The 72,089-nt window shown below is 34.6% G+C and overlaps 3 protein-coding genes and 1 long non-coding RNA gene across 5 annotated transcripts; 1 reads left to right on the plus strand and 3 right to left on the minus strand.

Annotated features, from left to right (window-relative positions):
• Nucleotides 1–257: 257 nt before the first annotated feature.
• On the minus strand, nucleotides 258–19,219 carry HCF106 (Bacterial sec-independent translocation protein mttA/Hcf106). 2 transcript variants are annotated; one of them, XM_088871713.1, is made up of 6 exons: nucleotides 18,855–19,219; nucleotides 18,325–18,446; nucleotides 17,754–17,813; nucleotides 17,422–17,551; nucleotides 1,918–2,043; nucleotides 258–666 (listed from the first exon to the last, which is right to left on the minus strand). In XM_088871713.1, exons 1-6 carry the CDS (start codon nucleotides 19,069–19,071, stop codon nucleotides 599–601), a joined length of 723 nt encoding a protein of 240 aa, XP_088727839.1. In that variant the 5' UTR covers nucleotides 19,072–19,219; the 3' UTR covers nucleotides 258–598. The 2 variants fall into 2 exon arrangements, with proteins under 2 accessions (XP_088727839.1, XP_088727838.1); XM_088871712.1 differs by having other exon boundaries at nucleotides 258–681.
• On the minus strand, nucleotides 8,184–16,625 carry LOC148781416 (uncharacterized). Its single transcript, XR_016059115.1, has 2 exons — nucleotides 9,271–16,625; nucleotides 8,184–9,125 (listed from the first exon to the last, which is right to left on the minus strand). It is a non-coding gene; the product is annotated as an uncharacterized LOC148781416 (long non-coding RNA).
• A 5,184-nt stretch (nucleotides 19,220–24,403) lies between the features above and the next one.
• On the minus strand, nucleotides 24,404–29,627 carry LOC18422849 (hydroxyproline-rich glycoprotein family protein). Its single transcript, XM_006827507.4, has 2 exons — nucleotides 29,134–29,627; nucleotides 24,404–26,639 (listed from the first exon to the last, which is right to left on the minus strand). Exons 1-2 carry the CDS (start codon nucleotides 29,227–29,229, stop codon nucleotides 25,230–25,232), a joined length of 1,506 nt encoding a protein of 501 aa, XP_006827570.1. The 5' UTR covers nucleotides 29,230–29,627; the 3' UTR covers nucleotides 24,404–25,229.
• Nucleotides 29,628–49,382: 19,755 nt separating this feature from the next.
• On the plus strand, nucleotides 49,383–51,192 carry LOC18422983 (BTB/POZ domain with WD40/YVTN repeat-like protein). Its single transcript, XM_006827508.4, has one exon. The coding sequence runs from the start codon at nucleotides 49,669–49,671 to the stop codon at nucleotides 51,073–51,075; it is 1,407 nt and encodes a 468-aa protein (XP_006827571.2). The 5' UTR covers nucleotides 49,383–49,668; the 3' UTR covers nucleotides 51,076–51,192.
• Nucleotides 51,193–72,089: the final 20,897 nt, after the last annotated feature.

A 72,089-nucleotide genomic window follows, 5' to 3' on the forward strand; every position in this document is an offset into this window, starting at 1 on the left:
CATAGCAAAAATACTTTCCAATCTTTGTCAAAATCATAGAAAACATAAACATGTTACAAATATATTTCTTATTTTTTTGAGAATTTATAATTTTTTTTTAAGATCCTTGAATTAGACATCCAACTGGGGGATAACTCGGGATCGACAAAGGCCCAAGCCCAAGTAACTTCGCCGAGTCGAAACGACTCAGCTGACTTTTCAATCAGTTGTTCAGGAAAACGGATATGCAATGCGTTTATCTAGAGTAAGGCTGTCGATTTCCTGGTAATATGTCTGTATTTTGGGTCAGTTTTACTAAATTTCATAAACCTTACATGTTACAAATCCTCCTTGGAAATTTCACAAACCTTACAAGTTACAATACCTCCTTGGAGCAAAAAGAAATAATAGCAAAAAGATTTACAACGCTCAAGAGAGACACCTTGGAAAAAAGAAACAAAAAGGACATGAAAATTGCTACTGTGTGCATATATATATATATATATATATATATATATATATATATATATATATATAGAGAGAGAGAGAGAGAGAGAGAGAGAGAGTGAGAGTGCGGGGCATGATTCAAATTTCCAGGGCATGCCAAGTATTTGCTTCATCAGTCTTCAGCAAAGTTGTTGCTTTCCACCTTCTTAGATTGAGGGATGTCATATCCAGTCGGTGCTCCTGATGATAAAAAATCTAATTAAAAAATGAATTGTTAAGAATGAGGAAAGGTATATATATATATATATATATATATATAAAAGCCACTATGCAATTCCTGTAGGCGAAAATGAACAGTATTTTCACCCATAGGCTCAGCGCCATTAGATTTTTTCAGATAGCGTGGACTCAAAGACCACACTGGCTCTACTATGTCCATTGTGTCCGCAACGGACATAGTAGAGTTGGTGTGGTCATTTCGTTTATCCACACCAAATTCACGGGATGCCGCCACGGCTCTCGTAGAGCCGTTGCGGTTTATACTGAAAAACCGCAATGGCGCTACGAGCGTCTTGGGAAAAAACACTATTCAAATTCCCCATAGGTGTGTGTGGAGGTGGGGTAGGGGAGTAAGTGATTTCATGCAACAGTTATGTTAATGAAATAATCTTAAAAAACCATCATCATCATCATCCAAGCCTTATCCGATTAATTAGGGTTGGTTATGATAAGATGTGGCAAAGTTTTACGCTGGCTGCCTATCTAACGCAACCTACTTCTTTTACCCGAGCTTGGGATGGGTTGAGGAAAAGTTTAATAACCTCACACTTCTTAGACTAGGAAAGGAAAAGAGAATGAAAGTACGAAATGCCAATTTCCAAAAGATATTTGAAGAAAACCCATGATCACAATTCTCACAAGAGAAATCTTCAAAAACCATGTTAATGCCATTTGTTTGAACCTAATTTTTAAATACACACTCTTTTCATTAAAACAATTTAAAAAAAATAAAATTGAAAACACAATTTAAAAAGTATTTTTTTAGCTCAATTAAGACAGGCCATCAAGCCTTAGAAGGAATTTTTTTCTATTTCCCAAATTCTTAGATGGCTTTACTATCATTTGATGAACAATGTTAAAAAGGAAAAAAATGATTTCTCAGTTCGTAAATGCCTAGATATTGAAATTCACCAAATGGATGGTCTAGATTCATTGTTGGAGGGCGCTCATTTTGACCATAGGGTTATTAGGATAAAGAGATGGTGTGTGCAATTTTTTGGGTCATACAAATACTACAAACATAGTTTCCTAGAAGTGTGGTTTCATTATATTATAATGACATGTGATATGAAATCCCTCCCCCCCGCCAACACAGACACACACATATAGAGAGAGAGAGAGAGAGAGAGAGAGAGAGAGAGAAAGAGAGAGAGAGAGAGTGAGTGAGTGAATGAGTGTGTGTTTTTTATAAACCAAAGGTAAGTTTCAAACCTTCGGTGCGTCCTTGGGATCTGGATGTTTGCTCTTGTTGTTTGGCAACAGATGCTATTATCTGTTCTTCAGTAACCTTCAAATATTCTTCGCTTGAATACGGTCTCTGGGCAGTAGGAGAGACACCTGCATGAAGATAAACCCTCTCAGAGAAGTAAGAGAAACTTCAGAATAGATTTGAAGTTTTGAACGAAAGGAACTATGCATGGAAAAAGCAATCTTTGCAGAAAGGGAATCACACATAATGCAATCACATGATCTTGACAAACACGTTCTCCAAGGGAACAACTCTAATATTTGGGCATCCATATCCCCTAAGAAAAGATCTACAATAAATACATCATACTGCTATCATGTCAAAGAAGTTTTTCGTCATGGTTTCCAATGTCCTTTTCCTTTCTCTCATGATTTTGAATTAAATAAGGTAATGATGAGCCCATCTCTCCAACGTCAACCATTGGTGCTTGAAAGAATACTAAAATGTTCATCTAATATCGCAATAATTGTACGGGAGTCATCCTCGGAGGGACTTCCCGAACGACCGTACTGGGGAATTCTACCGTACTCCATGCAGCTATGGTTGTTGATCATGCAGAGCCTACCCCAAGGTTCAGGCCGGAGTGTAGGAAGTGGGTGATACATATTTGTATTTCTATGAGAAGCTCTATGGCACCCACGATTCCCAGTAGTGAGTCGTCGGCATATCGTGCGTAACAAATCCTAAGTTAAGTATGGATAAACCTTTTCCTGAACTGTCTCTTTCTTTATATTCCCTGAGCATATATACATGCTCAATGTGAGTTCCAAAGTTGTTGCTCTGCCAAGTGCTGTAGGAATGAAGGGGCCTAGCTCCAAAGGAGAGTGACATGAGATGGGCATAAAAAATATGGGGCACACAGGTTTTCAAGGGAACTGAGGTCTCCTAGTTCAAAATGTATAAGGTAGAATTCAATGTTAAGTAATAGGAATCGGCTAGATATGATAAGGGCAGAAATCGGGGTTATGCTTAGAGGTATCAAGGGCGTTAAAAATGCATGAAAGTTGCAGATCCAGTGAGGATAATTGATGTATAAGGAATGCGACAAGATTAGGGCTTATTTAGGATTGATGGGATTTGGGGTATGTGTGATGAGTTTTGGAAGGAGGTGGCTATGTTATTAGGTTTAGCAATGGTTGATTTGATGTGGTAGAAATAGGGTGATTTAGCAATAGATGAGAAAGCCATGAAGGAGAGAAGATGAGCCTACTTGGTTTGGGACAATTTTAAAGTAGGTGGATAAAGAGGAGGGACATGCAACACCAAAAAAGGATGAAGAATGCCCAAGCTTCGTGGGAGGCTCTCCAAACAAAAGTCTAGGGTTTTGGGTTAATAACTCCTCTAGAAGAAAGATGAGAATTCCCCTCCAAAAGTGGTCTCTCACCATGATAGACTGCATACTCAAATTTTCTCTCTCCATTTCAACTGATGCTTCCAGTAGACATTTACAATGAAGCCTGACCCATCCAAATTAGGAAAATCATCGAAACAGAAGTTGAAGATCTGGGAGAGATCTTTGATTTCAGCTTCAGACCACCCCAAACAAACACCTAGGTGAAAGTTTATGCCTTCGCAAAAGTCATCTGTATCATTTTCCCCTAGTTGGAGAAAACTTGTCATCTAGTTTTGAAGTGAGCATTCATGAGTCCCAGCTTGAATCCTTTGTTTTCTTCAATCTTATCCAGAGTTGTGCTCCAAATTTAGATGATACACACATTGATTTGAAAAGTACAATGATTCTATTGTTAACAGCTCAAGAAAAGGATCAGTTTATATTGATGGAGGACCAATGGGGTTTGTCTTCTACATGAGTGAGAGTGACACAAGGTGGTCTTAGAAAACAATTGGACAGAAGGGTTTCAGGTGTACCAAGAGGTCTCCTAGTTTGAATAGGATTGGGTAATTTAAGGTCTAAACAGGGTATTATCGAAGGTAAGGTGATAGTGAATGGTTATATATGATTAGGGCAACAATTACAAATAGGTTTTGAGGGTGATAAGACAGTTGGGGTTGAAGTTGCAGGAAAATTGCAGGTCCAGCACGGACAATTGATGCATTTGAAGGAAATGAGGTAAGATCAGGGCTAATTTAGGGTTGGTCGGCTGAGGGGTTTGGAAAGGAGGTTTCCCATGTTGTTAGGGCTGATAGGGTAGAAATAGGATATCGAATTTCGTAATAGATGCATAGATGGAAAAAGATGAAAGTAAGAAGAGGGGCTATATATTTGGAGCGATTAGCAGGAAGAAGATAAATGAAGAGAAGGGGTGTCCCACAACACAGAGGGATCACAAATGCCCAACCTTCTATAGAGATAGAAGTTGAAGATCTTGGAGAGATTCGATATAAGCTATGGACCACCTCAAATGGACATCTAGGTGAAACCTTATGCCCCTTCAAAGTGGTCTGCGTCATTTTCCCCTGGTTTGAGAGAACACGTCGTTATGTTTTGAAGTGAGCATTACTGGGTCCCAGCCTGAATCCTTTATTTTTTTTCAGTTCTTTTGAGAGTTATGCTCAATATCTAGATGTACCTCAGTTAATAAACATATTGATTCTCTTGTTATCACCTCAAGAAAATGAATAATGCACATTGATGGAAGACAAAGAAGGCTTAACTCCTACAAAAGTGTGACATGTCAGGTAGTCTTAAAATAATATGTTTGGGCGTACCCATTTTTCTTCTCCTACACAAGTGTGACATGCCAGGTAGTCTTAAAACTCCTAATTAAAATAATTTTTTAATATTTAAAAGATTCCACTAAAATAAATTTTAACAAAAAAAAAATGTCATATAAATAAAAGAAAGAGGTTATGCCACCCAAGAGAGATTAAGTGGTCCCCACAATGGCCCACATCCCACCCATGGGTGGCACACATGTGGGGTTGCATCCTAGGCCCCACATGTGCCCTTCCAAATTTCAAAAATTACAAGAAAGCCAATTTGAAGGATTTTACAGCATAGATAAATTTTTAAAATTTGGAAAAAAATGTTAAAAAATCATAAAAATATTTCTAATATATAAATAAAATATTTTAAAAGTGGACTGGTTCCAATGGGTCAAAATTAGCGACAATAAGGGCATTCCACTTGACTCAAAAACCATGATCCACTATTGTTTTCTTATCCAACCCAACAAAAGACCCATGACCCACAGTCTCAATGCAGGAGCTCATGATGGCTTGTCAAAATTGGACAATAAATAATGAGACCATGATCCTAGAATATGGATTCAGTTCCCCCCTTTAAGAGCAAGTCTAGGGCTTGTCACCATAATGCAAAGCGGGATCTCTCTATTCACATGTACATGTGTCCTTCTATAGGGCTACTTCCTAATAATGCGGTTGTCATGCCTACATGTCATGCAAAAGGTTGTAGAGGCTTTGGTCCTTGCTCTCACAAGCTTATAACCACACACAGGAAACTACACAGTTCTTCTGAACTACATACATCATCTCTAGGCATCTCTTTGACCTCAACAAGGGATAACCCACTGTAAACCCTTCTCGATAGTGCCACATGCCCATGACAATTAAGAGGAAGAAGATAGATGGGAAGGGGCATGCCACAATAAAGAGGGATGAAGAATGCCCAAGGCTCATGGTAGGCTCTCCAAACAAGATGCTAGGTTTTTGGTGGAATAACTCCTTCAAAAGAATGATGAGGAATATCTCCTCTAAGAGTGGTATCTCACCACAATTGAATGATTCATTCAGATTTTATTACTCAATTTCAACTGATTTTTCCAGCTCTAGCCATGATTTGAAGCCTGAAAAATCCACAAAATGGAAATCATAGAAATAGAAATTGTAGGGGAGAGAGATTCAATTTGAGCTTTGCACCACCCCAAACGGACATTCAAGGGAAACGTTATGCATCCAGAAAGTGGTCATCATCACCTAGCATGCCATAGCCTGATGCGTGTACCACACACAACAGACCCCTACACAAACAGCTGTGCGCGGGCACACACATGCATGCATGCATATTTAAATAAAAACATGAATATATAAATACATATAGTTAGAGACAGTTGATGAGCATATCCATATGAATGATTAAATTCCTCTATCCAAGTGAGGGTGGTACCCCAAAAAGGACTTTCATAGCTTGGGAGGTTGGAGACAGTTGAATTGTTTGGTGTTGTCCCATCACAAGTCTGCAGCTGGAGTTTATCTTAAGATGTTAAAAGATGGTATTGAGGTAAATAAGCCCAAAAAAGAGCTTGGTGTTGTTAGGTGGCATTGAAGCAAGTAATCGACTCAAGAAGAGCTAGGTGATAAGTCTGCAACTAGGTATATTGTAAATCATTGTACTTTGATGGGGATTAAATATTGACCACTGTCAAATACTTAGGAATGCTACTTTGGGTAGGTAAATGAGGAAATTGCTGCAAGGGTCCATGGTGCAGCAGGTTTATTAAAACTTGCCAGGTGGAAGTGGTGACATCTTTCTAATTTGAGTGTGGGCTAATATGCAGACTTAATGTATTTCATGTCAACGTTTCAAAATAATTGCAATAATAGATAAGTTGGAGAGGCCTCAGTGGTACTCCCTCTTGGGGTTAGAGGGGAGGGCTCATAGTTTCATTTGGTTAGATGGGAGGTCTGGTGCAAAAAAAAGCAGTTCAAAGCTTGAAAGAGGTTTTGTGTTGCGGAATGTTTTGAGAGTAGGAGCTGGTGGTATGCTGTCCAGGATTGAGGAACTTGAGGGCTGATTGTTGAGTAGACCAGCCTTCTTGTGGATTCACTAAAGCACTCTATTCCAGTACAACATTAGTTAGTTTTGAATCAAAATCAGAGCAAAGAAACAGAAAACCAGTTCTTTATTCCAAGATAATAACATACTTACAAAAAGTAATACCAAAAAAAAAAGTGCGTATACATAACAAACAGCAAATATAATTCACAACGGAAAACTCAAAACCAAAAGCAAACAGGTGGATTCACATACGGGCATAGGTAAAACCATAAATTAAAGAGAAGAACAAATCCTAGGTCAGGGATTCGATAGACATCGCAGAAAAGAAGTACCGTTAACGAAGAGGTTGGTTGTGGAAAGCAGGAGTTTGCCCTAGCTTCAGTAAACCGCGATGATGATTCGATCTGATTTTTGTTAAACCCAATTCAAAAAATTAAAGAGAAGAACAAATTCTAGGTCATGGATTCGATAGACATTACAGAAGAAGTACCGTTAACAAAGAGCTTGGTGGGAGAGAGCTGGAGTTTGCCGTAATTTGAGTAAAGAGAGATGATAATTGGAGACTAAGACAAAGCCCAGAGGAAAACAACATTTAAGTGAAAAACTCAGAGATAGAGATAGAAAAAGCTTATTGGGGAGGGGAGGGGAGGGAGGGAAAGAGGGAGGAGGGAGGGAAGAGAGAGGGAGGGTGGGTGGGTGGGTGGGGGAGGGGGAGGGGGAGGGGGGATTGGGGGAAGAGAGAGAGAGAGAGAGAGAGAGCAAAAGAAGAAGTTTTGAGTAAGCAAACAGAGAAGAGATGAGGATGTTTGGGGGGGCGTGGGATAACCCCCTCACCCGACCCCAGTTTTCGACACTCGTGGAACATTCTCACCCCATGCGTGCAAAGCTGGGGTGAAGAATTGGCACTCCACCACTTAGGGGTAGCATGGACACGGACCCGAACCGAGACCCCACAGGTATACCCAAATGGGTCTGGGTATGGGTCCAAGTTTTGGACCCGCGGATAGGGTCCGGGTCCAATAAGTGATACCTGAACAATCCCAGATCGGGGTACGGGTATTGCTATACCCGACCCAACGGGTACCCAAACCCGTATTTATTATATATGTTAGAAGACCCGGTAACTCTATACAATTCTTGGAAGTGGGATTAATCCCATGGTAACCCTACAAGAGAGAGAGATTACAGCCACTTATGGGCATTGCAAAGCTTTGCAAAGCTGTCCCTTTAACTCTTGGAAATGATAGTTCTTTTCTTGGAAATGATACTTTTTCAGCCAACGTGGGTGGGATGGTTCCCACTTTTAAAACATATTAATGCACCCAAAAAAATTCTAGAGAGAGAGAGAGAGAATGCGTGGGTGGTTTTTTTCTTGGAAATGACACTTTGTCAGTCAGCCAGCGTGGGTGGGATGCTTCCCTCTTTTAAAAAATGTTATTGCACCCAAAGAAATTCTAGAGAGAGAGAATGCGTGGGTGGTTTTTTTCTTGGAAATGACACTTTGTTAGTCAGCCAGAGCGGTTGGGATGGTTCCCTCTTCTAAAAAATTTTATTGCACCCAAAGAAAATGTAGAGAGAGATAATGCTTGGGTGGGATTTATCCACACATCAAAGAAGTGAATAAATTGAAGGGGGTTTAAGCATTATAAAAATGGTGCGCGGGGGAGCTTAAAATCAAAAACCTAAGAACAACCTGTCAGGTATGGGTACGAGTCTGGGTCCGGGTCCGGGTCCAGGTCCTGGGTCCTTAGTTACCCTCTTGGGTACGGGTCCGGGTACTGTATTTTTGGACCCATCGGGTACGGTTCTACAAGTGATATATCGGTTACAAGTCCGGGTTCAGCTGGACCCGACCCATACCTGACTCGTTGCCACCTGTACCACCACTTGAGGTGTAGTTCTGATACCTGAGGGAAAATGGGAAATGGAATTTCCATTTTCCCATTTATCAGCCCTCTTCCCAAATCCCAAGCATGGGGAAAAGGCCTACGCTGAGAAAATGCCTAGAACACAAACCCAATCTTAATATTTTCCAAAAAGAAAAAGAGAAAAAAAACACAAACCCATCCTTGGTCTGTTTAGAGAAATTGGCCAAGCCTTACCAATTCAACTCGACCTGGGACCAAGTCAGGTCCTGAGCGGAGTACAGGTTGTAAAACTTCGTTCATTGCCTCACATTCAACAATGACAAATCTCAAAAATCAAAGCATTGGTGGATATGCCACGAAGAATTTCAAGCTCACACACCTCTTTTCAAGCATGGTAGCCACAGCTGAGTGAAGCAATAGTGATAGTAACTACCTCCTCTTCTCCATGCCAATGCCACTCAAAAACTGACATCTAACCTGACATTATCACCAAAAACAACCAAATCCTAGAGAACCATTATTTTCATCATCAAGTGCAAACTTGTTTAGAGCCTTTGAATCCCACAATTGCATCAACGAGACCTACATCTTAAAACTTCAAACCCTGAAACCATAGAATTAATAACCTCGAACAATTCAAATTTGACATGCAATTTCCTCCTGTAAGTTCCTACCATGCTATCAAAAGAAATTTAGAATAAGTTAAAGATCCAATCCTTGTAGAAAAATGATGTGTTTGATTTTTTTACCCGAAGCAGCCATTCTATAACAAGATTACCATCTTCTCCTTTCAATTTTTCTTTTGCTGCCAGGAATCTAGTTTTGAATGTCCTTTTGCATGCATGGAAGATTATTGATCCCTCCAGCTTGGTGTATAAATATATCATGAATATGCTGGGATTTAACCATTGCAGAGCTCATTGAATTGATCATTATATTTGTGGCAACAGACATTCTTCGGTGCAAATGAATGAACCTTTCCTTGGAGTAGTAGCTTGTGATCATGATCCTTTACAAACCAAGTCATAGCCCATCTATTGTCGGGATCTTTGCTAATGCCCAACTTGGACCTACATCCACACCATATTTGAGGGTGCGGATTTCCAAAGGCCACATCCTTCGAATTGTGAAACCCTTAGAACAAATATACTCTCTATAATCCTTTAACCTTCCTTATTACGGGTACTTCCCTTTTTTAAACCTAATCTATAACCAACAAATAACCATTATAATAGACATAGGCATCATCCTCTGTATCGAACATCATGCTTACATGGTGTTCTTCGACCTCTAGCTCTTTGAATGATGAGTCATGTTCTTTGAAGCCTTCGTTTGGGAGGGGGGAGGGATTGTGAGTAGGGCTGGGCCAGGCAGCCCAACCGGCCCAACCGGCTTGGTCTGAAAAACAAGGGCCTGGGCCATAAAATGTGGGCCAAGGGCCAAGCCTAGAATAAGCCTGTAATACGGTCGGCCTGCCCTTCCCTTTATTTTTAGTCTTTTTTCTCTTCAGATCTATTAGCACTGGCCCAGCCCAAACAAGACTAGGGCCAGGTCTGGCCCAGCACAGGCCCAGGCTTGGTTGGCCCTAGTTGAGAGAAGGGGAGCATGCTTCAAGGGCTATAGTGTCACCTATGTTGTTATGGCCCGATGAAGTGGGAGATGACGCATCAATTGAAGTGGTAGGATCGACAGAATTACCTACTTTCCCATGGCCTGATAACATGAGAGACAACATATCAATCGAAATGGTCGGGTCCATCTCAGATTTAAGACTCAACCTACCAAAAATGGCATCTAAATATCAATTCATGCCATCAAAGTTTTAGGTCATTAATAATATATACAGACAAATATATTACATAATGGCAGCCTTCTAAGTAGAATGATTTTTAGTAACCTCAACACATTAATGCCTCAAAAGCATATTTTCAACTTGAACATATACATCTCAACCTACTTATGTCAAAATATATCCATAAAATAGGAAATAGGGCCACAAAATACATATTTAGAAAGCCGCTAGAAATCTACCCTATCTCATTGGGAGAGGCTTCAAGATTTATCAAATAATCCACAATATTGCGGCAACAAAGTGAAACAATAGTCACAGTTCAAGCATTGATATACTACAATATCTCAATTGAAAGCCCAATTGAAAAATGCATCTTACTGCTATAACATCTCAATGTAATACACGTCAGAAAACAACGCACCATTATCATTCAAGCATTAATATAAAATAACAATCAAATTTGCATTAGTATATCCATTCAAGCAACTATTTTTTTTTATGAAGTAACAACAATCAAATTTATAGCTTAACAAACTCTAAGGATCTAGTCCAAGTCTTCTAGAAATAGTTACAAAGAAAGATGACGTTAGAAGTGGGATTTCCACGGTGATATGTTTACCATGTTCAAAGCCCATTTTGTTATAATCAATTTCAATGATTAATTAGACCATATAAAAAGCATAACGACTTGCCAAAATATGCTTGTAGCAACAATACTATAGAACACAAACAAAAAGAGAAAAGGAGAAACATAGATAGAAGGATCCTTTGTGCATGCTTTGTGGGAGAAAAATCTTTGAAAGATCGAAAGAGTTTTTTCTAAACTTTGTGGGAAAATTTATCAAAGATTTTTGGGCAAATTGAACATCTTGCCACCATTCCGAGTAAGGGCATGACAAAAAACAAAAGATGAAATTAAAAAAGTGAGATTAGAGTAATATTGGTAGACAAAAACAAACAAAAGAAAAAAGAGCATTGAAGCATCAAGAATTGTTGGATGATGTTTGAATATTTCATGATGAAGAAGATAAAGATGATGATGTTGGAAGTGGTCATAGGATTATGAGGGAGAGAGAGGGTGATAGATATCAGTGGTATGAGGCCAAAAAAGACCTTGCCGATGGATTCATTTTACACCCCAAACCCCAAGGTTGTGGTGGAGGATAGAAGGACGAAAACAAAATAAAGTAAAATGAAATTGATACAAAAAGGAAGAAAGAAGAAACAACGTTTGCAAGTAATCAAGTAGTTCTACCCATCCGGCATTCCATTCAATATCATTCACCTTGATAGTTGCATTGGGAGCCCCTATTGAGAGATGCAATGAAACATGTTAAGAAGATTTTGAATCCCAAAAGAGATGGCTGAGAGAAGCATGAGTTCACAAATCATGTATGACAAATAGTGTCATGGAAAGTTTCGTTCAATTATTATTATTTGGTCAATCATCCTTTAGGGATATGTTGATACATCGAACCATGCACATGATGCAAATTACTTGAATGAGTTAGCAAACCAGATTGTCAATGAGGTTGGAAGAGCATGTAGGACAAGTTATCACAGGCAATGTTCTCAATTAATTTGTAGTTGGGTATTTGTCGACAATGAAGAAAAGGCAAAAGTTATGGACCTCCTTACGCAGCACTTTGTCTAGACCTATGCTTGAGGATATAGAGAAGTTGGCCAGGCATAAAGGGGCAATTAACAAAGGTAAGGGGCAACCATTGGTTTCATCTATAACCATATATTAATCCTAGGATAACGAGGGAATTCATGAAGAAGAGAGATACACTTAGACCAGTAATTACAAGATTTCCACAGCATATCTCACTCTCCCAAGCATATGCAAGCTAAAAGATGCTTTAAGGAGCATTTTCACTTCTAAAAAGTACACTAAAAGTAAGTGTTCAAGCATCCACATGTTAGAAAATTGAGCAAACAGTGTTAATACATCTTTTTGGGGTGGAGCCCACTTTACACTGGTCATTTCAAATCCTTCAGTAAAAGTTCTATGGTAAGTTGTTGGTGATGTAAAGCCCTCCGTGAGCTACATACATGAGGCAAGGTTTTGAGTTAAACATGAGATCAAGTGGGCTCTTAAGGATGAGAACATAGATACCAGCCTATAATTGAGATTGTAGATGGGAAGATGGGACACACAGCTTCATTGCCCCCCCAGTCCCCCACATACAACCCCCCACCCCCCACACACACACCCCCTTCCCCCCACCTTCAAAAAAAAAAAAAAAAAACAAAACGAGCAGCTGATACTCCATGACAAACATCCGGCAATTTACTATATAAGATGAAATCCAAAGTAATGAGTTGATAAAATTTAGGCGTGCACTGGGAAATTTGGACAGGATATCACCATCAGGAATACGAATACCACGCAACCAGAAAACTAAATTTGTATGAATTTTTAATATGTAATCTTTGAATTACAAAATTACAAGGAATAAAACACGATATTTTTTTGTTTCTTCCATTATTGTACATGTATTAAATAATTTATAGGGAGTTGTGTAGTGGGCAACTTATGGAAGCTAGACACCAAATCTACAACGTCTAATGATACGAGTATTAAGCCTCACCCACAGTTCATCCGGTTGCAAGTACAACTGTAGCACATTGGAGCATGCAAAACTTATTTTTGCTATGTTTACTAGAATTTAAATTGTAGATATCTACCAAGCATAGGTTAAGTAACCTTTTTTTTAATTGCTTGGGTGAATCTCAAGTAACAAAGTTTTTCAGTTAATTGTAGCAAACAGTCGCTGATCCCTCAGTTAAACGAAGTTTAAGTAAGAGTACCCGTGGGATATGAGGATAAGTAACCTTTTCTTCCTTTGCTTGTTCCCTTTCTTTCCACCACAACTTCGTAGTTAAAGGAGTAACAAGCTTGAGCAGAAAAAGCTAAATAATCTAGTATCTGTCCGATACATTGAACATCTTAGGAGAGGTGCTAGAAGTACATGGATGTTGCAAATATTGTGTTGGAAGAACCTGATAGCACAAGCAAATGGACCATAATCAACTATCACAAGGTGCTCGAGGGTGAGAACTTGACCTGGCTGGATGTCAAATGTGCTTCAGGGGCGATGAAGACCTTAGGCCTAACACTAGATTCCAAAATGAAGAGAATGGAATCCGAATTGGTTCAGAAGAGGATGACTCAAAGGAGACAATAGAGGAAGTATATGTGCATGAGTGGGCGGATGACACAGATGATGATGGCTCAGCAGCCTCGGCTTCAGCTGTGAGAGACATAAGAGGAGATGCACATGGATTTGAGAAATGTTACTTCGAGTCCAATTGATGGGTAGTTATCATTTTAATGTCATAACTTTTGATCCTTAGATGTTCATCATCATCATCCAAGCCTTATCCCAATTATTTGGGGTTAGGGATATGAATCTTGTTCCTCCATTCAAGGTTCAGGATTCATGATAAGATGAGACAAAGTTTTACGCATGCTGCCTACCTAACGCAACTCTAAACAATCTAGTGAGACCTGACACTTCCTAAATGGTATTGCAGTACTCTTAATGTCTAAAAAGTCTACCCAGTGAAACCTGACCAACTCGCCCCTTCAATATTTCAAAAACTTGATTCCAAATATGTAAAAATCACGATTCTACACAACAACATATCTATGTACCACATATGTCAGAAACTCGAATCAAGTGATGTCGGAAACTTGATTTCACTAGTGTAATTCTCGATCTCAAACCAGCACGGATCTCTAATCCCTATAGTTCAGAAACTTGATTCCAAATATGTTAGAAACACGATTCCATAGATGATGGAAACTCGATTCCAAAAATGTTAAAATCACGATTCCATAAATGATGGAAACTCGAATCTGCATATGTCGAAAACTGGATTCCATAGATGACGAAAACTCGATTCATTAATAAAACTTAACACTTGGAGTGTTGAACCTAGGGGGAATGGAATCTTGATTCCAAGGAGGCCGGAATCTCGATTCCATATGTGAATGAAACTTGAACCTATTACGATCGGTACTCGATTCCTGAAAATTAGGAACCTCGTTCCCAGCGATTCCTATTGTATGGACAACGATTCCCAGAATGAGAAACTTCTGGCTAGGCGCGATTCTTGTTCTTGAAACGATTCGGGTTCCTAGGTATTTCCAACAACTATGACACAACCCACCTCCTTTACCCATGCTTGGGATGGGTTAAGGGAAAGTTTAAGTTCCTCAGATGATATGTACTTGCAAAGTACTTTAGCCTTTGGTATTTTGGCAATAGACTACACTCACTTAGTTACTAAATGCCGATTAACTTTTCAAGTACCTAGTTGGTATAAAATACATATTCTTTTGTGTTTTATTTAATTTAATGAATGGGTTAGATCTATTCATTTTAAATGTTAATTGTGTGAGAGAACTGAGACAAAAAATGTCTTTGTTACTCTTAATGAGGCTATTGAAGAATCAGACAACAAATATATTAGAGACAAATACTAAATTAAAATGCCTACTATTGCATAAATCACATACCCATGCTATTCTTGGTATTCCTAATTTTTTTGTAATTTCTTAAAATTCATTTAAATTTATTGACTCATCAGAAATGATGTGCCCGCAGCACAGAAGCATTGAGGCACTTAGAGCATTGGACATCGATCATATGGAGCCCGCATCTCGGAATTGATAGCCTTGGGTGAAACTAGAAGGTGCCTCCATTACGAGTAGAGGCCTTCGTAGAGCCTAGTTTCTAAGGATAAAATCATGATACGGGACCATATCCATGTGATGTGTGAGAAGATAGTATACCCAAATGCAAAAGTATGCCTAACGTACCAATGTCACACAATATGACATACTTCTAGTTACTTGTAAAGCCAATATACTATCATCATCATCATCATAATCAGAGCCTTTTCTCAACTAATTAGGGTCAGCTATATGAATTCTGATCCGTCATTCTAAACATCCTCATCTCAGCTACACTCATTCTATGGGTATACCGTTTCTTGACTGCCCAACATTCTACCTTAAAGCAAAGCTGGTCTCACAACTGTCCTATAGAACTTGTTGTTCAGCTTTAAGGGTCGCAATGGACCCGAACCCAATCCGGGACCCAGCGGGTATACCCGACATGGGTCCAAGTTTTGTACCCGCAAGTAGGATCCAGATCCAATAAGTGATACCCGAACAATCCCGGGTATGGCTATACCCGATCCGATGAATACTCGGACCCATAGTTATTATATATAATTTAACCTTAATTTATTGCTTTGTATATGATTTAATTTTTAAACCAACTTTAAGTCCCCCTGCCCTTTTTATAGAGCTTACACCCCAAAGATTCTATACACCCCTTGGATGTGGGATTAATCCCACACCCTATTACTAATTATTGGGAAGTATAATGATCCATTAATAACAAATTTCTCTCTCCTTCATTTCATTGCATTGGATAATTAAATGCATGGCTTTGATGCTTAGGTTTTCACGGAAATAGATAAAGAATAATGACAAAGGTATAGGTGGGGCCCACACGTAATGAGTCATTGAGTTGGTGCGTGGGGCAATTAAATGGTATGGCATGGCAGTGCTTTCAACAAGTTTTATGCGCCTGAAAGAAAATGTAGAGAGAGACAGTGGGATTAATACCACATCAAAGAGGGGAACAAATTTATAGGAGTGTAAGCACTATAAAAGGGGTGGGGGAGATTAACTACACAAGAGAAGCATATCGGGCCCCGGTCTGGGTCACGGGTCCTTAGTACCCTCTCGAGTATGGGTCTAGGTCCCATATTTTTGGACCCGTCGGGTACGGGTCCGGTACAGGTCCACATGTAATGTTTCGGGTATGGGTACGGTCTAGCAGAATCCGATCTGTTGCCACCCCTATTCAACTTCATTGTTATGAAGTGATCACATAAAAGTTCGATTGCACATCTCCACTTCGCCCATGCAGCTTTAATTCTATGTGCGCCATCTTCCTCAATCTCTCCATTTTCTTGGATTATCAACCCAAGATATCAAAAGTGCATTCTTTTTTATATTTCTTGACTGTAAATATTAATTAATTCCTTGTCTCTACTCCTATTATTACTAAACTTACACATTCCACAATATAAAATATAAAAATATGATATGAGAATAATATAAATTACGCATTATAATATGATCTCTCTCTCTCTCTCTCTCTCTCTCTCTCTCTACATGCACGCACGCTCAAATACATACATATATATAACGATACTACATGTTAACTATGTACATGTTATGTAATATATAACATACAATTATCTATATCAATAAAAGTAATCGAATTTGCCCATCTTCCCCTCCCCACCATGGCCCCCCACTTCCCCCCAAAAAAAGAAAAAAGAAAAAAAAGAAGAAGCAGAAGAACTCCTTCACAAGAATTTCCAGTGGGGGGAACCCCAATGAAAATAGATCCTCTCAAATCTCTTGATAGAATATTATACTCCTAAGGGATACAGCAAGTTCAACACTAAAGCTTTTCATCAAATTAAACTATATCAAAAGTCTATTGCAAGTATTACAAAGGTGAGCACTCCAAGTATGTATTATTATCAGCTGGATGAAGTTTTCAGCAGTAATTAGATACATGAACACAGAAGATGAAAAAAAGGATAATGTAGGAAAAGCCAGAAATACACACACACACTTAAATGTATGTGTCAAATAGCAGACAAAAGAAAGATTAGTCTATGCTTGAATATTATGTAGGTTATCCATAATGGATATTAGTGGGATTAGCAAGTACTATAAATAAACAAAGACAATGACAAAGGAACTAATAGAGACAAGTATGTAACTTCAATTTTGTAACATCCACATCCCATGAAACACTTAATGAGGACACGGGATATCAAATGCCTGGACAGTGATTTCCATTGGAAATTAGAAGGTGAAAGGCGACAACAAAAATTGCATTCCATATAACAGAGACAACAATAATTCATGCATCGTATTTTTAGTATCAAAATATAATAGTTATAGTCCAAACTTAGCACTTCAAGCTCTTATGACATAACAACCCAACTTCAAAACTAGATTCTCTTCACTAGTATGTCCATATCAGAGTTTGAAATCACTTACTTGGGTTTTCCATAGGTTGTTGGTTGTTCATGTATGGTGAGGTCGAATTGCCATTATTTTTCATTGATGTAGGAACTTCATCCAATCCGATTTCCCGTTCAAGTGTGGTTTTGAATTCCCGTGACACATCCTTCAAAAGAACTGGAGTCAAAATTTAAAATACTTCATATTTGAGGCCTAACAATTACTAAGACAGAGGAATTCACACTTCCGGTTTACAAACACACACACAGAGGGATATTTGTACGTACGTATAACAGGATAAAAGCTGTAGCATGATGTCCTTTTTACTCATTAAAAAGAAAAAGAGGAAGAAGATAAATTCCAACAACCTGAAGTTCTCGTATAGTTGGTTGGAAGGCACGTAATGTTTTTCCAAGATTCCTGGCAACCTGCATCCATGAAAATTGGAGAAAATTACAAAAAGGAAAAACCATGAAAGTTGATAAAAACACATTAGCAGAAAACATGCAAACAAAAATGATCCAAAATGCGATTTACACAAAATAAATTATTAGAATCTTCTAAGTTCATTAACTAAGAATAGATAAGAAATACACTAAGCATGCAGCTATGCATGATATTCAATACATATACTGAAACATTGAGCTTTCTCGCACTTCCCAATGGTAATCATACATATTCAAAAAAGGATAAAATCCTCTATTTTCACCCAAAAATCATTGCAATTTCAGTCACTCACAGACCAAAGCAATGTAGGACTCTACAGGCATTTTCCTTTGAAATTCCACTTAATAAAGAAGTTCAGTGTTCAGATATAGCTTAGACAAATGTAAATGAATAAAAAGTAGATCGCCAACGTTTTCTACAATCTACAGTACATTTTCAAGGTTTTCTTTCACAAAAAGAAAATTGCGTTCAGTTTCAGATAAAATAGTGCACCTCAGCAAGACCCTTGGGACCAAATACCAGCAAAGCCACAACCCCAATAACTAATGCTTCTGGAGCTCCAACTCCAAAGAGAGAAGCATAAATGCCCCTCAATCTCCTTTTGCCCTTTTTATCTGCAGCCCCAACAATGAAAGAGAGAAAACAGAGATAAACCAAACACAACCAGAACTTGCATAAGAATATTGAAAAGGGAAAAAACAAAGGAACCCAATACGAGATATGGTAATATGATATTAACTGTTGATTCATCAGAGAGAGAGAGAGAGAGAGAGAGAGAAGAGAGAGGGAACTTGCATAACAGCACAGAAGGAAGCCACTAAAATTGCATTACAAACACTGAAGAAAGCAAAAACAGGGCACCCAAAATGAGACATACCAATACTTTATAGAGAAAGAGAAGCCAAATCACAAACCAAAAAATTGCAGAAAAATACCAAAAAGATGAAGAAAAAAAGAAACCAAAGATCAAATTCAGTTGAAAATACACGAAACTCTGATAGATTGAGTTAAGCGAATAGTACCCTTTCTCATAAACCTCTGTCTTGAACAGAAGCCAAGTAGACCGAGACCACTGAAAGGGGTAAACAGTTTTCCACCACATTTGGGATGGGATACAAAAAGATGTGATTTTGAATTGTTGGGGTGGGAGAATAAGGTGGGTGAGAGTATAATGGCCGGTTGGGCATAGTTTTTTGAGGGGAAAAATGTGGGGAATGAGGTTGCAGTGGCTAAAGCCATTGCACTGCGATATGGTTTTCAGTGGACTAGAGATACGGCTAATTATGCTTCTCCTTATCCCATCTCTCTCTCTCTGTCTTATGCTGTGAACTGCTTTTCTTTTCGTTTGCTTACTCCACCTTGTTTGGCCGTCTGAGATTTTCGAGCCATTTGCTCTGTGACCCACCAATAAGTCTTATGAACTTATCCTTCATATTTGCATTTCCCTCTGTATTTTTCCTCCTATCGGGAAAGTGCCTTAGGTGGCTAAGAGAGAGTGAGTGCCTTCGGAAGGTGCTTCTTAAGGCCTTGGAAAGTGAGAGCGAAAAGTCTTGCCAGGTCGAGTTGGGAATGGGTGGCAATGGATCCGATCAAACCCGGGACCTGAGGGCTAGACCCGAATTGGGTATGGATCAAAAAATTAGACCTAAAAGGTCGAGTACAGGTTCAAATCTTGGACTCGAAAACTATCCAAGTTTAGGTCGGAGTCGGGATTCGGGTCTGGGCCTGGTAATATTTTTCATATCCCAATATATAAAATATATTTAAATTTAATTAAATACATAGATATTTTAATTCTTTGGGTCGGGTCCAATTAGATCCGTTTGAGTCCAGGTCTAAATTCGACACTAGATTTTCGGGTCTGGATCCAGATCCATTGAATTCAGGTCCGATCAGGTTTAGGTCCGGTCCAAATCAGGCCCAGACCCGACCGGACCCGTCGCCACTCCTAGTTGGGATTCACATTTAAAAGATAAAATTATATCATATTATTTGTAAAGAGATCTCCATGTTTTGCCAGGTTATTTGAAAGAGAGACGAAAATAATGAAGAGTTGAGCCATGAGTTATTGGACTAGGCAAATCTCCTCGAGTCTTAATTTAAGCATTATTTTATGATGTCTTAGCAGTAATTATATATTAGGGTTAATGGGCATTTGATAGGTGTATGAGATGGGATCTGACAGAGAAGCTTTCAAGTATTAAGACATGAAGGCCCGCTTCAGTGTAGTGGAGGAAAAGATCAATTTACAACAATTTATTCATGTAAAAGGCGTCAGAGTTTTGGACCAAGCACCTCATGAGTTGGAAACTAGTGAACATGTTGTCTTGGCCATGCATGAAATACTCTCAAGGCTAAGAAATTGGGCCACATAATGATCTATATATTAAACTAATTGTCCTAAAATTTTAGCATAGATTAATGCGATGAGATTCTTAGATGATCAACATATTTGAGTGAAAGCTTTGGTGATATAGTGATTTTCTAGATGATTTCAGATCCTGAGTATTCGTTTAGTTCTAGAGGCGATGACAAGCTATATAATTCATTGGTACTTAAGACTGAGGGTATTAGTTGAAACAAGACTTTTTGTTGGCTGTTTTCGTGCTCGGACGTAAATACAAAAAAGAAGAGCACAAGAAAAGAAAATAACAAAAGATAAGTTTATTGACATTTTAGCGTCTTCCTATTTACCTTTTATTATAAGTGGGCTATTTTCTTTTCTTTTTTTTCTAATTGTGATTTTATAATACTTGTTACTATTATGTTATTTTCAAGCCCCCTCCTCTTAGAAGTCTATTGTTGACACTCTATCATAAACCTTGTACTTGAATACCGTTTAAAAAAAAAAGAAAAAAACCTTGTACTTGAATTATAATTTTATGCTCTTATATTTTATATCAAGACCATACATACACTTGGATTGTGGTTTGGTACTATGTTTATTTTAAATTCATCTATATACTTGTTGGGATACCCTGAATCCATGTTCAAAATGTAGACTCGAGGAATTGGGTGATGTAATATGAATGTTAATGCAGCCTACTAAGTATAAGTGAACTTTTATTCCTTGTGAAGGTTCGAATCTTCTCTTGGATGGTCCCAACGATTTTCTTTTAGAAACAGCAAGCGTTGTGCTCAGCAGTTTGGTAGGATAATGAGGGCTATTTATTTTTACTCGGCCATGCAGCAAATCAAAAAAAGAGGTTGAGGTCGTGGTCGTTGCACCTCATACCTTAGTCACCACGTTGTTGTTTTCATTCTCATCATTAATACAAACTCACTCTAAATCTACTTAAAAAATACCCACACTTTAATCACCACGTTGTGGTTTTCATTCTCATCATTAATAGGAGCTCACTCCGAATCTCCAGGTGATAATGAACCTCTTTTTCCTATTTGGCCAAGTGAAGACGGAACGTCGAGTGAAACAGCTCTTCCCATTGGCAACGTGGGGAAGCCCTGCCCATGGTTATGAAAGCCAGGCTTTATGTATTTATTTTAATCATGGTATGAAACTTGGCCTCGCTCTATTGGTGAGGCAAGTTGGTTGTACAACTATTTTATAAACTATATTTATCCCATGTTTTTATAAAAACTGACACTTTTTTATTTCATAGAACCTTTATTTCGTAGAAAGCTAGAGCCAGGCGAGTTGGTTGTACAACTATTTTATAAAAACTGGCACTTTTTTATTTCATGGAACCTTTATTTCGTAGAAGCTTTAAAAAATCGCAGTCCATCAAAAATCAAACCCGCAACCTCTATTAGGGAGGCCGCCACTATCCAGCGGCATAACCCACACGCTATTGATCATTTAATGTTAAAAAATCGAACACCATATATATATATATATATATATATGTGTGTATTTTTTTTCATTTTATTTTTTAAAAAAAATGAGCTGGATTCGGACGACTCATATGAGTAAATTGCCTCGGCCAAGGCCCGAGTACTTTCGCCGAGTTGATTTTTTGAACACTAATTTTAATCGTCTTCTTGAGATCGATTTTTCAATAATTTTGAATAATAGAGAAGTCAAGGAGATTAATTACATTTTCTTGAGTGGCTTATTTATTTATTTGTTATTTATTCCATTTATTTTTTTATTTCAAATTATTTATTATTATTCTTTTTATCTCTCTCTCTCACTCGTTCAAAAACTTCAAATGACTAATGGTGTCCATGATTACTTAAACTAGAATGGAGAAAAGGACACGAGAGAATTGCATACAATGAGACCATTGACTTTTTGTATAGGGAGGTTGCAATTACTTACAACCATTCAATTTGAAATCTGATAGATTGAGTTTGTCACAAAGTTGGAGAATTTTTTTTTTAAACTTTGAGTTTGGTCAATGAAATAAATGCAACCACATAATTTTCACATCTAATGGTCAAGATTAATTGTGGCTACCTTGTACCAAAAGTAAAAAGTCTCATTATATACTTTCCTTTACTTAAATGGATTCATGGCATCGTAAAAAAAGAAGAAGAAGAAGTTATGATACAAGTATAGAGGCGATTTTGGAATAAAGATAGAGTACCGATCCGTAATTCAAGTTTAGGAATGATCTTATAATAAGTAGTATGAAATCATCCCTATGGTTTTAGGATAGAGTACAAACAATAGACTTCTAAGATGTAGAGACTTGAGAATAACATAACATTATCAAATAAGTCTAATCACAATTAAGAAAAAGAAAATAGCCCACCTTGAATTAAATAAAGGCAGGAAAACTTCTCTTTTATTATTTATTTTTTATTTATTTTCATGTGCTTTTCTTCTTCTGTTTTTTCGGGCGGGAAAATAGCAAACAAAGTATTGATTTCCGTTCTTTCTTCTTTCTCGTCAACAATGGGTTCAAGGAAAAATGAGCTCTGCTTTCTTTGCTCTCCATTATTTACTCAATCGCTGAAACTGCAAACTCAACAAAGGTGGGAGTTTCATTGTTATCTTTCTTTTTGTGACCCTAGTTTATCATAACAATGACTCTAAATTGTTTTACTTTCTTTGCTATATGCCGGAGAATCCAAATACCTGAGAACACCAAGCTTATGCCCTGAGGTGAAAGCTGAAATGGTTGTCAAAAAGGGTGCATGCCTGGGCGTATACTTATAAAGGTTAGAAAAGCATTGAACATCAGAGAGAGAAGTCCCATCCCCTATCCAATCTCAAAGTATCTTATCGTGCACCGACTCCTAACAAAGTGTGTAATCCCCGATTTTGTAATGACCCTTGGTCGTTTAAGAGACTAACTTTCTGTATTTTCATGACCCAATAGTTTTGGAGCATATTAGTTAGATCCCTAACATTTTGGTATCAAAACAACCGACCTAAGTTCAAATCCTACGAAAAGGCTACTTGGATAAAATCAGAGTGAGCTACCTGAATAAAATCAAAGTAAAAGCCACCATAGAGAGAGCCACCGAGGATATCGTCGATCCCCTAGGAAAGGGCTACCTGTGGCCAAGGTGGAAGGGCTACCTAAATAGAGTGAGAACCACCATAGAGTGAGAGCCCACTGAGGACATTGACTGCGGAACGTAGTGGTATGTAACCATCCAAGATGGTTTAAGGGCTTAACTTTCCGTGTTTCCATCACCCAAAGGTTTGGAAACCTATTGATTAGGTACCTAACAAATTTCTCTCTTAATGATATTTATACCCTTAACTGTGGTTTAATGTAAATATATAAATAAGATAGGCACAATAGGCCAAGCCAAGGTTGGCCCATACCCCAAGCCGCATAGGCATGGCCAAAATTATCTACAGAATGGCCCGACCAAGGTCTTTGAGTCTAAGCCTAGCCCTCGGGCCAACTAAAGATGCTCACATTCGTCAGAAAATAGGCCTAGCCCGAAACCCACAGGCCAGCCCCACCCAACTGGCAGCCCAACCCTACGAGGCCGCCAACAAGCCTGGTTCGGGCCAACCCCAGGCTAGGCTAGGTTTTGCCTAGCCCAAACCTTTATAGGAAGGCCAGGGATCGCATCGCTTGGGCCAAGCACAATCCAAGCCTGGCCAGCAGGCCATACTCAGCCCAAAATTGAGCCTGGCAGGGAAGCCCGGGGCATTCAGGCTCAATTGGCAGCCCTGATTCTTGTCTCTTACTACCATCGCTCATGAGCCATGAAGAGAGAGAACCTACAAAAGGATATTTCCTTTTCTCGCCTACAAGAATTCGTGCATTAATGTCTGCCAAATACTCTCTTCATGCCATAACTTTTATATCTCTTCAATTCTTACCTTCATCTTAAATTCCAGAGCTCGATGATAAATAAAGGAAAAAGTTTTTATAAAGCCGATGCACTGACAATCAAATTTGAGCCTACCTAAAAAATTACACTAAATGAGGTGGTTTTGACGTTTAAATATCCTTAAATAGATCATCTCGACATCAAGATGCATGAACATGAAAAAAAAATAGATTTCAAGTTTTGAAAATAATATATTTTATAACACATTTTTATACAGTCAATTTTCTAGATTTTAAGATCCACGCTATTTTTTAAGCTTTAAACTTTATAAATAAAGATGAATATATATATTTTAATACTATCACATATATTTTCAGAATTGAAACCACATTTTTCGATACTATTTGAAGGTAAGCTCTAATTTGATTGTTTAGAACCTAGGCTCTAAACAAACCGTACAAATAAAAGGAAGCACAAATAATACTACTTCTGATCCTATAAATTTATACAAGGATTTTGTACATGGTGCACAGAGACATGCACTCTCATGTTACAACCCAGCATAGAAAAGCCTTTTGCCATCTCTGCATCCTCCTCGCTGTCGCAAACCCTGTAAATCAATAAACCCCAAATGCCATAAAATACAATGCTGGCATGCCATGAAAAAGCCTCAAAAACAAATTCCTAAACCATTCAATGACTCGAGCCTTGACATGAATATCAGTTTTCATTTGCCTTGACCAGGAAAAAAGGTCGTCTTGCGAAATCCAATGCTCTGTAACAGAATGCCAGTCCTCAGTTTTACTATTGAAATCGATCTAAATTTTTTGAGTTATAATTTAAGTGTATCAATCACCTCAATCCTAATCTAAGATCTCATTCAACCGTTTAAACCCTCTCTGACACACTCCAGCTCTTGCTCATTATCAGAGGCAGGTTTTGTATATGTGGATACACTATCTTAACCAAGGAAAGGTATATTGGATTGTAAGCACTCTCCCTCTCTAAACCCGGGACAGGCATATGAGTTCTTGATTCAGAAGCACCTCTTTGGGTTAGTTTCTCTCTCTATTCCCCCCCTGTGTTGGTGCAAATATGATACATAAAATAGCAAATATTTCCAGTGTTCCCCTGTTTCTTCGCTCTTGCCATGCCCCTTCAAGAAGGAACAACCCATCATGAACCACAACACCTCCTCAGCTAACCCCCGGCTGTACCATGGGAAAGAAGGCCCATTTCTTGGTCTCAGCCTCCACCCCAAGTGTCTCTGTCCTCCACCACTCTCCAGCCCTAATGCTAGGAGGCCCTACCACCCCTTCAGCATTGTCAAACTTGAACTCCCTAGCCCCCAAACCCTCCAACTCCTTCCCCGACTGCTTCTCCTTCCCTGACTGCTTCTCAAACCCACCAATACCGCAAACCTCCCCAGAGATAGATGGAGAACCCTCTCCCTCCTCCACTCTTCCTTCTCTCTCATCCATACCTGCCTCTTTATCCTCCGTTCTTCCTTCTCTCTCCTCATTCTCAAACTGAACCAAGCTTGAAGGAATATTAGAAAACCCCTCATCTTCAGGCGGACCAACCTGAATTTTTTCCATTGGTGCAGCTTCCTCCTCTACATCTCTTGCTGAATTGCAACCCTTAACCTCTTCCTGACTCAATCCAAATGAAACTCTATGCATTGAAACCTCGCCATCTTGGTTGTGATCCTTATCATCCATATCCTGAATAGAATCATTGGCCTTGTTCTCCAAACTCCTAAATGGAGCAGACCCATCAATGCTACAAAACTGGGGTGGCTCGCCTCGTCGGAAAAATGGAGAAGAGGAACCAGACCCTGAGACTGGCGATATGAGCTGACCGACAGGACTCCCAGGATAGAGTTGGTAGGCCTGGAGGTCTGAGTAGTTAGAGGAAGTAGAGAGAGAAGGGAGGGAGGAGGTAGAGAAAGAAGGAACAGCGAGGCCCTTCTCATTGGTCGGAAAGAACTGGCAAACCTGAAGATCAGTGAATGGGGAGGAGGGAGAAAGAGAAAGGCCTTTGTCATTCCTCCGGTAGAGCTGGTACGCCTGGAGGTCCGAGAGACGGGAAGAGGCAAACGGAGAAAGGCCCTTCGCGTGGTTTGGGTTCTTGGGATCTAGAGAGAGAGAAGTTACGAGCTGGGCAAAGGGAACTTCAGGAGATGAAGGTGTAGTTAAATGAACAGATTCAGGTGGTGGGGTGAAAGGGGCAGTCGAGGGTTCAGTTGTAAAGGTTGAGAAAACAGGAGGAGAGACAAGTTGGGTTTCATGGGCATAAGGCCCAATGGCAAAGATAGAGTTAGTGTTTTGAGAGTAGGGGTCAGAGGAGAGAGAAGATAGAGAGAGAAAGCCAGCAGGGGAGTGAGAAACTGACGGGGGCTCCGAGTGGAGGAAGGAGGCTGGTGAGGAGGGTGGGGCAACAAAGGGAAGTGGAGGGGGAGGAGGGTGAGAGGGATCGTTTGGTGGTGGAGCACCATCACCAGAGGGGATTGGTTCCGGGACCAGGACTGCTCGGCTGATGCGTTTGCCATGGCGTGGGGACCCAAAGCACCAGTACACGCTCCAACAGCCTCCCCATCTTCTTTTCTATAGAACAAAATAAGCAACATCAAAGAGAGAGAGAGAGAGAGAGAGAGAGAGAGAGAGAGAGATCTGCAACAAAAAGAATGTTTATGAAGGTTATCTACCCCAAGAGATGCTTCACTGTCCATGCAAGAGATTATCAAACCCCTGACTTGCGCAGCATTAAGAACCAAGAACAGGGGCGTTTTGGGCTTTTTTAACAAAAGAGTTGAGGGGGTAGTTGAATGAAATGATCTTTTTAAGTAACCACTTTTATTAATGAATTGGTTGACTTCACCACCACAATGGTTGCTTAAGGTGGTTTGACCATTCTAATCATATTTGACCTTTATTTACTGTGCTCTCAGCAAGAGACAGGGGTGCCATCATTTTCCTCATAGCCTACAGGATAGAATTCAAGAAACCTTTGTACTGCATATAAACCCAGAACAGACTTATATGGTTAATGATCTACTTAAGAACCTCATTTTATCAGCAAGTTTCAAGGACTTAAAAGAACATAGGCAGCTTTGATTCATAGAATTTCTCTCCGTTCATGCAGCTGGTTTTCATAAATAAACATTCTGGAAGTGTTTGAAGAACTCTCAAACATTTGAGTGTTTGAAGAACTCTCAAGCATTTAAGTGTTTGAAGAACTCTCAAACATTTGAGCGTTTGAAGAACTCTCAAACATTTAATAGTCTTGTATGCCTTTGAGACTAAAGCCAAGTCCAAGTTTGAAACTTCAGTAATTATGCTATTAATGTATCTACTAGAAAACAAATTAATTCAGAGAAAAATTAAGGATATATAAAATATAGAGCATATTTCCAAGAGAAATCAACCCAACATATTCACTAACAAAACAATATATATTACCATAGTAATCAAAATATACCATTAGCTGAAGTGCAACATAAGGATTTGAGAAAAACTGAAAACTCTCCTTAACCCAAGTCCCAAAACCATGCACAGAGATATAACTTGGTTAATTGGGCCAAATAGTTGCATATGCTATTGTGCTTAAGGATAATACAACATTGACCGATACCTTATTGTTAATTAGGTAACTACTTTATTGTGCTCTATATTTTAATAGCTTCCAACTACTCGAGACAGTTAGGAGCAATAATAGGCCCAATTCAAGTTTATACACCAAATTTTGCTCCAGATTTGGCCCAGTCTCGAGCATAGCTGGCTTGCAGGGTCTTTAAACACAATAAAATAAAATTTAGAAAAATAAAAATTACCAAACCTTCCAAAACTTAGAATTACTTAAAAAAGTCAGAAGCTTTATTACGACCCCACAAATCAAATTTGAGCATTGCTTGGCCATCCATAGACCAGAGCCGACTCTAGAGAGTCCAAATCTATGGCATTTAGACTAATTCCCTCTACAAAGAATAAGGCAAGGATCAGTTGAATAGTTGTCAGTCCCAGTCACAGGACTACATTAGAGAGGGGCCTTAGTATTCTAAATTTCAGACTTAGATGTGCTGAAAGCTCGTCATGAATCAAGAAGGGAGCTTTTAAATGGCATCTCAAGCTGTTCTGTAAATGTCTAATTAAAAAAAATGACCAACACCATCCCAACTGAAAAATTTTGGCAAAACATCCATTAAGTTTTGGCTGCTAAGGTAGGCATCACGCCTAAATTTTATAAATGCATAAAACGAAAGTCAAAAAACTAAACCTGTAAAATCACCATTTTATAGAAAAATACAGAACACCAGATAGTCATCATTAGGGGTATTCTATTATAGCAAATAAACACACACACCCTATACCATAGGCTAGGGTTCCACCATTTCCAAATATAAACGAATTGTGCCTACTGTAAGAATACTGCCAATAAGGACACATACACAACCAAATTTGCTTATTTTTTTTGCTCTCTTTACCTCTTAAAATGGCAAAGAAGTCATTTTCGTAATAACAGCCATTATAGGCTTTCCATAACATATAGAAAGACTGAGGCATTTCTCTAATCCCTAAAAAGAAATGTTCAGACGATTTAGCCCTTACCCCATAAGATATTTTTCCAACTATTTCGGTAATAAGGGATAGCATAGTAATTTACATAAATTACCAGAGAGGTTACGCAAGTCAAAGAAATTTGGAGAACAGAACTATAATCTCTAAAAAGAGGGGTGTTTCATTATGGACGAAATACGCCAAGCAAATACACTAAATGCATACATGGATATGGATACACGCAGATGACAAGCACAGACATGCACATATAAGTACACGCATGGGTCATAGGAAGGTTTGCTCATATATGCATCTAATCATTCATTAATCTAAATATGAATATATGAAAAAGTATGTATTCACATGTGACTTCACAACATAACATGGATTCCTGAATTCGTTTGTGCGTGTATGTATTTATGTAAATGATAGAAATATAAACGAAAAAAAAATGAAAAAATTAAATTCCAACATATAAACACAAATGAAAAAACGAAAAATTAAAAACTTACATAAAAAAAACAGGGTAAGATATGCTAAATACCTGAACAGTGGCTTGTTGCACCCGATGATCTGCAGTTACAATAGCGGAAGCAGCAGCATTTACAGTCTCAACACTGTTATTAACATTATTCCACATATTTCCAACTAGAAAACCCTTAATTTCTCAAAACCACCAAACCACTTTAAATCACTCCACAAAGGAAAAAAACCAGATATGAAGAAAAAACCAGAAAGACGCCCAATTCACTCAATATATTCACAATAAGAACAATTCAGAATCGAAAAAAAACCATAAAAAACCCTAAATGAACAAATCATCAGTAATTCCACTTATAAAGCTACAACAAGAGAGAAATGGAGTAGAGTTAGGCTTAGAAAACCCCAGATCCATGAAACCACAAGAATTATCAACTAAAAAGTTGGAATTAGTAAGAAACCGAGGAGAATTAGGGCATTGGGACTGGTAAAGAAAAAGGTTAGGGTTTTCAGAAGAGCATCAAAAAGGAGGAGAAAAGGCTGAAAGCTAAGAAAGATAGAGTGAAACAAAAAGCAGGTGTTTATATAGAAGGGGATTATTTTCGCGAGTGTTAAGGTCAAACATGGAACTGAGCTATCTGAGGTTAAATCCTAACCGCAGTTTTACTTGAGTTTAGGCTTGAGCCTTCTACTATGCCAAATCATACTTTTAGTAATACACCCATTATGTTTTTCAATAATGTGGGTGGATTGATGAATTTATGGTGGCGAAAATCAGATTTGGTGGATTATGATAAAAATGGACAGCCGCACGTGGTATTAACTTATTAGTGATTTCAATGAACGGTTAGGATTTTCCCTTGATTGCTCACTGGAAAGTAGTGGCCGTTCATTAAGTGTCGCGGTGGCAATAGGGAGAATTGACTTTGGAGGGAACGGTAGATATTTGCTCAACGAATGCGGTCAATTCAGAGAGAGGAGATCGCAGCCGTTCCTTTGAGGGCATCACACGTGTCCATGACTTGCGTGACGAACAAGGTACGAAAGGAGTTAAAAGTTTCGGTTTCGGCGAAAATCCCAATGAAAATTCTGAAAAATAGACAAAAAGGTATCTTCCGTAGACCCAATACTTCTCTCTCTAGTCCACTCTCTCTCTTCTCTCTCTTTGATGGTCTCCCTTTTTATAGTCATGGTTTCTATTAGATATAGTTATTTATGCCAAATAGACTGCCTAGTTTCTACTCGCGCGGGAGTATGCTAAGCCAAAACACATGCTAGGAATACTTTTTTAGATTTCAAATTTTGGACAGGTAATCTTCACCACCTATATTGCTAATCTCAATTCAATAAAAATCCCAAATAAACTCTCTATCTACTAGAAAAAAAACTAGTCCTTCAATATTGAATCTGAGACCGTCCAATTTTTGAAGGGCTAGATCTAAATGTTACAAAACATAAAATTCAAAGTTTTTCCTTTTGAAAATAATTAGTTTTCAAAATTTTAGAATAAAACAATTCCCTATAGGTGTTTTGCATGAGGATGTAGATGCACAATTTATTCCTATGGGAGCATAGCACATGTGCTTATTTCTTCCAACACGCTTGAAATATCAACCATCGAACATTTCTCCCATTTCTCCTATTTACACATGCTTTAATCTTGATGGGTTTTTAAATTAAACAAAAATATGAAAATATTTTGAATGTAGATAAAAATTTAAAAAAAATGTCAAATGATTAATCTCTTGTGCTTTTGATAAATATCATTATTTATTAGAAATTTTTTTCATACCGGCTGGACCGTATTTCTATATATGCGGTCCAAAAAGTATAAAGCATCCATCTCGAAAATGGATACAAATAGGTATTCTATCTAAAATCAATGAAAGCCAACAGCCCAAATGTTTTTTTTCTAAAATTATTATTTTTAGTTTTAAAATTTTATTTATATTTTCATATTAATGTGTCACATATCTTTAAAAATTAAGTCTTAAAATCCAACTCAAAAATAGATGTATTAAAAAGCATGCTTTTTCACATATGCGGGCTTGGTCCTTATTTCTTATCTCTCTTATGCATTTACTTTGATCATGTTTTCCACTCTCCTATATTTAACATAATCTTGTTTTCTAGTTTACTTTTTTTTTTTTTTTTTCCTGTCACATCTCTCTCTCTACTTTCTCTCTCTATTTGGTGCCCGCACTTTTACTCCTGCATGGTTTTGCATTTGATATTATTAGAAATGTTATTTATTATTTGTAGTTCATTACATTTAATGGATCACCCTTTCCCCCTTGCTTTATGTCCTTGTCTCTATCTTCTCTCTTCAAAGCAATTATTATTGTAAGCTCTTCTATTTATGATTCTCACACTTGTTTCACTATATTGAGTGTTTAAACATTGAAGTTAAATGTGAAAATGACAAAAGTAGCCTTGATATTTGATTCTAAATGCCCTTTTTTTTTTATCAAATACCTAAACCATCCTTCTAAAAATGGCGGAAATCACTAGAGATGGCACTGAAATCCCATGGAGGATAGGATTTCAAATAATGATATTTGTGTATGTCAAACCATTTTGAGCCCCTTGTTGCTTTTATATGTCTTCAATTGAATATTCTAATATTATTTAAATTTTGATTCAAGAAAATCATAATCACTTTTAATCGTAAAATAAAAAATTACGCTAAATATCTCATAAAACTTTTCATAAATATATTTTTTTGAACCTTGAGCGCATTCAGTAATCAAAACCTAACCGTCTTATTCCAATTCTTATTTTATGCTCTTTTACCACTGAATCAACAAATTTTTTTGGTTAAATTTTAACTTGATATTCATGTAAAATTTACATATAAATTAAACAATTCTTATGCCTCCTCACATTCCCTCGACCTTTATGAGAAGACAATCACATCTCAAAACCCCTTGTTTTGAATAATGTCATCCCAGGCCATGGGAATGACTAATGAGTGTGTTAAACAACAATTGCCTTGGGCTCTCTCTATTTGCCTTTTAGCATGTTATGCGTTTACTCGCTCCTGTCTTTTGTCTAAAATTTTGGGAACCGCATAAGAACTACCAAACGATTATATTCAAATGAAAAAAATTGAATTGTGAGTTTTGTGACGCTTTGATCTAGCTCTTCAAAAATTAGACGGTGGCTATTCAATCTTGAGGCATTATTATTTTTTAGTACATATAAAGCTTGTTTTGGAATATTTTTTATTTAGATTAGTTATGGGTTGGAGAGATTACATCCCCAAAAATTGAGATATAAAAGGTATTTCCAGCATGTGTTATATCTGAGGGACTAAATGAATAGTGTACTTCATCAGGAGCAGAAAATCATTTGGCCTCCTTTTTTGTTGGCCTTATCAAAAGAGGATGACTAAGCCCACGTCCTTTCCTAACATCTTTTATAGACAAAAACATAAAAAAAGCATGGATTCGCCCACTTATTAATCCTCCACTTTTAACCACTTCAAAGCTCATTCAAACCCCACATTGATTAAACTTTTTGACAACATGAAAAGCTCTAAAGCTTTGCCATGATACATAAAGCCCTTAATATCTCCATCAACACATCATCTCTCTTCCATTGATTTAAAAAGAAAACTCAATGCCTACTTTTCTCTCATCTTTGCAACCTAGGGTTTTTATAACTTCATCTACATTTCCATATGGCTTGGGATATGATTGAATAGGGAGAAAGAACACGAGTGCTTGATTATAAGGGTTGGGGCCCCCACCATTTCTTTTCTTTTTTAATGCTAGTTTCACTTTTGGGGCCTTAGATTATGGTATTGAAGGATAAAATATTCCCTTGCTTTTGAGAAGGCTCATTTGCTTCTAGACAAATATGGACTTCTTGATTTAAAACCTTAGGAAAGGGGATGGTTTCTAGACCTAATCTTCCCCCATCCTCAAAGTTCAAGCTTAAGGGGTGACTTCTTTGAGCTAGTCCTGTTATGCAGTGACAAATGGAACATGACTAGACTTTTGATATGAGTTAAAAAAGATTATATGTTGCAGTCAGATGAAGTTCTATTTCAGAGTATTTTTAGGACTCTAGAAGTTTTATACCTGGGATTTGATGCATAATCAAGTTTTGCGGATACCGGGTCCCAAATGACCTATAAATGTTGGGGATGTATCCTCTTGAACCTAGCGATCGATTTAAAATTGGAAGAAGAAGAAAAAGAAAAGAAAAGCGCATACTCGCCATGATTGTGCTATAAAAAATCAAGCTTTCTAGAATAATAGATAGTCCAATTTCCAGATAGTGAGATTTAAGTGTTTCACTACTCAAAGTCTAGCTTTTTCAGTTAAATGAAAATATTCATTTAGTGATTCTAAATTGGATTTGAAAATTCCACATCGAGAAAACCTTCCCATTTAGCAAGTCTTTTGCCAGATATATAGATGTAAATATGTACAAGCAAAAAGACAACCGAGGGAAAGGGGCTGGGTCGTGGTAGTAGCATCCCCATATATGGTTTTCATTCTCATTCTCATGAGACCACCCCACTAACACTTTCAAAAAACTAACTCCTAAGCTATTTGAAAAAAATGGGTACGGGATGTCTTCCCCATTGAATTATCCAAAAAAAAAAAAGAAGAAGAAGTGTACCAGATGCAACGAGCCAATAAAAAATCACCACTTTCTGATTGCACTCTTGTGCAAGAGGATGGTCACAATTTTGGGCGTATATTTTGGAAGTAAATGGGCACTTGTCAAGCTATCAAAAGTAAGTGATGCCCATCTAAGCCACTGCATTTGGTAGACATTTAACATGTTTTGAATCAAAAGCTGATGTCAATGTGCAATGATTTAGCTTTTGTGCTTTTGTTTAAAGGTCCAATTTCGGTTCAAAGAACTAGACCTATTGCTCTTCTGGATTTTTTTTGGTGAGTCGGTGGGGGAAAAAACAGTTCCTACTGCTAACGCCCCTACCCTTTTGGGGAGAAAGAAATAAGAGACTTCATCATAGAGGTCGTTGGTACTATTGCTAAGGCCGCAGCCCATTGGATGGCAATGAGCTCACATTGGATTTGGTCGATGTAGCAAAACCATTTCACATAAAGAATCAGGGGATGCTAGGATTTTAAACCAAAATTGCTGAAATCTCAAGTTAGTCTAGACTGAGTTTAACCTTATTGGTTCACCCCCTGCGTTTTAAAAGTTTGAATCGGGCATTCAACCACAAATGGACTCATTTCGAATCAACCGATCTGACACAAGCGATTATCGAGTCTTATGACTACAATAGAAACTGAAAGAAGAAAATCCCAAAACTTAAGGGAATTTGGCAATTCAAGGTTCCTAAAACTAGCCACCCACCAATTTCTAGCCGACACTATTGTGAATGAGCTTGACAATTTTTAAAACCCTGGTTCAATCTTTGCAATCAGCTTGACAATCAGCTTGACAATTTGCTTGACAATTTTTAAAAAATTGTGAAAATATCAAAAAACGGGTTGAGACCCTATACGATATTACTCTATGGGCCAAAAAATTACAAATTGCCCCTATTGTGTTGGGAAGCCCAAATAATTTGGGGTGCTTTGATAAGTTTATCCCAAAAGAGGCCTTAACCGATTGATAATTGGAAATAAATTTATCGAAGTACTCTTAACTATTCTGGCTTTCCAATACCGAACAAAGAAAATTTGAAACTTCTTTAATATATTTTTTGAGGATGTACTTGATGCATATATATAAATTTAAAAAATACCTTCAAGTGTAATTTGTAATCTCTCTAATGGTATTTTAAGAGATTTCAAGCCCTATATTGATATTCACCCACAAAATTATTCCACTTCTCACTCAATATTCTAATAAAATTGAGACGTTTTTTAATGTTCTTGACAAACAAACATAACCAGTCCCAACTAATGATATGCCTCTTTATACCAACTGGGGGATCAAACAAGTCCCAATTGGTTCAGTTTTAATGGGTAGGGTTCAAACCCACCCTTTCCCTTTGTTGATATTGGCTCTCAAGGATGGCATATTGAAATGCTGCATGTGTCATCCTGCATCACACTTGTGGTCCCAAAATTAACGTTGGAAGTTCATGTGATGAATTGCAAACATAGACAAATAAAAAAGGCAACCAATGGAGAATCCTTTCTTGATAAAACCATGGCTAAATGAAAGTGCCATTATGCCAATCTTTAACTACAAGAGATATCTTGTACATATATAATATATATTTCTTTTAAGATAAGTTTTGACTAATAGGATGCACGTGTGATGTGAACATGAAAGGTGACTATGGGATGTTAGGCACTAAGAGACAATCCTAGGTCTCATGCGTTTTTAAAAAAGATCATGTGATTCTTAAAGCAACTATTGGGCTTTTTTTCAACAAATATTATTTTAGTCTCAAATGTCATGCAACTTCGTGTCATCCACTTCAATTATATACAAGTTTTTTTTTTTCAGTTGATTTTCCTGTAGTTTAGGATCTAATTTTGGCTTTACCCTTAAGCATGCAACTAAATTGTCACTATGAAAAGACCCAAATGCCCTGAAGATTAATTCTGCTGACCTTGAGGTGAAAAATGAAATATTAGCAATTATTTGAAAATTAGCCCAACGTTGTATCTATACTATATTATTAAGTCAGAACTAAAGGGTGAACATGTGTTTCAAAAATAACAAAAAACCCCAGAGATTGTAGGACACTGGACACATTCCCCATCTTTAGGTAGAGAGATGGGTACCCCTCTTTAGAGAAATAAAAAAAGAGGTGTACCCATATTGAGAGGGAGAGAATACCTAATTTAGGAGAACAAAATCTAAGAGAGAGAGAGGGGGTGTACCTATAGTTAAAGCCAGAGAGAGAGAGAGAATCCGCACCTGTTTTAGGAGAACAAAATTAAAAAAAAGAAGCTTAACAAAATTTAAAAGAAGAAAGTTTATTAAGAGGAGAGAGAGGAACGTACCCGTTTTTAGAGGAAGAGAGAGATAGAGTCCCCACCTTTTTGGATAAGAGGAGAGGAGGATTTCCAAGAAATCTCTCAAACATATTCAAAGGTTCAAAATTAAGCAATGGAGATTCTTTATCTCATAAAATATATCTTTTACAGGATCCTAAAACTAAAAATAAATCCATCTAAAAAATATTTAAAAATAATAAAAAAGGTCTAAGATTGAGCAATACAGATTTATCTCCTAAAATATCTCTTTTTACATTAAGCATCCTAAAACAAACCCTAAATCCATCTCCAAAAAACAGAGAGAAAGAATATGCACAAAGAAGAAAGTTAAATAAGGGGAGAGGAGGATTCCCAAAAAAATCTCTAATAAATATTTGTTTGGTTCCCATAAAAAATATTAACCGTCTCTAAAAAAAATCACTCGAAGATATAAAAAAAAGGTTTAATATTAAGCAATGGAGATTCTTTATCTCCTAAAAATATCTCTTTGTACATTAAGTATCCTAAAATTAACTGTAAACCCATCTCCAAAAAAAAGCTCTAACGAATATTTAAAAGACTTAGAATCACGAGTTGCAAACCATTTTAAAAAACTATTTTAGAGTGGGTTTTTTTTCCTTTTTTTTTTTTTTTTTATACCGATGGATGTTTATTTTTATCGAGTACCTCTCTAATTACTATACGGTTGTCTAGGCACTCTCCCCTCACTTCTTGAAGCAAAACAGTGCTATATTCATTTCTTAAGGCGAATTCCTTTTTTTATTTTATTTTAGATTTTCCCCAACATTCTTAAAAAGAAATGCCCATCCCATATTGTCAAGAGCTGCTCGAAGTTCGAAGAAATGGTTCTGCTCACATTTCACTGTTTTGTTACTTTTATATTTTTGGTTAAGTTGGGAGCTCACATCAAAGGATCAGTATTCACTCAAATTGTGGCCCAAGAAAACATATTATTTCGGGTAATGTTTTTTCCCCTCGAAAATAATGTAATTTTTTGGGACTAGCCATTATTATAGTTTGGAAGATTTATTGAACTTTGTTTTCTATTTTATTTCATATTTTATGGGAAAATGGACATAAAAATTGTAATATCTATAATTATATACTTTTTTGGGTAGTTTACTTTTTCTATGTTTATTATATGGAACTTCATCTAATTTTTTCTGTAGTATGGTTACTGGTTTAGCCATTCATATTTTTGTGGAATTATTAAAGTGAAAATGTTGATTTTTTTGTGATTTTAAGTCAAAGTGGGGAACTGATCTTTGTTTTGTATGGCTCTACACCAAATGTGACTTGCAACCTTGATGCTTTAGGGCCCATCTTTCCTTTTGTCTTGTTGCTTATATATTATGGCATGATTGTTGAGTTACCATGAAATTAAACATTGGGTGCTTCATTCATTCATAAAGAGAAATCACTTGGTTCTCTTCTACACTCTGCAGTGCAGTTACTACATCCCTACTTTATTAGCAATTATCAAGAGATGGCATAAAACTAATTATTTTCATTTAAAGAATTGTTCTGCTTAATACTGTTTGTTTGCAAGTAGAGAGATGGTTAGGGAAGGGACTGGATTGTGGTGGTAGCACCCCTATTCTTAGTTACCACGTTGTGATTTTCAATCCTACTGATACCACCTATTGACACTTTAAAAAAAAACTAACTCCCTGATCTATCTGAAAAAATGGGTAGGGTCTGTCTTTCCCACTGAATTACCCAAAAAAACAAAAATTAGAGACAAGTTCATCAGTTAAAATTGTACGTGACGTGTTTGTATGGCCTAAATCATGCATGTATAATCAACATAAATATTATTTGAGTTCTCACTAAATTTGAATTAGGAACAATTAAGACAACAATGACTCTATTTTCAACTAATTAAAATGGCTAAGTTGCCTTTTACTCTTCCATGACCATAAATTCCTCGTGAGTTACTTTTAAAATTTTAAGAAATTTTATATTTTTAATTTTTCATGCTTTAAAAATGCATTTAGACTTTGTACGCAGATAAACGGTATTACTACTTCACAACATTAGTGAATTTTCCTATTAGGTAAATTTATGCAAATAAATATTGTTCGTGATTTTTTTTTTTTTTCATTTCTTTTTTTCATTTTTCTATCTAAAAAAGTTCATGTTCTTTATTTGATAATCAATATTTTTTTAATCATGTACAAAGCGCTTGTTTTTTTACTAGCTTGGTTTGCTCAGGGCTCTTAGATCTCTCTCTCCTAGAGAGTGAATTGTTTTTCTTTCCTCGTAATGTAAAAGCTCATGGAATCTTTTTTGGTATTTTACCAAGGTTTTAAAAAATAAATTGGTAAGTCAGATCGACCATCCCAAAAACCAATCTAGATTAGCAGTTTGGCGATCCAGATCGGCTTGATCTAGCCTTGAAAGTTTTTCAAAAAAATCACTAATTTTTTCAAAAATCTAATTTTTTAGATTTCCAAAAAAATAGTGGTATTGTATTATGATTTATCATTATTTTACCGAAAACGTATAAATAATAAAAACATGTATCATGTCTGAGTGTTTGTTGTCCATCACATTCATTTCACGGTAAACAATTCATATTCTCTATCTCAGTTATCCAAATGGATAAAGAAATATATAAAAATAAAACCCAATTTGATACTTTAAGTTATTTCTCGTGTCATCTGAATCAATTCGAAACATATAAAAAATAGATTCTTGTGATATTTTGAATTTAACAGTTGATTGCTGTAGCTAATAAAGCCCACCTAAAAATGACTAAAACTCAATGTATAAAAATCAAACAACTTTATAAAGAATTCAACAAGAAGTGATTCCCAACAAAAAATCAAAATAAGTAAAAAAAACTAGCATCAAGGTGTGAAGCATTAGACACGAGCAAGGTAGAAAGAGAGAGAAGTTGGTGTTATTCTTGAGAGAGAGAGGAGAGAGAGAGACATTTTGTGTAGAGATGCATAGGCTATTTTATGAGGGAGTGTAAAAGATAAATTCACATGGATCGGTTTTGAAGTGGACTAAAGAGAATAGATTTAGAGGTGGTGGGGATAATAATTTAAAAAATGACTGAAATAAATGGCTTTTTTATGGAAAAGATAGTTTATTTTATAAGAACAAAAATAATGTAAGGTTCCTAGTGAATCCCCTTAGTTTTTCCAATAATTTTGTTTTGTTATTATTCCTTTTCAATACTTTCTCCCCCATATTCTGGGTTGAACCTTGATGAGCCATGCTCATTCTGTTTCTGTTTTACCGCCTTTCACGTACATTAGTTTGTGTTTTCTATTTCTTTAAGGGTTCAGTTTGTATAGAGCCAAGGCTCTAAACAATCAAAGTAGAGCACACCATCAAATAATATCGACAAATGTGGTTTCAATACTGAAAATCTTTGTGGTAGCCTTAAAATATATTTTCATCTCTGATTATAAAATTTAAAGCTTAAAAAATAGTGTAAATCAAGCAGATCTATGAAACCTTGAAAATCTTGAAAATTGACGGTCCAAAAATGCATTACAAGATGTACTATTCCAAACCTTGAAATCCATTTTTTTCTCATCTCCATGCATCTTGCAGTCGAGATGGTCAATTTGAGGATATTTGGGCATCAAAACAACCTCTTCTAATGAAATTTTTGAGGTGGGCTCTAATTTGATTGTTTAGAGCCTCGGTTTTATATAAACTTTTTCCATAGTTCAAAGTATGCGTTGAACAATCAATTTTGAGCTTGTTACGAAATATCATTTATTTTTTTTGGCATTTTTAGGAACAATTAATCTCTTTAACAATATTTTTGGGCTTTTCAAACCTTTTCAAAGCATGTCTTGAATACATTAGTTTGTGCTATTTTTAACCTCTCATATATGCTAAAAAAGGCCAATTATTTTGTGGTTTTCATCTTAGGTAAAAAAATACGAAATTGTATTTTTCATGTTTGCATAAAAATTTTCTAATCAATGATGACCACCTACATTTTTTGTACATTTTTCCATTATTATCTACCCTTTTTAATTTGGGTGTGATTTGTATAGAGCAGAGGCTCTAAACAATAGAAGTAGAGCCCCCTTTTAAATAGTATCGAGAAAAGTGGTTTCAACATTGAAAATAGTTGTGATAGCTTTAAAATATATTTTTATCTCTAGTTATAAAATTAAAAACTTTAAAATAGTGTAGATCAAGCAGATCTATGAAAACTTAGAAATCTTGAAAAGTGACCGTCCAAAAATACATTACAAGATGCACTATTTCCAAAATTTGAAATCCATTTTTTTTCTCATGTGCATACATCTTGATGTCGAGATGATCAATTTGAGGATATTTGAGCATCAAAACAACCTATTCTAATGAAATTTTTGAAGTAGACTCTAATTTGATTGTTTAGAGCCTCGGCTCTAGATAAACTTTTCCCTTGAAGTTTTCACCTAAAATACTCGTACATTTGTCCGTTATTTTCTACCCTTTTCAAAAAGGGTGCGGTTTGTATAGAGCTGAGGCTCTAAACAATCAAATTAGAGCCCACCTTCAAATAGTATCGAAAAATATGGTTTTAATACTGAAAATCTTTGCGATAACCTTAAAATATATTTTTATCTTTAATTATAAAATTTAAAGCTTCAAAAATAGCGTAGATCGAGCAGATCTATGAAAATTTGAAAATCTTGAAAATTGATAGTAAAAAAATACATTACAAGATGCACTATTTCCAAAACTTGAAAGCCATTTTTTTCTCATGTCCATGCATCTAGATGTCGAGATAATCAATGTGATGATATTTGGGCATCAAAACAACTTCTTCAAGTGAAAGTTTTGACGTAGGCTCTAATTTGATTGTTTAGAGCCTAAGCTCCATATAAACTTTTCCCTTTTAAAAAAGGGTATCTTATAGAGAGTGAGCATGGCATGCAAGTTGGAATGGTTTGCAACGAAGAAATTGTTTGGTTGTGGAAAAGCGTCTTGCAAAAATTTGTTGTGGAAAAGCATGTTGCACAAATTGTGCACGCTTTGTTACGTCTGCCCTCTTTACTGATTGGGCTCCTGGAACAGACGATGGGCAGAAACCTTGTTGATGGAATTATATGTCACAAAATAGGAAACTTAATAAAAACTCAATATAGAAAATTTAATATCGTGTATATTACAAGATATGAAACTCAATATTTGGGTCCTATCAATATCTTTCTCATTCACACAATACTCTAATGCTCGCCCCCGTCTGTCATGTTGATGGACATCAAGAGTTTGGTGATTTAAAAACTTAATTTTATTTTTTTAATTTCATAGATATTGGTATAAGTTTTATTTTTTATTTAATATTTTAGGAATTATAATGTGAGGTTAATCTAAATACTTCAATTTTATTTTTTTATTTACTATTCTCTCGTTAGTATTCATGATTACTGCTCATGAGTATGTTCATGGATTACTATTCAGGGTATTGTTCATGGGTTATTGTTCATAGGGGTATTTCTCAATTTCTACTATTGCTTAAGGGTATTTGCAAGTCTTTAATTATTTAGTTGGACCTTAAATTAATTTCAGGGTTTTATTGGCTTATAAAATTTGCACATTATGAGATTCTTCAATATTGTTGATTTTATTTCTTTGAGGTTAAGAAAAAGGTGGATTTAACTTCCCACCTTGCGCTTCCTACATTTAGTTGTATCAGAGCACGGTTCAAAGGTGATTAAAGAACAGTGGTTGGTTATGGAGATCTTAGCCATAAGACTACTAATTTGATCCGGTTGTGCAAAGAAATCAACAACTTGATGAAAAGGGTCACATAGATATTGTATAAGCGACATCCGCAATAATGTGTCCTAAACAAAGAAGAATATGTAAGGATAGATCCAAACAACGAAGGTTTTTATGGAGATTGATGCGAATCATAGTCTAACACTTAGTGAGAATAGATTGATGACGTGTCAAACTACATAGGTGGTTTTGATACCTGATGGCATCGACGAGCATAATTTTGAAGCAAGACAACAAGTTCAATTGCATTTAATATTATTTGAACAAATGGATTGTCCTATATTTGATAGCGTTCCTATTTGTGATAACAAACCAGGTGGCCTTATCTTTGAAGATGATCATATTTTTGTTGAACCATTCAAGGAAGATGAAGAATTTGGAGATCCTATTTGTAACGAACAAACAACGATAATAATGATTTGGAACAGTGGTAGTGCGAGGTAAAAAGAGGACGTAAATTGGGGTGCTGACTGTAAAAAACTCTTAATGTCACTAGAAGTGTTAAACCTTTATGTTTCTATTATTCTACCTCACCTCACAGTTGTATGCTACCATAGTTGGTGGCACCATATTTGAGGATATTTTCGAGGATAGTTTGATCAGATCTGTGATCCATAGGTCTCAAGTCAAGCGCCAATGTCAATGTACAATATTGTCGCTGAGAAAGACTTTGCGTTTAGAGGAGGATTTGTATGAATCCATTTAAAAACTCAAAAGCAAGTTTTCTCCAAACAAAAGGAGAAATTATAGAGATCAAGAGCTGGATCATTCAAAACTTTAATTTTATTTCTCAAATTCATAGATGTGTGCAAGTATTTTTTTTTTATTTTTAGGAATTATAATTTGGGGTTAATCTCTAAAACTCAGTTTCTTTTGTTTTTTTTCCCTTTTAACTATTCATTGGTCCCAAGTCAAGCGTCAATGTTGATGCCACAATATTCTGGTTTAGAGTGACCTTGTGTTTAGAGGAGGATTTGCATGAATCCATTTCAAAACTCAAGACAAAGTTTTCTCCAATCAAGGTAGAAATGATAGAGATCAAGAGTTGGGTGATTCAAAATTTTAATTTAATTTCTTAAAGTCATAAATTGTACGTGAACTTTATTTATTTATTAGGGTTGATTGTTAGGAATTATAATGTGGGGTTAATCTCTAATACTTAGTTTTTCTTTTTTCTTTTTAATTATTTATTGGTTACTATCATAGGTATTATTCATCGATTACTATTCATGGGTACTGTTTATAGGTTACTATTTCATACGTATTTATGGAATTTTAGTATTACTGATTTCAAGTTAATTTTATAGCTTAATAGGCTTATAAAATGTGGGACATCAAATTATGGAATGCTTATGTTGTTGGAATGAATTTTATTTTACGAGATACTAAAGTTCTTCTCTTGGCTTTATTTTACAACTATATTTTTTCTTCATTATTGTTAATTTTTATTTGTTTGAGGTAAAAAAAAAGGTAGATTTAATTCCTATATTTCCCTTCCCACATCAAGATAAAAATCCTTTGACTGGTCAAGATAGTTCCCATTGGCATTTTGACCCAATCAATATATCCATTTTCACCATCCCCTTTATAACGATTCACATCCCAAGGTTGCAAGGAGATATAGGAGAGGAAGTTTAATTTTTGAAGGAATTTATTTTTAGTTTGTTGCTGTTTTTATAGTCTCTTAGTGATTTTCAATGGTTTAATTGAAGTTAGAAGTGGTTTAAGCACCATTTTATGTTTTAGTTTAGTTTGTTGTTGTTTTTATAGTCTCTTAGTGATTTTCAATGGTTTAATTGAAGTTAGAAGTGGTTTAAGCACCATTTTATGTTTTAGTTTAAATGAAGGAACTTCTGGGGTATAAAAAAGTAAAAACGGGGTGTGAATAATAACACGAGACCCTATCTAAAGTTTTAAGGTTTTTTTTATACAAAAAAAGCTATATCTACTCAAATCTAGCGTTTTCGTTTATAATTTATTGAACTATTTTGCCTCTTTCCTCTATTTTCTTGCATTATATATGCCTTTTCAAAACTCGTCTATAATAAGATCAACTTTGGCAGGCCAGAAGCCACATGTTGACCTCACTAAATCATCATCTTCTCCATCGGCATAAGAATAAACTGTAGAGAGAACATGATAACCTCACATTTGATAAATAAACGAAAAGCTACAATGTAGTTACTGTATTAATCTCGATGTACTGTTTGAAGAATTTTCTTTTTGATGAGGCTTTAGAGAGGTATTAAGTTTAGTTTGGCACAATGGTTTAAAAAACGGATCGGTGACCCGGATCGGGCACCCAAAAAACAGATCCGGATCGGTGATCGGCGATTCGGATCGGGAATTGGGTGAATCGGTCAGAATAAAGCTTAAAAAAAATCCGAAAAAATTATTAAAATTCATTATAAATATTATTTTTTAGGAATTCAATAAAAAATGAGGGTACTCCATTAAGAATTTTCATGTTTTTGAATGAATATGCGAATATTGATATGTTCTTTCCCTGCATGAACCGCCATTCAGCATTTAATTTACATCACACAAAAGAATAAACATAGAATTATCATGGAATAAGTATATCAACATACATGGACTACAATAAAGCATAAAATTAGTAACATATGATCTAAAAATAAAATGATAGACGACGTTATTGTTCTTCTTGGTCACGCTGGTGCCATTGATTGAATTCGTTTAACAATTCATTGATTTGATCTAAAAAATAATCATCGATATTAGCAGGCGTCTGACTATTCCCAAATCCCTGAGTGTTAGTGTTTTATTGTGTTCCTAATCCAAAATCCCCGAAGCTTGTCCATCCTTCATGCTCACCTACACTGTCGTGCTCATCCCTACTCTGTTGCTGTTGGGACTTGATATGTGAATAATATGGTTGGGATAGGGTGGCATCATAATCATCATCTCTCTCATTTTCTCTTTGAATAATATGGATTAAAAAAAAAAATTAACAAATTTTCAAAAAAATCGATCATGGATTAAAAAAAAAAAATCTCAAATTTTAAAAAAAATTCTATCATGGATTACAAAAAAAATTCGATCATGGATTAAAAAAAAAAAATCACAAATTTTCAAAAAATTCTATCATGGATTAGAAAAAAAAATTCGATCATGGATTTAAAAAAAAAAAACACAAATTTTCAAAAAATTCAATCATGGATTACAAAAAATTTGATCATGGATTACAAAAAATTCGATCATGGATTACAAAAAAATTGATCATGGATTACATAAAATTTGATCATGGATTACAAAAAAAAAAAAAACATAAAAAAAAAAAAAAAAATTCCATCGTGGATTACAAAAAAAGAAAAAAACAATTCGATCATGGATTACAAAAAATTCAATCATGGATTACAAAAAATTCTATCATGGGTTACAAAAAAAAAAACAAAAAATTCGATCATGGATTACAAGAAAAAAATACAAACATTTCGATCATGGATTACAAAAAATTCGATCATGGATTACAAAAAATTCTATCATGGATTACAAAAAATTCGATCATGGATTACATAAAATTCGATCATGGATTACATAAAATTCGATCATGGATTACTAAAAAAAACTAAAAACAAAAAAACAAAAAATTCGATCGTGGATTACAAAAAAAGAAAAAAACAATTCGATCATGGTTTACAAAAAATTCAATCATGGATTACAAAAAACTCTATCATGGGTTACAAAAAATTCGATCATGAATTACACAAAAAAAAAACAAACATTTCGATCATGGATTACAAAAAAAAAACAAACATTTCGATCATGGATTACAAAACATTCCATCATGGATTACAAAAAATTCTATTATGGGTTACCAAAAAAAAAAAAAAAACAAAAAATTCGATCATGGATTACAAAAAATTTTATCATGGGTTACAAAAAAAAAAAAAAACAAAAAATTCGATCATGGATTACAAAAAAATTGATCAAGTATTACAAAAAAAGTTATCATGGACTACAAAAAAAAAAAAAAAAAAAATTCCGTACGGGACTCGCCGATTCCGTACAGTAAATCGGCGAGTCACTGTGCAGAATCGTCCGGTTCTCTCTAGAACCGGACGATTCCCGTTTTTTTCACCGATTCGATCCGTCCATTGCGATTCCCGAGTCGAACCGGGCAAATCCTGTTCGACTCGGCGTTTTTTTAAACACTGGTTTGGCATGATCATGCGGGTAGGGAAGATCTTAAGATGTCTCTTCATCAAAATATGTTAAGTAAAAGTGGATTTAATCTCCATCAAATATCGAATTATACCCTGGTAGACTTGTTAAGGTGTTTTCATGGATATATAGAAAGTTTAATCAAGTATTACTTTTCGTACAAAGGGTCACGAGACCCCTAGTCCTTAAAAGTAAGTCCCAAATCACTTAAAAATAAATTTAAGTGCTTGGTCGTATGTTATGTATTTTGAGAAATTTTTTCTTTAACATGTGTATGATGTCTTGTCTCAAGTTATCCAATCATACATTTGAAGGTTAAGGGTGATTCTAATACTATTTACACTATATATAGAAAAATATGTGGTTCGTCGTATAAGGCGAAGGCCTTAAACAATCAAAGCACAATACACATTTAAATAGTGCTGGAATATGTTATTTCAATATTAGAAATCTTTATGATGGTTTTAAAATTTATTTTCATCTTGAATTGTAAAATTTAAAGATTAAAGAATAGTGTAGATGCGCCTTAATTTGATTATTTATGGCACTCCCTTAAATAAACTTTTGTCCTATACAAAATAAGACCCCATTGGTGATGTTTCTATTATAAAGTGCTTCTGCAAGGATAATACCTAAAAATTTCTCTTCCACCAAAGTAAGCTTATTGTATAGGAATATTCTTTGCAACTCAAGTGATTTTTCATTAAGTTTGATTAGGAAATTATCGCTACTATACCTATATTTTAATAAAATCGAAAAAAAAACCCCCAATTTTTCAAAACCTCACCTGCACCCTTTTTTCTAATTTTCGGTTTTTTATTTTTATTTTTATGAAAATACCCTTCACGGTAGACTTTTTACCATAAAGAACATTACGGTAATTTAAATACCATAATAAGTTGAAGGAGTATTACTGTAATTAAAATACCATAATACCCTAAAGTAATATTGCGGTAATTTAATTACTGTAATAACATTACAGTAATTTAAATACCTTAATAAGTTGAAGGAGAATTACGATAATTAAAATATCGTAATACCTTAAAGTAGTGTCACGATAATTTAATTACTGTAATATTGCCCAACCCTCAAAACAAATGGTTTTCTACTCTCTTGAGTCTACTATCTATTTACTCCCTCGACAAGAATCCATGATAGCTGTATTTTTCAATCTTAAATTTTTAGGATATAATCTCTACTTAATTTTTATATGGTTTTCAAAAGTTTAGAACAAAAACACTCTTAAATATGTATTTTTGAGTGAAGCAGTAGATCCACATCGTGCTCCCATGAGATCATGGATTTTTTGAAAGGAAGAGGGGTAGCCCTGATATTAGCTTCGATTTGAAGCTTTTCAACCAATATGAGAGTGGAAGTGACTGGCAAAGTACTATGGTAATAAGAATACCGTAAAGACTTCCCACACATTACGGTAATTAAATTACCGTATTAGTTCAAACTACCGTAAAGACTTTTCACCCTCCTAGTGGTTGAAAAGCTTCAAATCGAAGCTAATATCAGGGTTACCCCTCTCTCTTTTCAAAAAATCCGTGTTCTCATGGGAGCACGATTATAGATCTATTCCCTCACTCAAAAACACCTATTTAAGAGTGTTTTTGTTCTAAAATTTTGTGAACCATATAAAAATTAAGTAGATATTATATCTTAAAATTTGAGATTTAGAAAATACAGCTAGCATGAATTTTTGTCGAAGGAGTAAATAGATAGTAGACTAAAAAGAGTAGAAAATCTTTTGTTATGAGGCTTGAGCAATATTACGGTAATTAAATTACCGTAATATTACTTTAAGGTATTAAAATATTTTAATTACCGTAACACTCAAACATATTATGATATTTAAATTACCGTAATGTTATTATGGTAATTAAATTACCGTAATGTTTTTACGGTAATTCAATTATCGTAATACTACTTTAAGGTATTATGGTATTTTAAATACCATAATATTCCTTCAGCTTATTACGGTATTTAAATTACCGTAATGTTCTTTACAGTAAAAAGACGACCGTGAAGGGTATTTTCATCCAAAAAAGCCAAAAATTGGGAAAAATGGTGTAGGCGAGGTTTTGAAAAATTGGAGGTTTTTTTTTTCGATTTTATTAAAATATAGGTATATTAGCGATAATTTCTCTTGATTTTTTCATTATTCATTTGGGAGTTCAGTTCCAATATCTAAGGTATTTATTTTTATCGGATGTCTCTTCGGAGACATCTTATAAAAATAATAATTACAAGAAAATATTTGTTTTGGCTCCTTGTTGTCTTTGTATTCTATAATGTGAAATACAACCTCCTCATCTTCGAGAACAATCTTAAAAGACATATATCGTGATCTACATATGTGCATGATATTTAAAATATCATCCTACTACTATTGAACAAGGATTCCAAATTTGTCGATGAGTGCCGTTGCATGGCTAGATGGTTGAATATAAGCTAAAAACATATATTTTATTGAAAATATTCTATCAAAATTTTGGAAAAATTGGAAGAATAATAAAATAAAATAGAGAAAATAGATTTAAGGGTCGAGACTCAACATCAATTTAGCATTCTAGTCTTGATTAAACTAAATATATATATTCTATTAAAAAATATTAATAACAAGGGAAAGTATATAATGAGACTATTTATCTTTTGTATAAGGTGGTCACAATTAATCTTGACATTTGGATGTGAAATTGGGTGGTCGCAATTTATTCCATTGACCAAACACAAAGTTCAAAAGAAATTTATTATAACTTTGTAACACACTCAAGCTATCAAATTTCACATCGCACGATTATAAACAATTGCGATCTCATTGTATAATAAGATAAATATAGAGAAAAGTTGTTTCATGCATGGTGGACCGCATTTCAACATATGCAGTTAAGAAAGTGTAAAGCATCAAGTGTAAAGCATCCATCTTAAATATGAATACAAGTAGGTGTTCGATATAAAAACAATAGAAACCAATTGTCCAAATGTTTATTACTAGAATTATTATTTTTAATTTTTAAAATTTATTTATTTTTTTCATATTCATGATCTCCATGTTGGAGATTACGTATCTTTAAAAATTAAGTCCTAAAATCATCAAGTGTAAAGCATCCATCTTAAATATGAATGCAAATAGGTGTTCGATATAAAAACAATAGAAACCAACTGTCCAAATATGGTTATTATTAGAATTATTATTTTTAATTTTTAAAATTTATTTATTTTTTTCATATTCATGATCTCCATGTTGGAGATTACGTATCTTTAAAAATTAAGTCCTAAAATCTATCAAAAAAATACTAATTTTATTAAAAAGCTCGCATTTGGGTTTCGCCGCATAGAAACCGGGTCCAAATATAAGTGGTCTATTATGTACACGATCTCATGAGAGAAGTCAAAAGGCATAAGACTGCCCTCTATTTTGCCATGTGCATCATCCAAAATGAAGAATGATGGTCTACAACTAGTTAAAAACCAAGTCAAGAATATGCTAAATTGAAGCCTCAAAATAAAGGGCATCTATTGCTTTGACCTATATGGGGGTGACTTTCTAGAAGCCCAATTCTAACCTCTATATATATTCTCTCTCTACCACAAGCCTCCAGGTCACCTCTCTGTGCCTTTGCCGGGCCCCTCTTTCTCTCCAAATTTATACAGGCCAGATCCTATATTTGTGGGTCTGAAGTGTACCCCAAGCCTTCTATAGGGTATATGCCCTAATGCCTCCTTTTGCAGGACCACCCCTTCAAAAGACCCAATTTTGCCACCCAAAAAGAGAGACCCCAAATATCATAACCCTTAATGTTGGTGGCCAAATCTTCCAAACAAGCCCACAAACCCTAACCCTAGCTGGCCCAAATTCTCTCCTCTGTACCCTAACCACCTCTTCTTTAGGGAGCATTCCCTTCATTGATAGGGACCCTGATCTTTTTTCTATCCTTCTGACCCTGTTGAGAACTGGTACTCTTCCTTCTAGGGCAAAAGTCCTAGATCCTGAAGACCTGATCCATGAAGCCCAATTCTACAATATAGAGCACCTCCTCATTTCAGCAATTACCGACCCATCTGCTTTCTACCCTCTGAATTTGCAGAAAACTCTGATTCTTCCAATAAATGGCCGAGATTCTCCCTCAGCCATAGCCACACACCATGACGGGTCTGTTTTGGTCAGCCATGGAAGCAAGATTACAGCTTTTGATTGGACCCTTCGTCGAAAAACCAGTTTTTTAACGGAATTTCCAGCCATTGATTCTTTGCTCTTTCTCTCTCCCTCAGTTGCAGCCGCTGGAGCTTCAGACTATTCAGGAGTGAAGATCCTTGATATTAATAGTGGATTGGGCATCAAAACCCTAAATTGGGATAACCCAATTCACTCGACAGTGCAGGCAATTGGGGCTTCGCCTGAATTTCTCTTTGCAAGCTTCGAATCCTGTCGAAAAAACTCAAATCTGATACAGGTATTTGATAGAGAGAGTTTCAGGCCTTTAATCGACCTCGGTCACGAAGAGAAACAGGGGGTTGAGATTGGATCTGCAATTCCAGCTACAAAGCTCAATTGGGTTTCTTCCCAGGCCCTCTTAATGGCTTCTGGCTCCTACAGCGGGCCTTTCGGTTGCGTGGGTTCCATTAAATTATGGGATATAAGGTCTGGCTCTAGGGTTGCTGAGATCAAAGAAAATGAGGATTGTTTTGCTGATGTTACAGTGAATGATGGTATTTGGGGGCTTTTCAAAGTTGGGTTGGTTTCAGGTGAGGTTTACATGATGGATTTGAGGAGATTGGGTTCTAGTGAGAGATGGGTTTCTTTGGGTGAAGGTTGTAGTAAAGTTATGAATGGAAATGGGAAGAGAGAAGGGGTGAATTCTAAGATTGTTGGGCATGGAAATAGTGTGTTTTGCAGCAGGGGTGAGAATGTGGAGGTGTGGTCTGAAGTTTTGATGGGTGGTAAAGAGAAAGAGGGGGTGTTTAGGAAGAATGTGATGGGGAGGAGAGAGAAAGTGGGACAAAGTAAGATAACACAATTGGATTTTGGTGGGAATAGGATGGTTTTGGCTAGGAAAGATGAGCAGGCCATTGAGGTTTGGCAAGGGTCAGGTACCAACTTTGTGAATTGGGGTTGGAATTAGGATGTTCATGTTATTAAGATGTACAACTTCATTCTTGTATACTAATTCTTCTTTTGTATTGTGTATATTGAACCTTTTCAAGTTATAAAAGATTTACTCTATTACTTGTTGCTCTCATAATTCTTCTTGTGTATTGTGTATATTGGACCTTTTCAAGTTATAAAAGATTTACTCTATTACTTGATACTCTCATACTCTTTTGAATTGTTTATATTGGACCTTTTCAAGTTGTAAAAGATTTACTTGTGGTTCAGAGCTGTTGGAAATGGGTTTGCTACTTGTAATTGAATGATTCATGATCTCCTTCTCTAAGTGACCTCTCTCAGTCATCTCTTAAGTGATCTCACTGAGCCAATTAGCTGATGCATTTTCCTGCACATATACCGAAATCGGTGATGCATTGGAATGTAATCTCTCTCTAGGCATATCAGTGATGCATTGGAATTTACTCGATCTCTCTGTAAAGTGATATCTCTCAATCAACTCTCAAGTCATCGTCCTCCGCCAATTTGATGATGCATTTTATGATGCATATGCCCCCTGGGTCCCTCTCAACAAAACAAAATGCAGTTCATGCTGGTTCAACAAAAGGTAAATCCTCAATATGAGGAATGCAAAAAGTGCTAGAAAGCTGTACCCACTTCTATAGTGGGAACATTCAAATGTAGTTCATGCCATTTCTTCAATGAAAATTCCAGTTAAAATTAACAATTAGTACAAATACAGCTACAAAAAGATACCTTACATTTGTTCAATCATTATATTTTTCACTTGTAATAGGTTTATTGTGGAAGCCACCGTTGGGGATGATCAAACTCAAAACTCATTTTTAAGGGTTACAATGTTCAATAAACATGTGGAGCAACTAATAGGAACTATTGCCAATGAAGTCTGTAACATTGAAATAAAGTTATGTACACCACTGGATTTCATATTTCGCTAAATATATATTTATTTAAAATACAAAACTTTCCTGCTTACCAAAACAAGCAAAAGGTATCGAGATCGACCAAGAACATTTCCAAAAATGTAAAAAACAAAAAATTCGTTGTGTCATCAGGTGCTTTATTCCCATGCACCCTAAATATTCTGAACTTGATCGATCGCTTACACAATAACGAACTCTAAGCAATCAAGCAACCTATAAAACAGGAAGACACCACTAATCTTCATAGCAATCAGGTAATAACCTCTTGTTTATACCTTCATAGTTCTTACATTGAACAACTCTACTCAACAACATATATCTCAAAAAAAGCAAAATCTTAACTGATATGTGAATTCTATTTTTATTATAACTTATTTTGCTAGCCATGTTGTAAAAGACACTGATTACAACATATTTATTTACGACAACTTATTTAGTCTTCAATTTTTAAACGATTTATAATATGGGCTTATGAAATATTTCAAGTTTGTCAATTAGACTTGCAACAATAGTTCCTTTAGGTTCATTGGATCTTTTTTTTATCAAAAATTGTGGCTTACATGTTACTTCAATTTATACACTTGGATTGAATAAATCTTTTCATTGCATAAAACTGATTATTGTGATTCACCTCTCACTTCCAAGACTTTGTACAAAAAGAGAAAAAGAAAGTTCACACAACATCAAGCTATTGTCCGCTCCTTTTGTAATCCTTCTTTGTCATTGCACAGATAATTTCGCAATGGAAAAGTCTAGAACAACATAATGTTGATAATATTATTGCTTGCTATAATAGTTTGCCACATTGTTTACTACACTTTTTGATAATATTGTTGATTTTTCTTCATCAATTAAGCTTTCATTGAATTGATTTAAGTCATATGAGAAAGTATGTTTGAAAAGATCAAAATTAGCTAGCAATTTCCCAGAGTATGCTATTAATTTATTCATTGCATGCATCAAATTTAGTAAGATATATTCGTCTTTCAAGCCTCTTAACTGGTATCTTATAATCTCAAGAGGTGTATTGAATTGTTATTGGGTAAACGATATTTTCCATAGTAGACTCTAAGTTTTCTTCATTGTTTGCTTTAATTTTGGTTTGTGTGCTTGGGTATGATGATGTTTGCCTATGCGTGGCATGATTATGCAGTGAAGAACCAAAAAAAGAGATATTGTCAATTAAAAAATAACAAGGAGAGTTACTTGACTCCTAGTTATTACAATGAGAAAAGAAGGCATTGTTATATTTCAAATTAAGATTATCATGAGATAATTATAAGCAGTTTTAGTTAATTGAAATTCAATACGTTCAAAATGAAATACTCATATAGACAAAATTCTATAAGCGCAAATAAAGACATCAATGTTATAAAACAATCATGTCGACAAAATGAAAGAGAATCTTTAATAATACAGAAAATTGTATCATGCCGGTTGGACCGCATTTCTACATATGCGGTCCAAAAAGTGTAAAGCATCCATCTTAAAGATGGATACCGTTAGGTGTTCCATCTAAAAACAATGAAAACTAATGCTCCAAATGTTTTTTTACTAGAATTATTATTTCTAGTTTTTAAAATTTATTTATTATTTCATATTCATGATCTCCATGTTAGAGATTACATGTCCTTAAAATATCAAGTCCAAAAATCCATCTCAAATATAGATTTATTAATAGGCCCGTATTTCTACATACGTTGGCTGGGCCACATAGAAACTGGGCCTTTTTTATAAACGTATTCATTTTATACAAGAAAATCAGCCAGGAGAAACACTTACGAGAGAGAAAACCCATCTTTTAATGGTTACCATTGCTCTCCATGAAAATCCATTTTTTAAACTTATAAAAGGACCATCTTTTTACTTTTTTTTTTTTGTTAACATTAAATTAGCAGGATTTCATGGCTTTAAGGTTATCTGCCTTAATTTAATGATACTTGGTTTTCAACTTTTTAGTTAAATCTCTCATTTAATTTGGTTGATCTTTTTATTTATTTTTTTATTTCTTATTAGAAATAACGGTATTTCATGGGTTTAATAATGTCTGCCTCGATCTAATAGTGCTTGGGTTTCAATTTTCTAGTTAAATATCTTTGTTAATGTGGTCGATTCTTGCGAAGTCCCTTTTCTATTTAATATGCAAAAGTAAGGTAAAAAACCAATTAAGGGGCATTTGAGTTATTCGTTGAATCTTGGAAACCATTATTGGGAGATCTCCAGTTTGCTAAATTGCATAATTGTTCTACTATTTAGTTATGGGTGTGGTTTCTCTAAGGTTGCAACCTTAAACAATCCAATTAAGACGCACTTATAAATTTAATCATAACATGTATTTTTGGTGTAAAAAGTTCTTAGGATGATCTGAAAATCTATTTTCATATCTAATTATAAAGTTTTAAACTCCAAAATGGTTAAAAACAAGTAGATCTATAAACATATGAAAATCTTGAAAATGGATGGTCTAGATAATGTGTTACAAGATGCACTATTTCTGGAAATCAATTTTTTTTTTTGTTTCACATTCATACATCTCGATTTTGAGATGTTCAATTAAGAAGTTTTTCAACATTAAAACAATGTTTTCCGGTAGATTTTTTAGTGCAACCATAATTCTACATTTTAAAGTTGCAACCTTATATAAACTTTTTCCATTAGTTATTTTCTATGAAAATAATCTTAAATATTTAGATGAAAGGTTTAAACTAATTACTTTGGGAGCCTATATTGATCATATTTCTCAGAAGTTGTATATTTAAAAATTACTATGATATTCTAAAGTCTAAAGAGAAAAAAAAAACCTAAAAACTTTGAATGAAGGAAAAAAACGTAAAATTAATTTTTAAAAATCCTTAAAAGTTATTGCAATGCTTTGTAGAAAACCTTTCCAATAAAAAAATTAAGATCGAGAAAGCCGAGTACTTGACTGGAACTTCGGCTACTTAAAAATAAATTCTATAAAAAATGTGGAATCAATTCTATAAAAATTATATATGTTGTCGAAATTTGTTACGCCTTTTGATTTTTTTTACATCATAAACAAAAATGGTCTAGTTGGCTATAGACTTAGTGGATCGCTCTTTCTCTAGGAATAAAGGCTATTGAAAAAAAGAAAAAAAAAGAAAAAAAAAAGCCATATAATATAAGGGCAAGCTTTCTATGCTTCCCCTACATTGTGATTGGAGCAATCTTAACCCTCCATTAAAAAAAAAAAAAAGCCATATAATATAAGGGCAAGCTTTCCATGCTTCCCCTACAGCATCAAACTTATATACTTCCCCTTTTCTAACCAATCATTCTGAAATACTTCCCTTTTTCTAACCGATCATTCTGAATGGAGGGTTAAGATTGCCCCAATCACAATGTCACGTTCTACATTATTTTATTTTAAATTTTTTTCTATAAACTATTTTGACACCAAATTTTGGACTTCCAATCTTCTATTAAACTCACACTAGAAAAAAATATAAAAACAATATTTCAATAAAATAAAATGACCAAAATACCCTTGAAAATTTTAAGGGGCATTTTGGTCATTATATGTTATAAAAAATTTATTTTTAATATTTGTTATAGGTGATACTCAATTTATATAAAAAAACTAAAAATAAAATACTTTAAGACGTCGGATCCAAGATCAAACAGTGAATGACTCTCTTGATCAAAATTGGATGGCTGGATGGTTGGGGAAACATGGATCTTCTATGCTGCCAAAGAAGTATAGAAATCTTTCCCATAATAAAATGGATCAATCTCCTGTTTGTAGCCTAAGTTGAGCAAAATGACATCCAACTATGAATGGATTTATATATTATAAAATAATGTTACAAAGTGCGACTCTATCGTTTCGAGAAAAAGACATCAAAGCATTGAGAAATATATATGTTTGTATACGAAGGGTGCCGTTTGAATGGAAAACATTCAAGTTAGTGCCTACATGTTGTTTCCATAGTGAAAATCTTTGTGATAGCTTTAAAATATATTTTTATTCTTATTTATAAAGTTTAAGTATTTAAAAATAATGTAGATCGATAAATCCATGAAAACTTGAAAATCTTGAAAATTGACGGTCCAAAAAATGCGTTACAAAATACAATATTTCTAAAACTTAAATTTTTTTTTTTTTTTCTCATGTCTATGCATCTAGATGTCGAGATGATCAATTTGAAGATATTTGAGCATCAAAACAACCTCTTCTAATAAAATATTTGAGGTAGGCTCTTATTTGATTGTTTAGAGCCTCGACTTTATATAAAGTTTTTCTATATAAATGAAATACGGCATATTTTCACAATTGAAACAAACTCTATCTTTGTCGTTTTTAGCTTAACAAACCAAGGTTTGAAAATTATGCGATCCGATTTGGAATCGCCCAATCCGGACTTAAACGCATGAGTAACATCTAATAAACCAATTTTGTTCTTAGAATCCTTGATGCGGTATCTTTTTTCTCTTCATTGGTTCTCTCTTTCTTTCGCCATTTGTTATCTTTTAGGTCATAATAATAATAATAATAACAATATTCAACTTTAATAGACGAGGAAAAAGTTTATTTTAATAAACATTTTATTTAAAAATTGGCCACTCATGTTCTTGTAGGACGTAAATGACTTGGGGGTCAAACAATTATTATTTTTTTGTATAGTTGTAAATAAGATTTTTTAAATTAGATGATATTATAAGACATTTTAGATTGTTATTATTTGTATAGTAAAATAACTATAAAGTATAAACCAACAATTTTAATTTCAATATATAATATTATAGTTAGTTAGGTTGTTATAATTTTGGATGAGTAAAGTGAATTGATAAATGTTTGATACTTTGATGTGATACTAATTTCACTTTATGTGAAAAATTATTTTTTTAATTTTATAACATGAAAATATTTTCTAATATTTTAAATTATTTTGATATAATATTGTAATACTACATCTCAATATTCATGTATATTACAGTCATTCACACTGTAAAACAACATATCAATATTCATTTATTTTTTCAAAGCAATGAAAGTACATAATGCACTACTCCTAATTTCTTTTAGAAACGAAAATAACCCTAGTTTTAGATATTTATTGTGATTTTTCAAAATATTTTGGGACGAAACTTGCTGATTCGGCTGATACTCTGATCCGACACGCCGATCCACCAATCTGATACGGTTTTTAGGATGGACGATCCGGGTCGCTAGTCCCTTTTTTTTAAACCTTGGTCCTAAATATTATTTTAAACGAGGAAATCTATAACATATAACACAATAAACAATAGCCCAAAATGGAATTAGGAACCAAAAAGTAAAATCTATTAATTTCAGCATATATGCAAAAAAAAAAAAAAAAAAAAATTAAAGGGAGAGAGAGAGGAAAGCCAAACACTGTAATTTCTAAATAAAATATTAATTTCAAAGAGAAACTCTTAAGCCGAATTCTCTAATTCAAGAAAAGAGCCTATTTCTAAAACAAACTTATTCCAAAATAAATGTTATTAAATTTAAGAGATAAACCTAAATTTATAAATCCCTAAAATAATCCTAATTTTTGCAAGGATGTGGTATAAAAGCTTTAATAAAGCCTCTACCTCCTGGAAAACCTTAAATTGAACATCCCATTAATTTTATTAATTTTACCATTTGAAAAACCCTTGACCTTTATGAATCGTTCAATTACATAGACCATAGAAAAAATTTGCTTTAAAAACCCAAATTCTAGCTATTTCATATTTCATCCAAAAAATAAAATTCTAATCTTTAAATAAAAAATTTCAAAAGGCATAGCTTTTTATATTAATAAAGAGAGAATTTGATGGTTCTATCTTCATAAATGGGCTTCTATTAGATAATAATAATTATTTTTGTATATTCAATTATATTACATTTTGACCTACTCTAAAATTAGTATTGACTATATTAGTAATTATATTATTTATTGTTAAGTATATATTATTTTAAATATTAGAAAAAATAAAAATGAAAGACCATATCACGTAAACTTCAACAGCTTATTATAATTCTATTTATAACGTATATTTTGAGATAATTATTTTTAAAAAATAATTTTAATTGTATTATTTGGCTGGAAGTAGTGAGAAGATATGGTGGCCTTTGGTTTGACTGAGAGTACAACTCTCGATAGAGCAGAATGACGGAACATGATTTGTGTAGCCAACCCCAAATAATTGGGTTAAGGCTCAGATAATGTTAATTAATTTCAATTATATAATTTACCAATGTAATTTATATTTATGGTCAATTATTTTTGTGTATTTTAATTATATCACTAAATAAAAAGGAATTAAATTTAGTTATCGTAGTAAGTATTAATCTGAATTATGCAAAAAATAAAGAAGAAGAAGTACTATTCTGGAAAATTGAAAAAACCCAAAATGCCAAAAAGAGCAACAAGGAATTATCTTTTTATTTTGGAAAAAGTTTATATGGAGCCGAGGCTCTAAACAATCAAATCAGAACACACCTCAAAAATTTTGTTAGAAATGGTTGTTTTGATGCTCAAACATCCTCAAATTGATCATCTTGACATCAAGATGCATGGACATGAGAAAAAATAGATTTCAAGTTTTGGAAATAGTGTATCTTGAAATGTATTTTTGGACCGTCAATTTTCAAGATTTTCTAGTTTTTGTAGTTCTGCTCGATTTATACTATTTCTGAAACTTTAAATTTTATAAATAAAGATGAAAATATATTTTAAGGCTATCACAAATATTTCTAGTATTGAAACTACTTTTCTCGACACTATTTGAAGGTGCACTTTACTTGGATTGCTTAGAGTCTCAGCTCTACACAAACTGCACCTTTTTTTTATACATTTACTAATATAAATATTAACTTATGCTTTCTTTATATAGTATATATTATTAACCTATATAATTTAGATATTTGATTAATTAGTTTCTATTTTATCTTTTAGTTTTTAATTATATTATTTTATAAATAAATAAAATTAATTTCAATTATATTAGTAAATATATTAGTAAATATATCAACTACTTAAAGTAAATATTATTCTGTAAACTAGAGAAAATATAAATACAAATATATGGCATGTGATACATATAACAAATAACCCATGATAATAAAATATCTATTACAATTTAAACTGATAATAATGTTGGTATTACTTTTTTTTTTTTTTTCGTTCATAATAGCAAAGTCTTTTCTTTTTTCTTTTTTCAATTTAGTTTTGGATTTTTTAAATTGCTAAAGAGTACGAATAGAAAATGTAAAAAGCAGAAAGATAAATTATAAATGAATAAAGACGAACATAAACAATTTTTTTTCATTTACTAATTTTAATTATTTTATAAACTAATGGAACTTGTACTTGCAGTAATTATTTTTCTGACAAACAATTATTTTTTGAGATAACTTGTATTTAGGTAATTTGTATTTATAGTTGATTATTATTATGTTTGTCCCCTTTTTTATATTTACTACTTTATCATTTAGTGATATAAATTAAATTATTTTTACTTAGATTAGTAAATATATTATTTTTTGCAAATATCAATATAAATATTAATTGTTCTTATTTTTTGAAGTAATATATTATTAACCTATATAATCAATATTTTTTGCTATTTATATTTCTAGTTAGTATTATTATTATTATTATTATTATTATTATTATTATTATTATTATTATTATTTGCATTTACAAACATAAAATAATTAATATTACATTATTTCTATTTCTACCTAGGAATAAATTAAATTTGGAAGGGATGTCTACATGTACCATGTTAGTTTGGTGGTCCAGAATTGTTAGATATTCTAATGGGAAGGGTTAGTACAAATGGGGAGTTTTGACTTGGAGTATAGAAGCAATTGAGAAGGAGAGACAATAAGAGAAAGAAGAAGAAAATACAGCTTTATGTGGTTCGGTCTCTTAGACCTACATCTACGATTGAAAGGCTATATTGTTATGCTCATTATTTCATGGGAACAGTTTATATAGAGCATAGGCTCTAAACAATCAAATTAGAGCGTACCTCAAAACTTTCACTAGAAGAGGTTGTTTTGATGCTGAAATATCCTCAAATTGCTCATCTAGACATCAAGATGCATGGACATGAGAAAAAAATGGACTTGAAAATAGTGCATCTTGTAACTAATTTTTGAACCGTCAATTTTCAAGGTTTTCAAATTTTCATAGATCTGCTCAATCTATACTATTTTTTAAGGTTTAAATTTTATAACAAAAGATAAAAATATAATTTAAGGCTATCACAAAACTTTCTAGTATTGAAACCATATCTCTCAATATTATTTGAAGATATGTTCTAATTTGATTGTTTAGAACCTCGGCTCTATACAAACCGCACCCTTAAATAGAAGATACAAGATAACCATTAAAAAAGATAACCATTCCCCAAATAACTTTTGAATATATCACCAACATATCACCAAGATATTTTTCACATTTAGTTACCCAAAATATAGGATATGCATAACTATACCCAAAACATTTAGTACGATATTGAGTAGCTAGCTGTACACAGTTTTTTTAACTCCCCCTCAAGTTGGTGCTTTGATATCTATAAAGCCCAAATTGCTTAATATTTCTTGAAACTATACTTTGCTTGTCGCTTTTGTGAGGATATTGGTAAGTTGAATGTTTATTATGACAAATGGAGTAGTTATTTCCTTAGCTTGAACTTTTTCTCTCACAAAATGATAATTTGTTTCTATGTGTTTAGTGTGTTCATGGAATACGAGGATTTGATGCGATATGTATAGCAGCTTGATTGTCGCAGCTCATAACTATGGGACTCAAAATATTGAAACTCACATCTTTGAGAATAAATTTTAGCCAAATTAATTCGCAGGTTGTAGTTGCCATGACTATGTATTCGGCCTCTGCATTAGATCGAGCAATCACCGATTGTTTCTTACATTTCCAACTTACAAAGTTACCTCCTACAAATGTACGATACCATGTGGTGTATCTTCTATATGTAGAACTACCTGCCCAATCAACATAAAAAAAAGAAACAATAATATCAATATGACCATTCTTTTTCATTAAAATTCATTTTCTAGGATATGACTTAATGTACTTTAAAATTGGATTGACAGCTTCAAGATGAGTCGTTTTTGGAGAATACATGAATTGACTTACCATACTTACCGCATAGGCAATATCAGGTATAGTGACAATAAGATATATAACTCGACCAACCAGACGTTGCAACATCCCAATGTCCTCCAAAGCTTTGCTTGAGTCTACGACTGCTTTATAATTTGTCTCAATTAGAGTATCAATAGGTTTACACCCTTTATTGCCAGTTTTGTGCAAAATGTCTAAAATATATTTCCTTTGGAAAATAAAAAGTCATCTGTGAGAGTAAGCAACCTCAATTCCAAAAAATATTTGAGTTTTCCCAAGTCTTTATGTCAAACTTCGTACGAAGTTTCAGTTTTGTTATGCCATTAGAATCACTTCATGTTATAACAATGTCATCAATATAGATAAGAATAATAATATTCCCCGATTGGCTTCTTTTTACAAATATGGATGAATCAACATTATTATGAAAAAACCCTATGTCAACGAGGGTTTGAGTTAACTTTGCAAACCATGCCTTGGGAGACTTTTTAATCCCGTAGATTACTTTTTTGAGCCTGCAAGCTAGAGTTTTATTGCTTTCTTGAGAATGACTAGCAGGAAGTTTCAAATAAACTTTTTCTTCCAAATATCCATGCAAGAAGGCGTTTTTTATATCTAGTTGATATAAAAGCCAGTCGTTGTTGGCAGCAATAGAAAGTAAAACCCTCACAGTATTCATTTTAACTACAGGAACAAAGGCTTCTTTGTAGTTAACACCATAGTTTTGGGTGTATCCATTTGCAACAAGTCTCACCTTGTATCTCTCAATAGTTTCATTACTTTTGTTTTTCGTTTTATAGACCCACTTGCATCCAACTTATTTTTTCCTTTAGGAAGAATATCGACATCCCACATATCATTTTTCTTTAAAGCAACAAGTTCATCTTTCATAACAGTCCTCCATACTGCATTTGAATTAGCTTCCTCGAAGCTAGTGGGTTCTTTTTTTGAGGAGATTTTGGTCAAAAAAGCAAAATATATAGGAGGTAATTTCTTAAAATCCATCTGGTTTTCAATGGGGTAGCGAATTTTGTGATTGTTTTCCTTAGAATGCTATGTACAGTAATCTTTTAAACAAGGAGAATGTTGACTAATACGACCAGATCGTCATGGCTGAAAGTCTTGAGGAATTATTTCATCTTTTTTTTATAATCATTTGATTGATCATCCTCATTGGAGTCTTGTGGTGTTTCAAGAATGGATTCTTGATATATTTCTTAGTTAGGCATAATACTCCTAGAACTTGTTTGGATCATAGGGTAAACAAATATGTCAAAACCTGGTTATTGAGAATGGTTGTTTGGATAGTTTGTAGAAGATACACTCGTTTGGGTCATCTATTTGCATAATCTAGGTTTATACTATTTAGTACAAATTTGGTAGATATGAAAATATTTTTGTGCAAAATATTTTCATGTGAAAAACAAATACATATAAAATTTTTTCCCATTGTAGAAAGTTTTAGAGAGAGAAACTATACTAAATTTTAGAGAGAGAAACTACCTAAATTTTTTTAAAGAGTGAAACTATCTCAACATTTTAAGAGAGGCAAACTATTTAAAACTTTAAAATTGATATAGAAAATTTATTAGGTAATTTCTCTCAATAAAATTTTATATAGTTTCACTCTTTAAAAAGTTTCAGGTTGTTTCTCTCTCTCTCTCTAAATTTTGATGTAGTTTCTCTCTTTAAAACTTAAAATTTAAAATAGTTTCTCTCGAAAAATTTTAAGACAGTTTCTTTTTAAAAAAATTTAAGTGGTTTCTATAGCTAAAATTTGAAATAGTTTTTTTCTCTAAAATTTTAAGATACTCTATCTATCTATCTAAAGTTTAAAATTTGAGATGATTTCTCTCTCTAAAAAGCTATGTATTTTCTCTCTCTAAAATTTTAAATTACTTTCTCTCTAAAACTTAAAATTTAATATAATTTTTCCCTCTAAAACTTAAAACTTTAGGATAGCTTCCCTCACTAAAAATTTTGTAATATTTTTCTTTTTAAAATTTTTTACCATCTCTCTCTCCCCCATTTTCCAAAAAAATTTATGGCTCTTTCTTAATTGTTCAGGCAAAGCTTATCTCTTTAGGATGGCCATGAGTCCCTCACTGAAATGTCATAATGAGCATGGATGTGTGCGACTCACCTACCCTTGTTTCTTATAAATAAAGAACTGTACAGATTTTCTCTCTCTAAAAAATTATGAGCTGTTTCCAACCTAGAATATGCACATGTTTCCAACCAAGAATATGCACATGCCTCGGCATTGCTTGTAAGTGGACAAACTCTTCCGTATTGTCCGTACATAAAATGTGTCGCTCTCTGTGGATGGCAAATGCAGAAAAGACACGGGCACATAGATAAGACCATGTTTTGCGTGACTTTGCCACCACGCGTTTTGACGTGACTTTGTGGTCCACAAAATATGGTTACGTGATTACAAAAATACTAACTATGTTTTTTTACGGGATAACATGGCCATACAAACCCACGTTTTGTTAACCTTAGGATCCAAATGAGCCTTTAATGATTTCGACTATGGAATTAAGACAATCCGTTTTTGAAAATAAAGAATTTGTCCATTGAATTCAATATTTTGGAAAACATACATTTGGCGGATTTATTTGGTTGTAGATTTTTGATAGGGGAATATCCCATAAATATACATTTAATGGATCGTTTAGCAAGTTTATCTCCATTATGATAAATGTACAAAGCATTCATAACCTAATACTTTTAAAAGGTGAATAATAGGAGGGCAACCATGCAACATTTCATAGGGCCTTCTATTATCCAGGATTCTAGTCGGCAGTCGATTTATGATGTGACAAGCAGTAATAATACCCTTAATCAGACCAATATGATTTAGGAACATTCATTTGAAAAAGTAAAAAGCATGTGTTACTTCAAGAAAATGCATGTTTTTTCCTTTCAGCAACTCCATTTTGCTGAAGAGTTTCTACACATGATATCTGATGAATGATCCCATCATCAAATATGAAGAAAATGATTTATTTGTATATTCTATGCCATTATCAATTATGAAAATTTTCACCTTAGCATCCATCAAATTGATATTTTATCAAGGCATGGAATTCCTTAAATGCAATGAGGACATCACTCTTAAACTTCAATTGATAAATCCATACATAACGAGTTCTATCATCAATAAAGGAAATCACATATCTAAAATTGGAAAGAGAATCAATTGGAGCAAGTCCCCATAAGTTTGAATGAATGATGTCAAAGTTATTTTTACTGATTCTATCGGAATTTTGAAACAGAAATCTGGTCTAGTTAGCATACCGACAGACTTCACATGATGCAAAGGATGCATCAATACTAGATACCACCTTTTTCATAATTCTATTAGATGGTTGTCCCAATCTGTAATGCCGCGTACTATCATCGGATTGCATTTTTCATGCAAAAACGTTTTTTGAGGTTTGACCTAAGAGATACAACCTATGGGATTGGTTACCCTCAACAATCTTCTTCCCAGATATCCGATCTTGAAAAACAACTTTGTCAATAGAAAAAATAGCCTAGCAATTATAAGCTTTTGTGATTTGACTAACTGACAAAAGATTCTAAGGGAAAAAAGTAATACATAAAACTTCAAATGGCTTATCCTTATGAAAAATGTTAATATTTCCTACTGTACAAATTGATACCATTGTCCCATTGGCCAATGACATAGGACTCCTTCAAGACGTGTATTCAAACTTTTCGAGTCCTTTATAATGGCTAGTCATATGATTTGTAGTTCTAGTATCAACAATCCAAGTAAGACAATTAATAAAGGATAGATGAGAAGAAAAGTTACCTTGAGTAGTAGGTTGTATCTCAAAAGATGGCGCAATGCTCGCCTTCCCAATTTGTTGAAGTAATTGTTTTAGCTTGTAAACAGAAATAAGCATTTCACTTTGAGCAACTTGAGCAATAGGTTTCCCCTTACTTGGAGGTTTTCCATAAAGAACTTGTTGGGTGAGTGTGGCCATTAAAGGCCTTATGAGTGCTTGTAATAAAACATTTTGATATAATGGAATATGAATTCAGTGGGAGTGTGGTCCATCATGGACTATATTAAGCAAGTAATGTTTGCTGATATCGAATTGAGCTTGACGAGTTAGACCCGTAGGTTGGGAAAAACCTATGTCACCTAGGCATAGAAAAATATCTGATAAGAGTTTTAATAGGTCATCCCTTGATGAGGTCGGAGTATGCTCGGATGAGTGAGCCGAGGTTCTGTGTGACCTTTATGTGTGATGGTGGTCTTCAGATATGGGAGCCAAAACATCATCCATGTACTATCACATAGCATACATAATGACGGCCATTTTGTAAAAGCGAACATCCTTTTAAGGTAAAGGTTATGCATGTGCTAGAGATACACTAATGCACTATAGGAGCTGTGGTCGCATCAGGTCTCGGTGACCTTGGAACGTCTCTAGGGGAGAAGCTGTAATTCACAAACTGGGATTGCGATCCCCTTGACTCATCGGCTAGACTTTGATGACCCACTAATGAGCCCCTGCATGGACTGTGAGTCATGAAAAATACTATGTCGGTTTCATAAAGTACGTGTGGTATATAGTCCACAATTGAAGGTGAAGTGCCCCAATATTTATTGATTTAATTCCTAGACCATGTGGATCATTTTCCCATCTAATGAATTTAATTATGTTTGTTTTACAGTATTTATTATTTTATAATTTTTATTTGAATTTTTATAGATCTCTAGATATTTTATTTATCAAATTTGAATTTATAAAAACAAAAATATTGATTTTATATTGATTTAAATATTCAAATAAATTCTAAAAATTCTTTTATTAAATTTTAAAATATTTAAAATTGCATAGGGGCCATGTGCACATGGGCTCACCATGGCCTAGATGGTGGGGCCATGAGACCTCTCATGGGTGGCATGCCCCACCTATTTAGCTGGGCTTTTCTATTTTGATAAAATGGAGATTTTGACTTGTATTAAAAGTTGTGATGTGTTTGGAAATGAATTGGCTTGAGGAAGCCTTGAATGGATTTTTTGGAAATCATGAAAAGGCATGTGCATTATTATGGTATGAACAATATTATATTTGAAATTATTTGATTTAATTTCTATTGATGGGAAAATGGTTTAAAAAAAGGGAATAAGGGTTCTAACACATTCCATAGTATTGATGACCCATCTATGGAATGGAGGCCTCAAATCTCAACCTCATAAGTCACTCAAGATTAATAGTTCATGTTCAATCTCACAAAAGAGGCAAGCCATGGAAAACCATAAGAAACCCTATTCTTGCTTTATAAATAGAGAACATCTACTCATGAAATCTCTACACCAAAATTTCTTTTCTCTCTTTCTCTCTCTAAAAATTTCTCTCTCTTAGAAGCCATAGGGGTGCATGCCCCAACCCTAGGAGACTCCCTCTCTCTCTATTTTTTGTGAAGGGTACACCCCACCTCTCTCTCTCTCTAGGATGACCTAAGGGGCACACCCCACTTAGAAGGAGTTCTATCTCTCTCTCATCTTGCTTTAAAACCTAAAAGTTGGGTAGTGTTAAGAAGATGATATTTTAAACTAGGAATTGAGGGTTTGAACCTAAGTCTAAAAGTCTTGTGATTAAAGAGGAGGTCATAGTTCCATTAGAGTGCTTGACTTAAACTTGCTTTCCTGATTGAGATTGAATGTTGAATATTGATCCCGCGTCATTGGATGGTGGTAACTCGGCATGGGGTTTAATAAGTCTGGTTGAAGTAATCTCTGACATATCTTTTATTTCTTACATATTTAATTATATTGTCTTTATATTCTCAAGCATATGAAATAGTAGTTATTTTTTTTGTTTAAAGAAAATTAGTTTGGTGGTATCAAGGTTTTAAGATCTTGGTTTTATTTTTCAAATGAAGCAGTAGTTATTTTCTTTGTTTAAAGAAAATTGGTTTAGTGGCATCAAGGTTTTAAGATCTTGGTTTTATTTTTCTTTGAAGCATGAGTTATTGTAATAAGACTACTTGCTTGCAAGTGATCTTTGCCAAAATAAAATAGGTAAAAAAATAAGAAAAAAAAAAAAAAAAAAAAAAAAAAAAAAAATATATATATATATATATATATATATATATATATATATATATATATATATATACCCCGGCAATATCACATTGGTCTTTCTTTCAGAACCCAACACCTTTCTTTAGTGTGTCCCAGTGTTTTACAATGAATGCATGTAGGTCGACCGCGAACACGACTAGTATTCTCGAATTTGTCATCGATGATGATAATTTTTTTATCATTTTTAAACTCAATAAGAAAGGCTGATTTCTCAATGTTATCATTGAAATCCTCCTTTTTAATAATAGGATTCATGACCTTACACCTAGTTTCTTCTTTCTTAATAGTAGCACACGCAGAAGTATATGAAAGAAATTCAAAAGCCATTAGGATTTGACTTCTAATGGCCTCATACTTAGGAGCAAGGCCTGCCAACATAGCAAATGTTTTATGTTGTTCGACTTCTCTTAGTAAGCTCTTATATCAAGAATTATTAGAGTATATTGGGACAACTCATCCCACATGCCTCCAAGCATTTCAATGTATGGTTTTCCTCGTAGTTTAAATTGACATATATTTTCCTTGAGTTGAAAAATCCTGGCTGTATTACTTTTTTTATCCATAAATCTCTATAAGAGATTTCCACAGATCTTAAACAGTAGGTTGAAAATATATCCCTTCACCAAGTCGTGGTTCCATTGAGTTTATAAGCCATGACCTGATTAGGTTGTCCACAAACTCCCTCTCCTCATAAGTAGATCTTTGGGTTTTGGAGGTGGTCATTTTCCATTCACAAAACCCTACTTACATTTGTTGCTGAGATACATGATTATAACTTTAGACCAAGTTTCATAATTGGTTCCATTAAAAAGCATAACAATAATTTTCAGATTTGGTTTGTTGCCCTAACATAAATCAATATTTGAATCAGAATTTTGATCCCCCCTTTAGAAAAAAAAGACTTAGGGATTACCTTATTTCAGGTAAAGAAAATGGATGGTTTGATGCCAAAGAAGGACTTTATAGAAGAAAGAGCATGGTCAACTGCTTATAAAAAGCAACTGCTTGGCAATGTGAATGGGGGAAGTTCAATTGTTTTGACACGGGGACCTTTTAAAACAAAGGTCAAGTTCTACTCATGGAAAGGCAAAGACGTTTGCTTTTGGAGATCTGCTTGACGTTGATACCTTTTATAGCAAAAGGTCATCTTATGCAAAAGCTTTTGGAGGTTTGTTTTGACGTCGAATACCTTTTTGTAGGAAAAAGTCCTCTCGTGAAAAAGCTTTCGGAGGTTTGCTTGTGCAAACAGTCAGGTTCACCATCCAATTCTTGATATTTCAGCACCTTGTGAAAGAGAGATCCACTTTTAGAGATCTGCTTGCAAACGAAAAGTTTGTTTCCACTATATCTTTTCTAGAGAGGAAGAACATACAGTTTTGCGTAATTCGGTCTCTTGGACTTACATCCACGGTTGAAGGGCTATATTATTATGCCCATTATTTCATTCACCCATTATTAAATAAATAACATAAAAAGTTTATATCAGGTTGCAATGTTAAAATGTAGAATCACAAATGCACCTCAAAACTCCATCGGAAAATGTTTTAATGTTGAAAAACTCTCTAATTGACCATATCGACATCAAGATGTATGGATATAAAAAAAAATAAAAAAAATTTGAGTCCTAGAAATAATGCATCTTGCAACAGATTATCTAGACCGTCCATTTTCAAGATTTTCATATATTTATAGATCTACTTGATTTTAATCATTTTTCTAATTTAAAATTTCATAATTAGATATAAAAATAGGTTTTTAGTTATCTTAAGATTTTTTTACACCAAAATCGCATGTTATGATAAAATTTGGAGGTGCGCCTTAATTGGATTGTTTAAGGTTACAGCCTTATAGAAACCATAACAGATACAAGGTAACAACTAAAAAAGAAACTGATTCTCTAATATCTCTTGAATATATTACCAACTTATCACCAAGATATTCTTCACATTGAGTTACCCAAAATATACGATATGGATAACTATATCATCCGTGTACCATATCGAGTAGCTAGCAGTACACGACTATTTCAACATGGAGACATGCACTACTGGCCATAGTGTCATGGGTTTGAGGGGCATGGCGCCCCTTGGACTGGTGGTTTGATGCCTAGGACCAAGGTGGGGATGATGCCATGGACTTACACACAAGCAAGATCTCTCCCTAGCTTGGTTATGAGACATGGGGCTTGGTCATGAGACATGGGGTTTTTTCTACTCTAACTCAAATTAACTAGGCACAACACCACGTAGAAATGTTTGGAACATTCTAACCTAATCTATATAAGTAAGGGTTTTGTTAGGCTACACCACTTGTTGGTGTATACCCGTAAAGTCCTCAACATTTTTGGACACTTAAATACCCTTGAATTGTAATTCAAATTTTTCAAGTAGGGGCATTTTTGGTCATTTAGAATGGTAGAATGGATATTTCTATAAGAAAATAGTGGCATTTTATTAGTAGTTAAAAAACAATTAATACATCATCTTGGTGATGCTACACACCATGTCAGTGATGTCATTGTTCACTATTGTTAATAAATGTTTTTGTTTCTATTAAAAATTTCTATTTTACCCTTGATTAATTTTTTAAAATACCCCTAGACAAAAGTTACCACACTATAAGATAAGGGTATTTAAGTGTCCAAAAATATTGAAGACTTCAAGGGTATACACTGTTAACGTATGGATTAACATATGGATATGGATATGTATCATACTGATACATATCAATATAGATATCTATCTATATGGATACATATCTCTTGATAAGATTAGGATATGTATCATACTGATACATATCAGTACGGATATCCATTTGTATGGATACATATCTCTTGATAAGATTAGGTGGTGTATATCCATAACCATTGGTATTTATCTTTAACTGTTACTGGTTGTAGATTTATTCAGAGCCTTGTATATTCTTGATTAATCAATTTAATAAAGTTCTCTGCAGTATTATGAAATAATCATCCATAGGGGCCTAAGGCCCAAATATACAGAAATACAGTTTCTAACATGGTATTAGAGCCAGATCAATTTTGTCTTTGCATGAGTTTTTTTTAGATCAATGCTTCACCGATCGTTGTTCTTTTTCTTGTGGCTGAGGCCGATTGGAGTTCTCTGTGGTTGGTTTCCCAATCATTTACTTCTTCGGTAAATTAGTGTAGAGATAATTACCTTTTGTTTCCAGCCATATCTGAAGTCGTCGTAGCCTCAAATTAGTGTAGAGATCAGATTCGTTCCAAAAATTTCATACCGTCTTCTCCTCAAATTGAGGCCTCAGATGCGTGACAAAAATGTGGATTCATGGAATGCCATAATTTCGAGCCTTACAATGCGTGGTCTTGGTGCAAAGGCAATGGATTTCTTTTGTAATATGAACAACTCATGTATCAAACCCGACGATATCACTTTCATAGGCATTTTAAGTGCATGTAGCCATTCAAGGTTGGTGCAAGAGGGGAAAAGTTTCTACAGTTGCGTGACCAAAGACTACAATATTATGCCCAAAATGGAGCACAATGGGTGCATGGTTGATCTCCTAGGCCGTAGTGGCCTCTTAATCGAGGCCCAACAGTTGATAGAGAGCATGACCATGAAGCCTGACACTACCTTTGCTTGGAGAAAAGGTAGTGAACCATGTGCTTGAGTTGGAATCTCGAGATGTTGTTACCTGTATGTTGATTTCGAACATATATGTGGGGGTAGGGAGATGGGGTGAGGTCAAGAAGGTGAGAAAAGCAATGAGAGAGAAAGGGATCAAGATCTCGCCAGGTTGGAGCTGAATAGAAATTGAGGTTATAGTTCATCAATTCTTAGTAGGCGATAGATCTCATTCTATGAGTAAAGAGATTTATGCAATGTTAGAAAATATTATTAGGAGATTGAGATTGGAAGGGCACTCACCAAATACTAAGAACGTGGAGAAAGAAGATGCATTGCGTTACCATAGCGAGAAGTTGGTCATTGCTTTTGGTTTTATAGCTACCAGAAGTTGATAAAAGATTTATGTTGTGAAAACCTTCGCATATGTGGAGATTGCCATTCAGCCATGAAAGGGATCTCTAGGATATTTTGATAGGGAAATTATTATTAGAGATAGAGTGCGATTCCACCACTTCATAGATGGTTCTTGCTTGTGCATGGATTATTGATGATCCATGGAGTCAAATGCTGATTTTTTGTTGGCTCTTCTAAGTGCCTCATGTTTGATGATTGAATTTCTCGATCTTGGTTGATGATCAAGTTTATGTTACTAGATCATGTTTAATGATTGAGTTTTTCGTTACTCAATCTTATTCGATGATGGAGTTTTCTGTTATGGTTGATCTCCTAGGCCGTGCTGGCCTCTTAATAGAGGCCCAACAGTTGATAGAGAGCATGCCCATGAAGCCTGACAGTATCGTTTGAGGAGCTTTGCTTGGTGCATATAAGCTTCATGGTGATCTTGAGCTTGGAGAAAAGGTAGTGAACCGTGTGCTTGAGTTGGAACCTCAAGATGCTGCTACTATGTGTTGTTTTCGAACATATGTGCGGGGTAGGGGGGGGGCCAAGGAGATGGGGTGAGGTCAAGAAGGCGAAAAAGGCAATGAGAGATAAAGGGATCAAAATTTTGCCAGGTTGGAGTTCAATAGAAATTGAGGGAATAGTTCACCAATTCTTAGCATGCAATAGATCTCATTCTAGGATTAAAGAGATTTATGCAATGTTAGAAAAAATTATTAAGAGATTATGATTGGAAGGGCACTCACCAAATACTAAGAACGTGGAGAAAGAAGATGCACTGCGTTATCATAGCGAGAAGTTGGCGCCATTGCTTTTGGTTTTATTGCTACAAAAAATTG

Source organism: Amborella trichopoda, chromosome 7, assembly GCF_054954075.1.
Source record: "Amborella trichopoda isolate Santa Cruz 75 chromosome 7, AtrichopodaSantaCruz75HAP2 v2.0, whole genome shotgun sequence".
Classification (NCBI taxonomy): Eukaryota; Viridiplantae; Streptophyta; class Magnoliopsida; order Amborellales; family Amborellaceae; genus Amborella; species Amborella trichopoda.

What these genes read in the sequence shown, in the direction of transcription:
- LOC18422849 (XM_006827507.4), bottom strand. Translation starts at nt 29,229, where the DNA reads ATGTGGAATAATGTTAATAACAGTGTTGAGACTGTAAATGCTGCTGCT. An exon ending in TGCAACAAGCCACTGTTCAG is followed by an intron (nt 26,640 to 29,133) that starts GTATTTAGCATA and finishes TTTGTTCTATAG; the next exon opens with AAAAGAAGATGGGGAGGCTG.
- HCF106 (XM_088871712.1), bottom strand. Translation starts at nt 19,071, where the DNA reads ATGGCTTTAGCCACTGCAACCTCATTCCCCACATTTTTCCCCTCAAAA. An exon ending in ACAGAGGTTTATGAGAAAGG is followed by an intron (nt 18,447 to 18,854) that starts GTACTATTCGCT and finishes TTGGGGCTGCAG; the next exon opens with ATAAAAAGGGCAAAAGGAGA. An exon ending in CAACTATACGAGAACTTCAG is followed by an intron (nt 17,552 to 17,753) that starts GTTGTTGGAATT and finishes GTTCTTTTGAAG; the next exon opens with GATGTGTCACGGGAATTCAA.
- LOC18422983 (XM_006827508.4), top strand. Translation starts at nt 49,669, where the DNA reads ATGCCTCCTTTTGCAGGACCACCCCTTCAAAAGACCCAATTTTGCCAC.